Here is a 72,089-nt window from a genome sequence, read left to right as displayed (position 1 = left end):
ATATAACAGGAAGTTCAAAACAAGTCACTTCATTTAATTTAACATTACTGAATCATTTAGATCTAAGCACAAATATACGCAGTGTTTATTTTTGTTTAACACACAAGTGCCATCACCATGGCGAAATTACTCAGAATAATTCATTCAGGCTTAAAGTAATTTGTTCTTTATAAAAAATCATACTTTCATTTTAATAAAAAAAAAAAAAACCATTTAAAATGTAACCGTTGTCCCCACTATGTTCCTTCGTCCCATGCATAATGTTGGGCAGAGGTGTCTGAGGTCTCAGGCTCAGACATGTTGTTTTCTGTTTGGATAAGGTCCACAGCAAGATATTACGAAACAAGTTGCAATTGTACGCAGCGCAGATATGAGTGGAACTCGCGTGTTGACTCGCACAATGAATCGGGTTTTATTGTAGTTGGAAATATGATTGAACAGAGCGATAAATGTTCGGAAGAAAACTAAGGCCAGCATTAAGACCTAACATTTATCTGATCTTTTCACGAGAACACAGAATTCAGGTGACTCCAGCATGGCGTCCCGGGTCAGGAACATGTCGCCGTTTCCTGTTTTTAACCGTTTATGATGTATCAATTGCCGTCTATGTCCTGTGAACGTAATCTAATATTGTATTGCGGTCGCGGTGACTTTGTGTTGTGTCGCTGTGTGTTACTCAATGATAAGGCCCGTTACTTAGCACCGTGTTGCCCAGTGTGGAGGATGTTTTAAATATTAGTGTAATTGTTTGTTTTTTATTGCAATAATAATAATAATAATATTGTAGATTAGGGACAGGGTTAAACACCATTATGTAGCAATAATTTCGAAAAGATACTGTGTTCGCGAAGCACGTATATTATTACATATCGTGAGCGAGGGAGTAAGAGAAGTAGGTTTGTTGCATCACTTCTTTTCATTCTTCGCGTCTCGTCAGAATAACAGAAACACACGATAAAGTGATATATATTAAATACTGAAAGGCAACCTCAATGGGATTCAACATGTAATTCAAGATCAACTCATTACAAAAGATATGTTCTATTTATTCAATGTCGATAATAAATTGCAAATAGGTTCACAAATAGTTTTGATACTATCAGTTACTAACTTAAAACGGTATTGACCTCATAGTGACGACTGGTGATGTCGGAGGACTTACTCTCGGTGACATGTTGAATTTATACCGCGACAACGTTGTGTAGATATGTTCATGGAGGACAAAGTGAGTGAGTGTGTGAGTTAAAATTTAGCGTCCCATCGGCAATATTTCAGCCATATCGTGACGAGAATTTGAATCTAAAGACTAAATACATAAGGAATAAAAACCTGTCATCGATGGACAGTAGAATAACTAGATTGTCAAAGTTATAAGTTACAACTAGTTGATGGCATTTGAAAGAATAGATAAAAACGGGCTATACATCACCAACAACTGAAGGTAGATCACCTTGCTAGGGACAATGGATGCAGGATGAAAAAGCTACCTTAAGATTCAGATAAAGAGGGTGATTTACACTGAAAATATGCCAGTGCGCTTGCAAGGTTTTATCTCACACGATAACCTGACAAGAGACATCATTTACAGTCTGCATTACGCAAGGTCAGAGCTGTCGAGATTCGTGATCCAAGTTTAGGTGATTTAAGATTAAGTGTGAGACTGATATATCCAGTGTACTGATTGTGCGACAGTAAAAAAAGATCTGTTGAGATTTTTTACTCCCTGTACAAACAGACAATGCAGCGTGTACCTTAACGGCGGTGAAGATTGCTTTCTGGTACAGTGAATGTTGCAGCGGATTTATTACTGAGAGCTTGCTTTGAAAGAAGGTGTGTAATCGTTGTGGTGTTTGCCTTTTCCCCTACAAGAGATCAATTCCATTACACTGCACTTAGAACTACCCTGGTAATTGAAGAAACTGCGTACACACGCAGGGATAGCCTCAATTATCGCACCTTACAGAGACAAGGATAGTCACAACTCAATATTTAATCTGATTTTCCATCTTAAAGTTATACCTGACATTTGAGAAATTATTGTTGGAAAATTATTTTATGATGAGAAAGTCAATTACAGAAATAACATTTAAGGTATGGGCGCAACATCTTGTTATTATAACATATAGAGTATACATGTCTCACAAAGACGTCCCGTGTATAATAAATGTTAATAAGCAACCAAATAATAACTGTAATAGTGGCAGTAAATATATACTTTGTTATAAATTGATTATGGAAACTGCTCATGCATAAAGTCAGTTGAAGTATGTGTGCTTGTGACTACTCACACGGCGGGAGAGGCGATGGAATCGAAAGTAGAGAATGTTTACCCAAACTGTTTTATGGACAATTGGTCAGGCATGAGATTAACTTGTTGCGGCTCGTCTTGCCCCATTTGTGGTTTTCTCTATTATAATATAGCTAAATTATTTTCACTCATTTAAAGCGTATTCAATTGTTACTGTTGCTAAGTAAATTTGCATTAGTTTTGATAAGTTATGACAACTGATTAAAAACTGTAATGTTCATCATTACAGCATGACAATGTGTATAAACTGACGGGCAAGATATGCTTACCACTTTCCAAATGAAATTGTCCAAACTTCTATTAAACTAATATCAACGCAAAACATATGGCAAACAGGACAATGCCTTGTGCAGATAAAAAACCCAAGCATACAGCATGTTCTTTGCGGAAAATGGTACAGAAATAATAATGCAAAGGTAGGCATCCAAACAACAGGGGTGGACCCAGGGTATGATACAGATGGGTGTCGCCTATGTTATGTCTACAGACAGTGGTCAGGCGACTCGGGGCTCAAGGAATTATAGTTTACAGACCTTACAGAGGACAGTTACTGACAGGTCAACATCGTTGTCAAAGATTGACATAGACGGGGTACGCATGTCGTTGGCAGCAACGTCACTGTCAGAGTGACGTGACGTCTTCACTGATGTAAGGCGTTTCTGGCTGTTGAGGGTTGCTTGAAGACCATCCAAATGGAGAACAAACGGGCGGCTTGTTGCAAGGAGGAGGTAGTGACGTGTGGTGGAGGATGTTATGGCGTGGGAAGGAAACAGAAATTTCACAGCTCAGCGCTGCATGGTTGACATCAAATGTTTCGTCCAAATGTCACGCTCTTATCGGTTGCTGTATGACTAATTTCAAATGTGGATTCATTGATATTTAGTCCTTGACTCATTTCTTATACTTCAGGCATATGTCTCTTGTGATTTTTATATCAGACTGATGTATAACTATGGTGAGGTTTTCCTAGGGCCGTGAACTTATGGTATGATTCAGAACCGTGATACAATGTAAAGGGTGTTGTTTTTATATACAATAATGGGTCATGCATATATATATATAAATGATACAGCAAAAGTTCGTCTTTAATATTGTGAGGCACAACAATAGGAAGAGAAGCACAAAACTCCACTGCACAGTGTACGTCGTTCCTCAATGTTACGTTACCAATGAGAGTCAAGATTCTGCTCACGTAATGGACTTCAGCTAGCAACAGTTCAACCTATAGTTGTGACCAACAGCAGTGACACACGCACTTTCAACATGATCGCGTCACATTGAGACTAAACTTACCATGTGGCGACTCCTGTTATGTCGTCTTTCGAAGTACAATGAAGTGTGATTAAATGATATTTTAGTTTAGTTTTACGCCGCACTCAGCAATATTCCAGCTATATGGCGGCGGTCTGTAAATAATCGAGTCTGGACCAGACAATCCAGTGATCAACATCATGAGCATCGATCAACGCAATTGGGAACCGATTACATGTGTCAACCAATTATTAAGAAATCCTCTTATGGAAATATAGTAAAACTCATGTAAAACATTGAGTATTCGAATCCCAAATAAAAAATATATTCCGCTTGATTTCCTCGCTCTGATTTCACAAGGAAGTAATAGGTCGGCATGTTGGCGGCAATTTCTTTCAAAAAGTACTAGGACCTGGTCCACGTTTCACAGAGCGATCGTAGCGCTAAGGTGATCGTAAATCCCATACTTTAACTTACGACAGTCGTAGCACTACGATCGCTTTGTGAAACAGGCCCCTGTGGTCTTGGGCGATTTTACGACACAGTGACAAATAAGTTGGCGTGTGAATCGATCTGATATGTTTTGCCTCATGATGATAGGCTATACTGAATACGCTGTGACAGGATGGCAATGTTCCAGATTGTGTACATTTTGTCCTTGTTTATCTGGAACGTTGCTTACTCCAGCCTTGAACAATTATCGTCCACTCCGTGACACGCGTGTTTCATGGCAGTGTAGCGATCCCGAATGGGATGAATTCTTCTCAGAGTTCCGTAAAATCACCAAGACATACAGGCGAGTGTTTTAATGTCTCCATTACACATTATTTCATAATCCCTTTGAGCCACTGATCATGACTGCTTTCAGAGGAACACACAAAGTACGTGGTTACAGACATTCAGTTTTGTGAAAGCTGTGTGAGTCTGTGTGTTGGCGTTGAAGTGCCTAAATCTGAGGGTGTGAGTTCGAATCCTGGATGGGACTCATCGCCCTAAAAGTACTAGCTTCGGCCATGGCAACTTACATTTGTCAGTTTTTGTCATAATATGAATAGTTTATCAGCTGTGTATATTTTCGTATGTAAATATAATCATTCTAGTTATACTTTCACTTTACGGCCAACCCGTGAAGATCCGAGGCGACAAACGGGATCGGGTGGTCAGGCTGGTAGCGCTGATTTGGTTGACACATGTCATCGTATCCCAATTGCGTAGATCGATCCTCATGTTGTTGATCACTGGATTGTCTGGTCAAGACTAAATTAGTTACAGACCGCCGCCATACAGCTGGAATATTGCTGAGTGAGGCTTTAAACAACAAACCAACCAATCAGCAAACCAACTTAACGACCATTTTGGCACAGAAATGGCAAATATCGGTCATAACAGAAATACCAGAAGAACCAGAATAGGAAGTAACGTTTAGCCGAATCTTCTGCAATAACGAGTTAGTCTAAAACATTCGATTTTTGCCTAGAATTTTGCCTAGAACAGGCATTCGATATGAATTTTTCAGTTAAACTGGTTCTGCAAACCATTGGAGAGATGGTACCAGGTGACATCCAGTGAATCATGACACAATTTTAAAGGAATAAGAATGGGATGTTTGATTCCCACAAACAGAAAGCGTCAGGGTCATCTCAATGATGATCTGAATTGTGTTTTTTTACATCACCCTTCCAGGTTGCGTTTTGTTACATTTTTGGACAGCCCCTCTCTCACGACAAGACTTATGTAGTTACATGTTTGCGTGAAAAATTCCAGGTATGTTGATTCAGAGCGCTCAAGATCCCCGATCTGGGGAATCACCGTGGTTGCCATATGGAAAACTTGTGGTCAGTGATCAACCCGTTTATAATGTATTATCGTTCGATGTACATCATATATGTGGCATGCAGTATAAACTGTCATATATTTTGTATAACTGTCATTACACTTGTCAATCTACTTTTCACTTCCGGTAGTGTTACCTCAAATTTTAACTTAAAATTTAACGTCGCATCGGGCATGATTTCAGCCATAAAGGGACGACGTAGTTATAATTTTTGTGTATGTGTATTAAACTGTATTCTTCAATACTGATAAAAACCAAGACGTTTTGCTTTCATATTCATGCACCAAGCAGCTCAGCAAACCTGACAACCTGATCACGTTAGTTGTCCCTAACGGCAAGCATGGCTCACTAGATATCAATTCTAACCCTGTTCTTCACTGGTAATGAGGGATTGAACACTTATGTAACATATTCCCTGTTGACACACTTCAACCGCGAGTGATAAAACAAGACAAGATTGTCAATAGTGCAAATTATTCACGACTGTTTAAACGTTCATAAAGTCATTTACCCGAAACTAAGGCATCCAATCATGTTCATACAATCTTCATACAAGTTATCTGCAAAACAGATTCCGGAACCTGAACTTGCCAAGGATTTCCGATTACCCTTAAAATGTTATCTCATAGTAGCAAGATGAATTCACACATGAGAATCAAATGGCTTTGTTTCGTTTGAGACTGATAACCAAGCAAGCAGTTTGAATAGTATAGCAACAATGGGAATATATTTGTGGCGTCAGCAGGTCGTTGAAGTAGGACATTGTTTTGTGGGATAAATTGGCAATATGCTCAAATATTAATTTTATAACATATTCTATATTTGGTATTACACTTTCTGAGTAAAGTACAAATTCTAATACTTTTGTTGGGTTGAGCCTCATGCGGGACTCGAACCCAGATCATCAGAATCTAATCGCCAGCACACAAAGTCAGACGCCTAACCCGCTCAGCCACCGTGGCTTCCACAAAAATTGGAAATCGGACAACGGGTAGTCTAGACCTGTATTCTTGTTTTCTAGAACCCTAAACGGCTGAAGGGATGGTGTAAATCCAACAAGGGTCCATTCAGGTAGCAAAGGCACTGTAAGTCCCTTGTATGGTGAATCTAACTTCATGGTGCCTTGTATGGTGATCTACCTTCAGTTTGTGGGCGACCTAAAGCCTGTTTTTATATAGTATGCCAACATCTCGTTTGCCCAGAAAGTGCTATAACTTATTATTGTTAGATGTTAGCCATGATAAAACAAATTGGGTATCAAAACTTAAGTTATTACTTTACAATATGGGATTTGGATATATATGGGAAAGACAGTATATTAGTAGCTTAAATTCCTTCCTGTCTGAATTTATGATCGGGCTCAGCATATATCCCATCAAGAATGGCATAACTCGTTATCATCAAGTTCTAAAACTTATACATATTCTCTTTTCAAGTGTAATCTATCTATGGAACCATATCTTAGTATGTTATTAACATTAGTAAATTTCGCATTGCATTCACACAGTTTCGCTGTGGTTCCAATCAATTAAATATCGAGACAGGTAGATACACAAATAAGCCCAGACATCACAGGTTATGTAACATGTGCGACAATGGATATATAGAAAACGAGTATAATTTCCTTTTAGTGTGTACTGCATACAGTTCCGTGCGCGCTATATATATTCCTGCCAAGTTTTACACATACCCTTCTTTGTCAAATTTCAATATATTGATGACCTCAAACAATACCTTTGTCATCAGTAATGTAGCAATGTTTATTTATTATGGCTGCAAACATTTAATATTTGTATAATGGGCCGATGGCCTACATACACTCTGCGAATAAAGAATTTGTAAATAATATAGTTTTAGATTTACATGCTTGTTGTAAACACCATCTGTGATACTGTAGTTATTTAACAGTCCTTCCGTGACTGGTTATTTGGCAACTTGTATTTATTGTGTATACGAAACCTTTCTCGTCACCATATGGATCAAATACTGCCAAGGTGCATTCTAACTCACTCACTCAAATATTCTTGCAATATCTCTTCTGTTTGCAGAGTCAGGAGGAAGCCGCGTCACATTCCTTGCACAACTGCTCCTGATGCCCATGATCGCTTCTCTGTTCATGCAGTGATCACATTACCCTCTTGATAACAGAATGAAGACTAATGTCAAAGAGACTGTTTCCAAAAAAAATTAATTCGTGTGTAATATGTATTAAACACCCTGTGTGATAACAGAATGAAGACAATTATCGCCCTATGATACTATATTAGACACATCCGGCTTTCTACTCTACTGACTAAGAGAATGTTTCCCAAAACAAATCCGTCGTGTTTGTACTATTATGATCCTATTTATTAAACTTTCTGTATAATATATCAAGTATGCAGTGGCAAATGTACACGCGTTGTATATGACGGATTGAAGCGTCCGAATGACCACAGACAGTGTCAGTACTAATTTGCTGAGTGACCAAATTATTATTAATCACAGTATCACTGTGTTTTCAACTTTTTGCAATAATATGTTCCTTAAGAAATTATCGTTTTACGGCAGGTCTTTGATGTGCTTGAAATGGAAGACATTAGCAGGCTTCAATCCCCGTGTTCTTTACCAAGATGACATGTTGAGATTCTGACTGATGCTAGTTGTTCCGTCGAAATAAACGGTTTAGTTCACGGCAACTCTGCGTTCGTATCCTTTTATCCGAGTTAGAATGAACAAGAGGCGACTAACGGGATCGGGCGGTCAGGCTCGGTGGCTTGGTTGACACATGTCATCGGTTCCCAATTGCGCAGATTGATGCTCATGCTGTTGATCATCGGATTGTCTGGTCCAGACTCGATTATTTACAGAACGCCGCCACATAGTTGGAATATTGCTGAGTGCGCCGTAAAACTGAACTCACTCACTCACTCTGTATTTAGGGTTAACATGTATCGATTACTGAGACAATGTGATTTTGTTAGAATTAACAGATTTTAAGATTTTAGATGGCGCGTGATAGTTGAATATTTACGGATTTAATCTAACAGTTTGACTGTAAGAATGTTGCTGTGCAATTTATGACCAAAACACATGCGGTAAACAGATATGGTTTATCCTTTTAAAGGGATTTTTGGTGGAAGTCCAGATATGACGAAAATTCAGTAAATGTTGATCAACTATATTGAAATAACCCCTTAGGAAATATTACAACCTTGTTTTACCTGTTTATATCAATTTCACATCACATCATCTACCAGAAGTATGTTAAATCACTTGCTTTTGAGAACAAGTATCTCATACTTTGGTCTCTCGGTGGAAAACGTAAATCTTGTAATACAAAGTTTTGGAGATGACATTTAATGTCAATAAGGAATAACCCTATATATACTTAGATGGTATTCTGTTCATCCTTAGACTTTGACCTTATTAGTAAACCCAGTTGTTGGCGATCTATAGCCCATGTTGTATATTGTATTGTCTTCATAATTAAAATGTTTTAGTTGTACATGCTAGTTTTATATTCATATCTGTGATACTCTAATATTTTTACTGTCCATCGTTGACAGGTTTTACTCTTCAAAATGTTTTCATGTTTTATTGTATAAATTGTTTTCGTCACGATATGGCTGATATATTGCCGGTGTGACGTTAAATATGAACTCAGTCACTAACTCATTAGGAAACTATCACTCCCGAAACCGTTTGTGACCAACACAATGATACCTGGAACAAACGTAAATCTGCTTTACACCATTTAAGTTCAGCTTTGACAGATACGTATCAGCAGCATACAATCAGCATTTGTGAAATCTATAGAAAGGATGCCATGAAAAAATTATCAATGATTCAGTCAAGTTCATACCGGGCTATGCCGTGCGACCTTACGACATTTTGGTTTCAGAAACTTGAACAAAGTTTCATGAAAAATAATAATCCGAAACAGTTTCACTTGAAGTTTAACAAACGGTCAAAGGTCAAGCATGATGTCCCAATTAATGACTTCTATGAACATTTTAGAACTGTCGCAGGTTCAGCTGACATCAGCTCTGCAGATGAGTTCCGATTTTCTAATGCGGATGCTGTATATGAAGAACTTGACTTTGTGATTAGTGATATTGAGATCCAAAAGGCTATTCATTCTCTAAAGCGGCAGACATCTCATGGACCTGATAATATGTTAAGTGAATACTTTTTGAATAGGAAGAATATTTATTGCCTTTACTGAACAAAATATTTAATTGTGTTTTTATCAACTGGAAATTTTCCTCGACCATGGTCTTCAGCTGTCATTGTTCCGGTTTTCAAAAAAAGGGATACCTCTGACCCGAATAGTTATCGTGGAATCAGTCTCGTTAGTTGTTTTGGGAAGTTATTTAAATCCATAATCAACCAGAGGCTTCTGCCATGGTCCTCAAAATGTTGTTACAGATGCTCAATTTGGGTTCCAACCGAATTTGGGAACAGTGGACGCCATATTTACATTGCACTCACTTATCAGTAAATCTTTAGGTGATAAGGAACGTCTATATTGCGCCTTCATTGACTTTAGGAGGGCTTTCGACTCTGTAGATAGATATAAGTTGTGGTATAATTTGTCTAAACTTGGAATCAGAGGTAAGCTCATATCAGTTATCCACTCAATGTATATTAATGTAAGGTCGTGTGTCAATGTCAGTGGTTTTTGTAGTCGATATTTTGAAAATAGTTTAGGCTTAATGCAAGGGGAAGTGTTCTCACCCATTTTATTCTCTCTGTTCATTAATGACTTTGAAGAGGCTTTTCTACAAGATAAATGCGTTCCGTAAGAGTGCAAAACTCTTAGTCTTTTCTTGTTGATGTACGCTGACGATGTGGTTTTATTTTTTGAGTCAGTCGATGGTCTCCAACAGATGCTTAATACCCTTTCAACTTACTCCGAGAAATAGGGAATGCAGGTTAACACCCAGAAGACCAAGATTGTTGTTTTCCGAAACGTTGGCAAAGTTCGGCCTGATGAGATATGGAATTGACGTACAAGATAGTTTTACATATTTAGGTATCGTATTTAACTACAACAATTAGTTCACAAATGCACAAAAACAGTTATCTGGTCAAGGTAGAAAGGCCTCATTTGCTCTTAATAATAACACACGGTCCTTCTACCTTAATCCTCAAACGATGTTGTCTGTTTTCGATTGCTATGTTGGAAGCGTTTTGTGCTATGCGTCTGAAGTATGGGGCTCTCATAAGGCTGAAAATATCGAAAGATTACATTTGGATTATTGTAAAAGGTTATTGGGTGTCACAAAATCAAGTTGTAATTGTATGGTTAAAGCCGAACTTGGTTGTTTTCCTTTGTGCTACAAACGGATGTTCAATATTGTCAAGTACTGGAGTAAGCTGGTAGAAACTGATAACTATATTCTACGTGGGTGTTATGAACATCTATATGATGAGGTAGAAACAAATAATGTTCAAAACTGGGCCTTTCAGGTTAAGAATATTTTGACAACCCTTGGTTTTGGTGATATGTGGTATAAACAAGAACTGAATGTCTCCTATCTGCCTGTCTTTAAACAAAGACTAATTGATCATGCTTTCCAGTTTATTGGAAGACAATTGTCCATATTTACTAAGTGTAGACTGTATAAACATATTATTGATGCTTTGACTTTGCAATATTATCTTCAAAAATCAATTCCTGCAATTTATACAAAATATTTGGTTAAATTTCTACTCTCTTCACATAACTTATATATTGAAACAGGAAGGTATAATAATATTCACATGAACAGTACAATAAGTCTGTCCTGTCCAAATGATAAAGAGGATGAATTCCATTTTGTATTAACATGTCCTGTTTTTCAAGATTTAGGGAAATTGTACATTAAGCCTTACTATTGGAAAAATCCATCGGTTTTCAAACTTGTCCAGCTCTTGAGTATTCAAACTGTTAAGCAACTCTGTAATCTCGGTAAATTCCTATTCAAGGCTTCACAGTTAAGACTAATTTTACTGTAAAATGTGTTTGTATGTTCTCCTTTTGTTTATATCTTGTACCAAACCAACCAGCCTCTCTGTACTAAGAATGTATATTTTCATGTTCACAACCGATTAGCTGCACAGCTAAAGGTAAATAAAGAATTGATGTCATTACTGACTGAAACAAACATAATAAACTTCAATTTTAGTGTGACTGGATTAAAATTTAACGTCGTATCGGCAGTGTTCAATTTTATAATAGGAGATGGCTACATTATGTGAATTGTCAAATAAGTCTATAATGAGAAGTACAAATGAATTTCATTTCTATTTTTGAATTGATCACAAAAGCATAAACCGATACGGCCACTTGATGTGTAAAGATACATTCTTGAATCCCCCAGTGTGACAACGTAACGCCGTGTGCGCCAGGTCGCGCATGGGATAAGAGTGAATGAAAGTAAAGCCACAACTTCCGCAGGTCTTAGAATATGTGAGGCTTCGTTGATTTCATCCGCCACTTCGAATGTTGTCAGTACAATCTTCATGAGTCAAGCGGCGGTGACAGTAACTTTTCTTTCTGAGTGCATATAATAGTCGTAATGTGGTACTTGTTGACTTTTTTATCTGTTTCTTAAAAATACATTAAACACTATTCCAGTTACATAACTACGCTCCTTAAATATTCAAATCTGGATCAGACAATCTAGTGATACACATAATGATTATCTATCTATTTGGATACAATGTCATGCATCTACAAAGTCAGCGAGCTGTACCTCCTGACCCCGGCGGTCGCCGTAGCATCAAAAACGGCTTGCTGAATATCAATTCTAACCCGGACCTTCAAGGGTATGGTGGGGAGTGAACACCTGTGTTACATATTCCTTGTTGACACCCCTTAACTGCTAGAGATCAAACTAGACGAATCGGTCAATAATAAAGGTATACTAGTATATGATTGTTTACACCTCCGTAAAATCGCTTACCTGTAGCTCTGTATCGGAAACAAGTAGGTTATATAATCTTCATACATGTTCAAAAGAAATGCCAGATCCTGAACATACACTTGGATTTCGTATTACTCTGAAGAAGTTACCTTGGTAAAATACCTTGAACATTAACATCACGGAATCACAGATATACAGTGTTTAGTCGTATGGTACAAACGTGTTATTACCAAGACTATTCATAATTATTCAAAATAGTGTATTTTATCTGTCTTAAAATAAAATAAGGCAACGTAAAAAATAGATTCATTCAATTTTTAGAATGTATTCGTTTGTCCCCGCTACGATCTTCCTTCCCACATATAATGTTGGCCCAGAGATGTCCTCAGCTGTTTGGATAAAGTCCACAGTAAGAAATTACGACATTAGTAGCACGTGTGTGCAGCATAGATGTGAATGAAAGCAAGTGTTACTAGCGTACTCAGTCAGGTTTCACTGTGACTTGAAATGTGACTGAAAAGAGGATCCAATACTCGGAAGAAAATTAAAGACACTAGTACGACCTAACGTGTAGCGCCTCTTTTCACAACAGCAAAAAATTGCATTATATATTCTGTGAATGTAATATTGTAGTACTCTCGGGACGTGGTGTGAGGCTGTATGTTACAGGAGGCGAAGAGACCAGTAAGTTAGCAACATGTAACCCATGTTTTATAACAAGATTGTAATTGGTTGGGTTTTTTATACTGCAAACCACAATAATTAATTAAATGAATGGACAAATAGTAATTGTGTACGTTTAGGACAATTTTAAGCAACAGTTCTGTTACGATCATTGTGTTCACAATGTACATAGATTCTTAAATATCATGAGGGAGGGAGTTAAGTGAGGGATGTGGGTTGTAGCATCACTTAGAACAGTAATTCATATTATACATCCGTATCTGACAGCTTAAAGTGCAAGTTACACTTACCTTACACGTCTCGTCGGACTCACCGAAACAAACGATACAGTACATTTGTCATATACTAAACACAACCTCACCCATGTACTCGAATTCCATTCCGTTATAATTATTATGGAAGTTTGATTTTGTTCATTTAATGCCTATAATACATTGCCGATAGGTTGACCAGCATTCTTGATATTAGGGACATGAAGCAGCCATACAAACACGGGTTAACCAAATAGTGAGTGACTGAGTGAGTTTAGTCTTACATCACTTTTAGCAATATTCCAGTAATATGACGGCGAGGGATACGACAAATGACCTTCATACATTGTGCCTATGTAGGGAATCGAACTCGGGTCTTTCGACGCGACGAGCGAATACTTTAACTACGAGTCTACCCAACCGCCCATTGTCAATGATAATAGTGACGACTGGTGATACCCATGAAGAAGGACTTACACTCAGTGAAAATACGAATGTAAGCTGTCACTTTTTATGCTTATATGTTTCGAGTACATCTAAGTCTGTCGTCGTTATCCGTCACGATATGCGTGCAATATTGCCGATATGATCATAAATATTAACTCACTCACTCTGTCGTCGTTATCAACCTGCTTATGAGTACAATCAACATGTATTATGAATCGTTGGGAAAATAACTAATGTCCGTTCACAGCACGTTTTTATTTGAACACTAATAACATCACATTAAGTTTGTTTCATGCCGCTATGTATTAACAAGGATACAAATATCAGGCCACGTTGTGTAGATGAGAGTTAAGAAAAAGCGCATGATTTATTGTTGTAAAATGTCTGTTTTATTTCACATGATAATCCCTGTACAGAATTTACAGTCAACGTTACAGGACTGTACGACAGGGAAATGATCTGTTGCGATTATTTACTCCTTGTGTAAATATACAATGCAGCGTGAACTTTAACGACGGTGAAGATAGTTCCATGGGTTAGCGAATGTGATGGATTTATTACTGTGTGCTTGCTTTGAAAGAAGGGGTGTAACTGTTGTGGTGTTTGCCTTTATCATTCAGCTCCTTTACACTGCAACTGACTGTATTATTTCGTCTTAAAGTAATACTCGATAATTGAGAAATTATCATATGATGACAAAGTCAACTTTCTCAAGGCGACATTTCAGAAATAAGATTTAAGTACACAGCTAAAACATGCCTTTATCATAAAATAAAGAACACACAAGTCTGAAAGAGAAGTCCTATGTACAATGAGTGCTGTTGATGAGCAACTGAATAGTAAGTACAATAGTGGCATTTAGCACACGTCTGGTGATAAATACAAGAGGCCAAACAAGTTTTCAAATTGTCTGTGATTTTGGAAGGTATGATACTTTTGGTAATTGATAATAAACTGACATTCTATTTCCTAGCTACGTCGTTATAGTATGATCATTTGTATGAACTGACGGTCAAAAGAAACTTCAAACAAAACTGTCAAAAATTCAAAACTAAACTTGAAACTAAAGCCAATGCAAAACACATTGTCAAATACAAGACATCGCCAAAGAGGACAATATCCTTTGCACAAAGTGACACAGTCATGTCCACAGAACGCTCGTGAAACGAGGAGAAGTAAATACAGCCATAGTTGGCATCCGAACAACATGGTGGGCCCTGGTTATGATACAGATGGGAACCGGGCAGACACGGAACAGACGAAGGACAGGTAGATCCGGGATAACTTTGTTCACTGAAAACTAATATTTGCATACTTTGCATTTCCGGAATTGATTCCGGACAGAAACATCATGGCGCGAATGGGGAATATAGTCAGTAAACAGACAGTGTCCAGGCGACTCGAGGCCCGGGTGGAAAAGGGCTAAAGACCCTACAGGAGACAGTTAGTGACAGCAATTAACATTATTAAAAAGATCCTTCAAAGTTTTAACATCGAAATATTTTTTCCTTGACATGGAAATATAAATACAGTCAGGCAAGACATGTTTGACCGTGGCTCTTTCACCACAAGGGATGCAAAATGGAGGATCTTCGCCTTTTAACAAACACTCATGAGGATACCTGCTGTGGCCAATGTGAAATCGTCGCATGATGACCTCTTCAAATCTAAACGGGATGTTTTGGAAAATACACGAACACGAACGTGAACACCAAAGTGAACTTTTCTTTACAAAATCACATTTCGCGAAGGCCGATCATGAGACGCCTATCTCGTTTACTTCACACTCAGCTATCACAAATACATCACTGAATTCCTGGTACATTTTAGACTCAGATAACAAATAGTCTTTGTCACCAAAACCAAGTGTCCAGATGCAATCGATCGAGAGATATTGGGTGTGAAAATGAATGCTTTGTACGTAAGACTGAGCTCGTTTGAAATGAAAACAAAGAAAACTTCACATTGTTCACATCCATTCGTCTATTCGTTGCATGCACTGGCTCAATACTTTTAGAAAATGCATGGACAGAGTAAATGTATCTTAGCAAGAATGGGGATATTAAAAATATATACAACTCAGTGATTTGATAAATTCATTACCTAATTGTCAAAGTTTCCGTGCAGAGTAATGTCACATGGATATAGGATATACGTTTGTGATCCTTTCAAAGTTTTTGTTTCTTTGAGCAATATTTACAAAAGACATTTAGGGTTGTAAGCCATAATTGGGATAAAACAACGATGTGTAATGATTGGATATGTTCGCGTTTCTCACAAACGATTCACACTCATTTTGGTTTTTACGCCGCTTTTAGCAACATTCAAGCAATATCAAGGCGGTGGACACACGAAATAGGCTTCACACAAAGTATCCATGTGGGGAATCGAACCCGGGTCTTCAGCGTGGCGAGCAGACAGATATGAAACTGTAACTATATTTCTACAAGACTTACTAAAAACATATAACAAAAACATATAAGCCATGCCATGTCTTTCTTTGGACAAACCTTACATCATTATTCGGATTGTTCCAAACAAACGTATCCACCATTTTGCAGGTTTCCTTGCATACTTATGAACAGAAATAGCCACATAATCATAAACAAAGAATGGTCTTATCCTAAACATATATTCGTGTGTTTTGAAATCTTCTTTTTCAGTTTAACTGATCCCAAGGAGGGGCGTGTTGTTCACATTAAGATACACTGTCAAACAGTCGGATTGGTTTTTTCTGTTCAGGATATTACTTAAATGGTAAAATAAGTCACTTTATGTTCTGTCAACTTTAAATTCTGACTGACAAACTGAGACCTTTTATACAATTAACTTAGGGACGATATATACTGATGAACCTACCAATGTCGTCTTTCTCCGAGCTAGCTCTCCATAGTGGTGTTTGGTATAAAATAACATAAATGGAAAAAAAAATAATCTTGTACATTTGTAAATGTACTGTGTAAGGTGTGACGTAAAGTAAAGACAGCATGATATTTTCTTAAACTACTCTCTCTTATGATGGGCATAAAAATAACTAACTGTAATAACTAACATTATCGGGTACATGGTAGGCGTTGCCCTATATTATATTCATATTTAATAGTCTATTCCGGAATATTTATCGTTTTGAGACAAAAGAACTGTGATTTGCAACACATTGAGCTTTAAATGCCACACGATAAATCATAGTTTACGAGTATCATTGTTGGATTTCACATTACATTCTATTTTCATCTGTGCACGGACATGTCTAAATAAGCATATCAACGTTAGCAGGTTTAGAATGAGTCAAGCTTTGTGGATTTCATCTGTCACTCAGAGTGTTGTCAGTACAATTTTCAAGCTTGAGGTAATTCAATATGTTGCCAGATTACGTCACAGTAATACTTGTAATCGGTTATGAATACATTCGTAAAGGGGCATTTGTGTGCTTTATCAGCCAATCCATTGGTTGACATGCTGGGTATCGATCTACAAAGCGGGGGCACGATGACATACATCTACGAAGCCTCATCATCGAGCATGGCTTGCTGAAGACCAAGTTTAACCCGTATTTTCACGGGCACTGGGACAGTTTACACCTCTGTAAAATATTTCCCGTTGATACCTCTTAAGCGCGTGAGATCAAACAAGACAAGACCTTCAATAGTAAACATATATATGACTGTTTACACATGGGTAAAACCACTTACCTGTTACTCTGCATCAGAATCAGGTATCCAGCCATGTGATGTACATCTTGCCTTGAACGTGCACTTGCCTCGGATTTCATATTGCTCTGAAGAAGTTACCCTGACAAATACATTCTAAAATCTTAACATTACTGAATCATTTAAAGGCACAGATATTCACAGTGTTTAGTCATGTTTGTGGAAACCTGCATTTATGTGTTGGTGTAATTATTCAGAATAGTTTGTATAGTTCCGGCTTAACGAAGTTCGATCTGGCAATAACAAAAAATAGATTTATTCATTTTTTAGAAAGTATCATTTTGTCCGTCCATATTCCTTTTTCCCAGATATACTGTCAGGCAGAGTTGTTGGGGTATCTCAGGATCAGACATGCTGTTATCTGTTTGGGTAAAGTCCACTGCAAAACTTACGGCTCTAGTAGCACACGTTTGCAGCTTAAATGATACCAAGTGTTTACTCGTGCAATCAGTCGTGTTCTGACATGTAACTCAAGAGGGTGTTAAATGCTCGGATAAAACAAAGGACTCCACTAAGACCCACCACGTATCTCCTCTTTTCACGACAGCACAGAATTCAGGGTCAGGAACAGGTCCACGTTTCATGTTTTTTTAACCGTTTGTGATTATCAACTGCTTTCGGTGTCCTGATAACGCAATGCACTATTCTAAAACTATCACGGTGACTTCGGTTGCTGGCCAGTAATGTAGCAGTATGTTACCCAATGTAAAGCATTTTCTTAAATAGAAACTGTAATTGTTCTTGTGAAGCAAACGACAATAATTAATGAAATGGGTAAACGGTTGTTTTGTAATTTAGGGAGAGTTTTTACACTATTACGTTGCAACAATGTCGCAACGACCCTGTGTTCGCCAAGCACATGCATTCTTACATATGACGAACGAGTGAAGAAGTGTAGATGCTAACATCGTTATCACTTGTTTGATAAGGGCGAAAGTATCATCATACCAGCTTCTAAATAACAGTAAATGAAGATCTCAGTGTGATTCGTCATCAACCTGCTTATGTGTATAGTCAATATGTGTTTTTGAAATATGTAACGCTTGAAATATAATTAATGTCTATGCACAACACATTTTCACTTTAGCTCAAATACCATTACAGAAGTGTGTCCCAATATGATACTAGCATTAACAGGGCTACCAAGTCACGTTGTCTAGATATGTTCAAACAGGACGTAAATTTTGTTACGAGATTTCAGATAAAGAGCGTTGTTTATATTTAAATTAATGAACAGGTTTATCTCACGATAAGCTTACCAGAGACGTAATGTACAGTCAGCATAAGACAAAAACAAAGCTGTCGAGATTCATAATCCATGTTAAGGTGTTTAAAGACTACATTTGAGATCGATATGTCTGGTGTACTGACTGTGCGTCAGGAAAAGGATCTGATGAGATTATTTACACCTTGTACAAACAGCCAATGCAGCGTTAAGACAGTGAAGATATTTTCGTGGGACAGAAAATCTGATTTATGACTATGTGCATGCTTTGAAACAAGGTATAAAACTGCTGTGGAGTTATCCTTATCACCTCAAGAGATCAACTCCACAACAGTTCACTAACTACCCTGGTATGAACCTGTGTAAATAGAGCCAGGGATAAGCTCACATGCAGCAGCTGACTCACTGGTGCAGGTAGAAGAGACAAATCAATCACAACCCTATACAAAACCTTCTCGTCCGTCTTAAAGTAATACTTCACTTTTGAGAATTATTATACGCTGGCAAATTCAACGTACGTACATGCTGACGATCGCATTTAAAAAATGAAAATAATATTAGTGTGTAGGTGCATTAAATCTTTATCACAACAAGCAGAATCACTCCCTCCATGAAAGAGTGAGTGAGTGAGTTGGGTTTACGCCGCTTTTAGTAACATTCCAGCAATATCACCGCGGGGGACACCAGAAATTGGCTTAACACATTGTACCCATGTGGGAAATCGAACCCGGGTCTTCAGCGCGATGAGAGAACGCCTTAACCACTAGGCTACCACACTCTCCATGAACGAAATCTGGTGTAGAATAAATGTTCTTAATGGGCCACTGATTGAGTACAGCAGCTGCACTTAACATATATTTTCTAGATAAACTATTTCAACTCTCATGCACGAGAAACACACATGAGAGACCTAGGTTGTTCACCCAAAGGTTTTATTGACGATTTAAGTCGTGTGTGATTTGTGCGTCTTGTCGTGTTCGAATCACAAACCGGTTTCAATACAAGAAGCCAATTCCTTATGTTCTCTCACATGATATGGCTATATTAATTCATTTCACTCAGTCAAGGTGTTTTAAATGCATCCCTTGCTGGTTAATCTGCTTCAGTTTCAAATGGTATGGTTCAGTCTCTGTCAGTCATTTTCGGCTGTCCAGGCGTTTTCGTTCAGATGGTTTTTAGCTGACTATTTTTTTCAAACTCATTGTTACAGTTATCATGTTGTGCAGGCAGACCTCTTTAAAGAAGAGAGGCACAATGCTGCACATGAAGCACAATGGACGTCGTTTATTGCTACTCCTTTGATGTGAAAAAGTTGGCGTATGATTTCCTTCAATGAGCAGTAGAGTGAGTGAGTGACTTGAGTTTTACGCCGCTTTTAGCAATATACCAGCAATATCACGGCGGGGGATCCAAAAATGGGCTTCACACATTGTACCCATGTGGGAAATCGAACCCGGGTCTTCGGAATGACGAGCGAACGCCTTAACCACTAGGCTACCCTACCGCCCCAATGAGCAGTAGAAACAGCAAAACTATTTCGTGTGATAAATATATATTTGGGAAGCTAATGGAAGTTTTTGATATTACTCCTAACGAGCTGAAAAATTAATCCGTTTCGAATCATCCAGCAGAAATGTAAAACGAGACATGAGCCTGTATTCCTAGACGATAAGGGGGTAAAAGCCTCCCACACAGCCAACAGTCAGTGGGTATCCAGTGAGGACTGTGATGAGTATGGGAGAAATCTACCAATGGAAAAAGGTGACAGACTTGTCTTTCCCCATGCTTCCTATCCTAGTGGGAGTTTTCACCCAAGACATAACCTCTTCTTTGGAGTAAAGTAAAGGGACAAAAGAGGGCTACCATACAGAAACGGCAAGACATATCGTGGGCTGGTCAACCATTTGTTCGTCCCTGCTTTTGCTCCAGCCAGGCCACATGTTCAGAGCCACATATCACACTGTGCGGGTATAAGACCTTGTCTTCCAAGGCAACGAACGGCACAACTCTAACAAACATGCATCAGCGTATATGGTTGATATTTATGTCTCACGACTTCCCCCTTACCACTGTGACCCAATAGAGTTGATATGATGACGTTCGACGAAAGCACATAAATTGTGGCATGTTCAAACGATGCTAAATGAATCCCTTGTTGGGGTAAGAGTGGAAACATTGCAACGTTACCAAAGTAATCTACGAGGGTCAAAATGCTGTCACGTGATAGACTTCAGCTAGAAACATTCCCACCCATGGTTGAGACCATCAGCAATGACACAAAAACTTCCGACTACGAGACCCTTGAAGGTCTGGGTAAGAATTCAGATCTTCATTAACCCATGCTTGTCGTAAGAGGCGACTAACGGGATCGAGTTTCTGACTTGGTTGCCACATGTCATCGGTTCCCAATTGCGCAGACAGATGCTCATGCTGTTGATCACTGGTCCAGACTCGATTATTTACAGACCGCAGCCATATAGCTGGAATATTGCTGAGTCCGGCGTAAAACTAAACTCACTCACCGACTACGAAGGCCTGGACTTGAGCGCGTCAAATTGTGTCTAAAATTATCATGAGACGACCCCTCTTATGCTGCCCTTCAAAGTACGGTGTTTACACAATATCTTACATTTCATCATTTTCGTTTAGAGACGAATTGGCTGCAGAAACCGAAGCCCAACACCCAAACGTACCCGAATCATTGTATTGTTATGCCTGAAAAAGTGGGGCAGTTTGGGTTTTGCACATCTCTGCTTACCAGATCCCCAATGCGTAACAACATAAATCCATAATAATTCAGGCTCACCAAAGCGTTATAAACTCCGTCAATGATCCAAAATATTATCAAGAAGTACATATATGGAAATATATATTTTATTAAGTTCTCAAATCTGGACATGGTCAGACTGAAATGCGTCTGATGCGAGAACAGTACAGACGCATTTTTTGCATTAATAAAATGCTCACATTAATTTCATGATTTACAGTATGTGGACGTGTTGGTGGTAATTTCTTTAAAAAATACACTGCCTTACAGATTGGGTGATTTTACGACGCAGTGACAATCAAATGGGCTTGTGAAACGGCCTTAAATGTTCCGATATGTTTGCTTCTTGATAATGGGTTTAACTGAAAATGCTGTGGCATGATGCTATGTTCTCTGATTATATACAAGTATATTTGGAACGTTACTGACTGCAGCCGTGACCAATTATCACCGATTCAGTGACGCATATGCAGCTCAGGTTAATTAAGCAATGTCGGATGGCATAAAAACATGACCCTTACTTCGGCCCTTCACCTAGACGGGTGGTAGAATGGGCCCGGTTATACCAATTGGCTGGTCATGGCAAGCCCTGTCAATGTATATTGTGCTGCACAAATATATTATATTGTTAAATGTTTCTATCAAATGTCTTGGCGTAATGATGTTTCCTTCAAAATTCAAATTAGAACATTCATTCTATAAATTGCCTAGAGTCTTATGCCCAGAAGGCGGGGGCTCATTGGCCAATCTGGTGGAGTAATTATTTATAATTCTTCTGCTGGCGTATATCATCCGGGTATCCCTGGTGCTGCAAGTCGGAGATCCACTTGTTTTTAGCATTGTCCTTGTGATATTCCGTGGTTGGTGGGGAGCTCGGATGATGAAATCTAAAAAACTAAACATGGCTTACGAAACCCCACTTAAAAAGACCAAGCGTACACTTGACACTGATCCTGTTGAGACTGACCATAGACTGCCCAACTCACTTGATTATTGGCCACGTTCTCTTCTACTTGAAACTGTTGACTTGACCCCATTGAAATTGAATCCTTTTGCCGTCTCGAAGGGTATACAAGGCATTGCCGGTGATGTTAAGAACATTAAGCGGTTACGTTCTGGTGCTCTGCTTGTTGAGTGTGGGAAAAGACAACAAGCCACGAACCTTATGAGCACGAAAACATTTGTCGGTATTCCGGTCACGGTCACTGCTCACAAAACACTCAACACGAGCAAAGGCATTGTCAGAGATCGTGACAGATTGTTTGCTGACATGTCGGAACTTGACATAGTGTCAGAGATGAAGGACCAAGGCTTGCTTTATGTCAAACGTTTTACAACTCGGAAAAACAATGAAACTTTCAAAACTAATACATATCTGTTTTCCTTTTCATGCCCAAATGCTCCCAAATCACTGAAGGCAGGTTACTGTAACCTGCAAACTGACACCTACATCCCCAACCCGCTCAGGTGTTTTAAATGCCAGAAATATGGACATGGTGTAAATACTTGCCCATTGTCTGTTGTGAGTGCTCACTGTGGTTTGTACCAGTGATTTAAAAAAATGCACAAACTGCTCAGGCGAACATTCATCCTTCTCCAAAGATTGTCCGATTTGGAAAGAACAAATGCAAATTAACAAGATCAAATTTACCCAAAACATTAGCTTTTCCGAAGCGAAAAAACTTGTAAAGAGTTCTGAACTTAAAGAAACCTATGCTTCAGTAACCACAACACCATCTGAGACAAGCTCTAAAGTGCCCAAATTGTCTACAAGCTGTCAAACAAACTTGACTTGGGTCAAAAGCGATTCTCCACAGCTTTTGTACCCTGCAATGTCTTCTCAAACTACAGACTCACTTCCTGTTATGTCTGAAAAGCAGTCAGCGTCATCTTCTGATCATAAATCTCAGTCGAGTTCAGTCTCAATCGTCATCTACTGTTCAACAAACTGGTAAAGCCAAAAATAAACCTAAGCCTGATTCCTCAAAAGCACAAAGTGGAAGACCCCCCAAAGGGTCAGAAAACAGATACAGTTGTACAACAAATATGGTTCTCTTGATCATATGGACGTGACTGAAACCGTCCATACTAGGGCACACAGCTTGTCGCCCACCAAACAAGTGCGGGGTAGATCCCCCATAAATGCCCCCAAGAGATAGGTTATCAGAATAATATCATACAGTGGAATTGCAGAGAACTAATTACTAACTTCGGTGAATTGCAACTTTTAGTCCAGGATTATATACCGTCAGCAATCTGTCTGCAGGAGAGATATTTAAAACAGACGGATACTTTTGACCTACGCCATTTCAATGCATATCATTATTTTTACCTCCGGGTGATCGGGCCACAAATCTTCCATCCTTATCAAACAGAATATTATCCATAGCCCTGTTACACTTAATACTGGTCTACAGGCTGTTGCCGTTCGACTCACTTTTCATGTTAAGCTCACATTATGCTCTTTGTATATCTCACCATCTTCAGCTCTTCAGAAGAGTGAACTTCAAAATCTATATGACCAACTCCCAAAACCCTGTATTATTATGGGAGATTTAAATGGCCACAACCCACTCTGGGGTGGTACAAATACTAATGCTAAAGGTAAACTATTGGAAGAGTTATGTTCAGATAATGATTTATGGGTATATGATGACGGTTCCAACACCTATTTACATCCTCGCATGGGAACTTATTCAGCTCTAGATCTCTCCACTACAGACCCAGACCTATTATTTCCGTCGCCACCCTATGGTCCATGATTTGAATAAATTTATAATTTTAAGGCACTGCATACCTTCAAGCAAAATAAACGTCAATCCGGTATCAAATATATATTACGAATGCCGATATCAAAGGTATGGAATATGATCCAGAAAAAAAAATCTAGCATTAAGCTATTCATGAGCTTCATACTGCTCTTGACCAGGCTCAAGATACTGCTACAGGGGCTGATAACATACATTATCAGCGTCTAAAGCACTTACCGGAATCATGTTTAGAGACCCTCTTAAACAGTTTTGATAATATTTGGACATCTGGAACATTTCCTGCTTCTTGGCGCGATGCTATTATTGTTCCCATCCCTAAACCTGGACGTGACCATACTGATCCCTCGAATTATCGACCGATCTCACTAACTAGCTGTGTTTGCAAGACCATGGAAGGCATGATAAATAATCGAGTTGTTTGGTACTTGGAAACCAATAACCTTCTAACGGATATCCAGTGTGGTTTCCGTAAAAATAGAAGTACTATCGATCAGTTAGTGCGTTTAGAATCCTTTATAATAAATGTCATTATTCAAAAACAACATGCAGTGTCGATCTTTTTCGATTTACAAAAAGCATATGACACTATTTCGAAACATGGGATTTTACGAGATTTACACGATTTTGCCGTTTGCCTCAATTCATATCCAAGTTTTTAACTGACAGGCAATTTCAAGTCCGCGTGGGTTCTACCTTGTCTGATCATTACAATCAGGATCAGGGTGTCCCACAAGGCAGTATTGTGTCTGTCACACTTTTTAGCATTAAGATAAATAGTTTGTCCAAGGTTTTAAATGATTCAATCGATGGGTCGCTGTTTGTGGATGATTTTAATATTTCTTGTCGTGGTAAAAATATGCATACTATTGAACGGCAACTGCAATTGTGTTTAAACAAAATAAATAAATGGTGTCTTGAAAACGGCTTAAAATTTTCTAAGCCAAAAACTAATTGTATACACTTCTGTAGAACATATAAGCCACATAAGGACCCAGAACTAAATTTAAATGGCACTCCAATCAAAGTTGTCAAAGAGGCCAAGTTCTTGGGTCTGCTTTTCGACTCCCATTTAACTTTTCTGCCTTATATTAAATCCCTTAAAATTAATGCCTGAAAGCACGGGATTTATTGAAAGTAGTTTCCAATTCAAAGTGGGGAGGGGATCAAACTACCCTTCTACACCTATATAGGTCACTAGTCCGCTCCAAACTTGATTATGGCTCCAGCGTATATGGTGGAGCCTGCAACAGCAACCTAAAACTATTAGATTCTATTCACTACCAAGGCCTAAGACTTTGTTTTGGGTCTTTTAGAACTTCTCCAGTTGACAGTCTCTATGTTGAGGCCGATGAGCCATCACTTAGCCAACGTCGTATAAAATTATCCTTACAGTATATAACAAAACTCTATTTTAACGAGTCTTATCCTGCATTTAACTGTGTTTTCAGTCCTCTTTATGAGGATTTGTACAACGAAAAGACTTCCCTTGTACCGCCTCTTGGGCTAAGAATTAAACCATTCATTTCTGCTGCCGGCATTGAGCTGTTTAATATAGCTCCTTCCCGACTTCTTTCTTCTCCTCCTTGGCAATTGGTTAGACCACAAGTCGACCTAACATTAACATCGTTTAAAAAATCAGAAACTAATGACTTACATTATAAACAAGAATATAATCAATTATAAAGTAAATATACTACATATCCTTATTTACAGATGGGTCCAAGGATGGTGGTGCAGTGGCTTGAGCCACTGTCATTGGGCCAAAAACAATATCTTCCAGATTACTCAGTTTTCACAGCAGAAGCAAACGCAATACTTACAGCTCTTAAATATATAATTAGACATCCTAAATATACACAGTATATCATATTTCTTTCTCTCTTTCTTGCCTTCATGCTATTAAAAATCTTTCTTGTAAACATCCACTTTTAATAGAAATTATAGAATTATATAATGATCTTGCAACTGCCCAATACGACATCGTCTTCTGTTGGATACCCAGCCACGTTGGCATTTCTGGGAACACTTTGGCCGACCTTGCTGCTAAGGCAGCACTCATCAAATCTGTGACACCACTTCTTATTCCATACTCGGATTACAAAGCTAGCATTAGAACTTACATCCGTGATCTGATGCAAAAGAAGTGGGACACCCAAGTGGATATCAATAAATTACATGCAATAAAACCAACTATCGGTTACTCCTACTTGGGTTGTCAGTCCAGATTTGAAGAGGTCATCATACGACGATGTCGTATTGGCAACACAAGATATACTCATGAGTACTTATTAAAAGGTGAGGATCCTCCGTTTTGTATCCCTTGTGATGAAAGAATCACGGTCAAGCATGTCTTGCTTGACTGTGTTGAATATTCCATCACAAGGGTTAACTATTTCAAATCACGAACCATGAAGGATCTTTTTACTAATATAAGTTCTCATTTAATTATTGCATTTTTAAAATAATTAGACTTGTTTACTTATTTGTAAATAGATACATATTTAATTATTGGTAGTTTAGATTAGTAACTTGTATTGTTAGTGGCTGTACCCTCAAAGGGGGTTGAAGTAGCGTAAAATTATTGTCCTCCCGAGAGGGTACATAAGTCCCCCAAACTTTCAAAGTGATATTTTCTCGTACCAAGTGTTTAAACGTAGTATTTTTGTTCTTTTAAATTTCGGCTGGATTATCCTACAATCGCCAGCGGCTGAAGGGATGGTGTAAATCCAGCTAGGCTCCATGCAGGTAGCAAAAGTAATGTAAGTCCCCATAGTTCCTAGTTTGGTGATCTACCTTCAGTTGTTGGCGATCTATAGCCCGTGTTTTATATTGTATTGTCTTCTTTAATTGGAATGTTTTAGCTTTGTTCGCTAGTTTCATTATATCTGTGATTATCTAGTATTTTACTGTCTATCGTCGACAGGTTTTAATCTTCAAAATATTTAACTTTTTATTGTATAAATTGTTTTCGTCACGATATGGCTGAGATATTGCCGATGTGATGTTAAATATTAACTCACTCACTCACCGAGTTAGAATTGGTCTTGAGTAACCCATACTTGTCGTAAGAGGCTACTAACGGTATCGGGTTGTCAGTCTCACTGACTTGGTTGACACATGTCATCGTATCCCAGTTACGTAGATTGTTGAGGGGCGGCGGGGGTAGCCTAGTGGTTAAACCGTTCGTTCGTCACGCCGAAGACCCGGCTTCGATTCCCCACATCGGTACGCCCACATCTACCTTACTCCCACTCCTATTAAATCTCCTGGTATCCGATTTGACGTATCTCATATCTCTGTACACCTTACGGTTCATCGTTCGAAGCTCCCGTAATATCTGGGACTTTGTGTGCTTTGTTTTTCTACGTTCCATGTTCACAAATTCTGTGTCACAAGAACCTTTTGCTTTTGGTGTTTTAAGGAGAGATATTTGAGCAGACCCAACTGTAACCGCCCCGTGCTGAGTACAACTATCTTGTCCTTGGTATGTCAGTCTTGATATAATTACCTCACATGGAACTACAAAATATTGTCACAAGTAAGACAAGAACAATACATTGTCCTCCCTAGTTTTCTCGAAGGGTATTATCAGAGTGTTTGGTCAAAATTGTCACCTATGTTAGTTTCATCAATATCAGTAAAAGGTGTTTAGCCACCCTATTCCGCAAACTGAAAGTGTTTTAACTCCCTTTCATATCACGATTACAAAGTGGATGTTGCCGTGCTATGTATTATATCTTTAAAATATTACGGCCACATATCCGTTATATGATGGGTCACAAAGAGGTATTACAAATGGGAAATAGCAAACGTGCTACATTCGAAAATCCCGCGACATCTGACTGAGAGTTGACGGATGATTTTGGCAGAAATAAGTGCAAAACCAAACGAATAAGGCAAAAAAATAAGAAGCATAAGATCTTCTTGTACAGTGTGAGGTTAAATATTTCCTGAAAGTATCCGTGTGTGCTGATCAGGAATAAAAGTAAGTCTTGACAAGAGTGTCATTCCAATATAGAGCAAAACCCATAAACACAGCTATGGTGGTGACAAACCATTACATTAGCAAATCTGAGATTCGAACCACATGCAATGACTTTGGCATTTTTAAAGAACGCGATTGTCTCCAACGACTTGCGGCGCTCGACATTACCACATTGCATTAGTTAAACATTTTGTTCTTAAAAATACAATATATGAGTAAGTGAGTAGGTATGGTTCTACGCCGCTTTTAGCAATATTTCAGCAATATAAGGCCAGGGGTCACCAGAAATGGGCTTCACACATTGTGTCCATGTGGGGAATCGAATCCGGGTCTTCGGCGTGACGAGCGGACGCTTTAACCACTAGGCTACCCCCACCGCCCCTATAATATACAAAAAACAAATAAACATACAAGAACATTTCGTGAACAGTACCTTTTATTTCAGTGGAACAACCATCAAGGATTAACTCAACACATAAATTAGGGTACGGAACACGTGGTTTGAGTCATGTGAGTACCTTTCAGATTATAAGGGTCCAGACAACAGCATACAAGCTGAATAGTTTACAAAACCAGACCAAAAGATGCTTATTCTGACATCACAATAATTGTATGACGACATGTTGTTGGTCAGTGGTTACATATAGTATATATAGTCCACGTCATCCATAGCAGTCATACAAACATTTCTGATGATTTCGGAAACTGTCATTGAAATTACCTCCAGGTCGATACTCAAATCAGTCAAACTGTTCTGCATTGAAAATTGAACACGAATTTTGGAAACATATTGTTAGTAATACAAATTGGAAACAGGTGATCGGAAATTTAAATTTAAAATAACATATGCATTGACACGTCATATCACGTGAAGTCACAGCATATACATTTATCAGAACGCAGAACGCACAGGAGTGTCAAACGGCCAAATTGATAAATCAATGCAGATATATGTTATGAGAACTTCGGACAAACAGGAGCGTCAAAGGGTCAGATTGAGAGGCGTTACAGGAACAGGTGTACCAGAACTGATATGACTAGTGACGTCATCGCAAACGTCACGTGATCAGCAGCACTCCCACCTGAAACGAAATGGAACATATTTTTGTGACAAATTATACATGTTTTACGCCAATCAAAATACTCTTTTATGTCTCATTATGACTTTAAACATCATCTAGGGCACTTATAGTAAGGATATAAGCATAAAAAGGTGACAAGTTTAATTATTCTGCAAAAGTGACATAAGTAATATTCCATACATCGTATTCCCAACCGACGCTATGACATTGTCGGAAATGCATAGTCTGAGGAGCAGTGTACTAACAGTGGGGTGCAATTAAAACGGCATCAAATCAAAACAAAAAACAAACGTAAGCAACATTTATAAATATCTGTCGACAAGGGCCTCCGTTCACAAAGCACTAAGGTGATCGTAAGTCACTAAGATAATCTTAGTGCAGTGTTAAAGAATGGGAGTTAAGGTTAACCTTAGTACAGGTTGCTTCGTGAAAGGAGCCCCTAGACAGTAACATAACCTTGATGTCACAGATTTAGGCTTAAAACTGGCATGTTGCCTCAAAACGTTGTTTTATACCCAAATCCACAATTAAATAGGGACTAGAGATCGCTAACAAAATCACCAAATTAAGATCACCATAAAAAAAGACCGTGGCAGTGTTTTGCTACTTGCATGAACACCAGCTGGATTTACACCACCCCTTTAGCGGTTGATGATTATGAAATATTCAGCCATGAATTGAAGGAACACATATTCTACAATATGGAACATTGTAGGTATAAATATATTCTGAAATACGTGGTCAATACAATCATACTTACATGTGGCAATTGTTTTTGTTTCCGTGTCAGCCACAAGTGCTGCCTGGGTGATGCTGGTACACCCTGCCTCGGTACCGGTGGTGATATCAGAGAGGCAGGTCTTCAGTGTAGACAGAACACTGTCAGAATAGAAAACATTATAGTTTATTCCTCATAAGAGCAGTGAGCACTTTGTTGAAAAAAGTGCATGATCAAAACTGAAACGTGAATTCCACACAGTCACACGTCGGCAGACGGTATCAATATACTACTGACAAAAATAAGGGAAGCGATAAAAAAAATAGGGATGGTGTGATGACGCATTCTCTTCCCACAGAGGTTACCTGTCATATATTCCTACGAACTTCTGTTCTAATACGGGCCTTTCATGGGGCGAGTGGTCAGGATTCGAGAATGGTTGCAATCAGATTTAGTTGTGCAATCAGCGACGTTGTTTCAAAAGTGATCATTCACAAAGCCTCGGTCATTTCCGTATGCTTCTGGAAAACTAGAACCTCTTCCCCTGCGCGATCCGCAAACGTTTCTTCTAGACAGAGCTCAGTCATGTAATGGCGGATCAATGGCGTCTCCATTGCCTTCGTTGACAACGGACACGCTAGCCATTAAGTGTCTTGTGTGTCACATCAACACAAGTCCCCAGAGGAGAAATATTGCTGGCCCCAAATTTGCTTGTATTAATGAAGTCGAGCAAGTGTTGGGAAGGAGTGAGTGAGTTAATGGGCTTCACACATTGCACCTACGTATGGAATCGAACCCCGGTCTCCGGCGTGACAACCTGACGCTTTAAGCACTAGGCTAACCCACCGCCCCGTCGGTTGTATTCCCATATTGACTTGGTCAAGTATTGGCTGAAAGACATGTGCGAGAACAGCCGAATGCGGATCATCTACAGATATGTTGATAATACAACTGTATGAGATTCAAACACTCACGCACAGTACGCTGTGGTTGAGTCTGTGTCTCCTTTCGCGGCGGCAATCTCACATTGGCAGGTATCAGTTGGAGCTGAAACAAGTTTTAGATTTATAAAGAAATGGTTTGACAAAATCATCGTGTCTTGGTATACAGTTAAAATTTACATTAAGATGGCTTTGCGATTAATTTTTCTCTCGTTATTCTAAAAAAAAATTACTCAGATTTACATACACTGGACAGGTCTTCAGGTCATTTCTGTTGGCCCCACAGTCTTATTTTACTAGCTTGTGACAAAAAAAATTATGTCCGATGTGATTCCCTATTTTGATGTATATCATACGTTCCCCAATTATTGCAGGTGAACAAATGGCTAGACTTAGCATATGTTTATGACGGGTGCCACCGGTGGTACAGGATACGCTCACCTTTTCGCGAACACTTGGCATCATCACTATATCATAGCGATTCATAAACACATGTTTTGTCATCGTATCGCACGGTGACAAAAATTGGATTTGCAAACAACATCATACAGCTGGAATACTGTTGAAACAAATATCTGCTGCTGATATAATCACAATTGTACAATCGACACTGTATTATGAATGTGGAAAGGTTTTTTGTCGCTTCTGTTTCTATCAACAACACAGGGATAAGTTGGAACAGCTCAAATAGTTTCCAATAGTTGAAGTATAAATTCGCTAATTTCGTCTGAAGTTCATGAATTATGTATATCATGGATTTGTCACATACATATGTATATAGACATTGATTACCTGCACAGTCAGAAGATGGCAGAGCAGCTCTTGCGAGTTCAGTAGCCGTTGCAACGTTGCTCTTGGTGGTGGTTCCGTCACAGCCTGCAGCTTGCGCGGTTCTCAGGCAGCTCAGCTAATTGCTACAAGCACTACGATACAAACATGTATACTTCAATTTCAAATCAAACTACCGGAATGAACCTTTATGTATATTGAGTGAGTGAGTGAGTTAATATTTATCGTCACATCGGCAATAGTTCAGCCATATCGTGACGAGAACAATTAATTATCAGTAAAGATCAATAATATTAGAAGTTATAAAACTGTTTACGATGAACAGTAAAACAACTAGTGTATTACAGATAGAGATATAAAACTAGCAGGTAACTAAAAACTTATACTATAATGCAAGACAATACAATATGAAAACGGACTATAAATCCTTTCGATCAAGGGTCTTTCGATCAAGAGTTTGTGTTTTATGGCAGACCTCCAAAATGACGATGGGATATATTCCCAGCTCAGGTGGTGAGGTGAGGGGAAATTTGGTTTAACGTCTTTTGGTATGACACGGTCGGGGATCGAACCCGCGACCTTCAGCTCTCCGGGCGGACGCTATAACATCACGGAGGCGGTCAGCTCAGGTGGTAGTTGGAGGCAAAGTTTCATAATTATTTATCATAACCAATGGTAGATAAAACGTATATCTATATCGCATATAAAACAACATGATTTTTGTTCATGTGAACAAATAAGACCGACGCACAGCAGGTCGATCAGAAATGACTTGTGATGCAGCCAAACTGAGGATATGGCGTTGACAAACCATAATTACCACAACTCCAGAATTCGAAAAAAACAGCCCTATAACCTGTGGAAATACGGAAGAGAGAAGCTTAACATGTTTACTGATCTTTTAATCATAAAACGTATGAACTCACGTGCAGTTGTTGGCATCTGAAGAAATAGTCGCTTTAGCAGTACTGATCTGACACTGACAAGAGTCGGAGAAAGCTACACATAAAAAAACAACAGTATAATTATGATAATGATGATGATGATAATAATAATGGGGATAAACATGACATGATCTTAAATGTCACATGGTATAAAGTATTAATGTTAACGTTAATTGGTAAGGACAACATAGTTTCTATCACATTCATATCACCATTTCTTTACATCTTAAATGCAGTACAAGCCTAATTGGTTAGATGTTACCTGTATTCATGTGTGTGTGATAGTTGAGTTTTACGCCGTAGTCAGCAATATTCCAGCTATATGGCGGCGGTCTGTAAATAATCGGATCTGGACCAGACAATCCAGGGATCCACAGCATAAGCATCGATCTACGCAACTGGGAACCGATGACATGTGTCAACCCAGTCAGCGAGCCTGACCACCCGATCCCCTTAGTCACCTCTTACGACAAGCATGGGTTACTGAAGGTTCATTCTAACCCGGACCTTCACGGGTCGTGTTAAATGTGGTGTTATGTGACCGTCATCCCCCGTATGGGATGCTGTCAGTTTAAAGTATACAAGCAATTACGCAAATGCTATTGAAATACAGGTGGGCCTTATGAGTTTTCTGCTCTACCCTGGTTGAGTAGTTTGTTTCTTATTCAATAAATGATTTAACTTTAAACTTTGAATTTTGATTTATTTTATTGTCTAGAACCATACAGCTTAAACCTATACAGCTGAAACGTATTTTGTGTGAATTACTTCCTATTTGTCACAAATAGCAAGAACATGTTAAGAGTCTAACACAATGCATTCACAAGTAAGTGTGTTTCATCGTTTGACACTGCACTTTCAACATTGTGTTTCCTTGAAATCGTGCAACTACATGACAAATGAAGTGAGCAGCCCCAAATAAACTAAAGAGCTTAAATGTAACATACCACAGTCTGTTGTTCCCAGACCTGTCATCCTAGTCTCTACAAAAGTTGCCAGATCTTCCACAGCAATGCTCGTATCACAGGCTGCAGCTGTTTCTCCTCTCAGGGACAGAACGTAAGCCTTGGCAGCGCTGTTGGTATAACAATGTTACGTGACGCCAAATATTTCCGATGGGATAATGGATGCGAAAATACCGCATTTATGTTTCTTGGCTAGACAGGTGATCTCATCTCAGTTCCTCCATCTGCCTTTTAACTAGATATATCTTACATAAACTAGGAATTCTGGTAAGACTAAAATATGTCAGACACTTATTATTGAGCAAAATTGTCCATCGCACATAACTGTGCATGTATTTGTGAAGGGTGCTACCTGTGAAACAGTACACACGCACCTTTGCGAAAATACCTAATTTGAGCTCGATTTGATTGTACAGTGCATCCTGTGTTAAACAAAGTTATTCCATTCTACAATTTATTACCTGCAGACAGCTGCATCACCGGCACTTTGGTCCGTCTACCAGAATTCCTTCTGACATTTGCAGGTTGTCGTAAATGCTGAAACTATACAACAAGAATACACACAGTACATACAGAAATCTAACATTAAAATATTAGATTCTGACTGGTTAAGGAGCAAGCAATTATTTGCCGATAGTGATTAGTCTTCATACCTCCACTACAACTAAGGGCAACATAGTCAGTCTCAATAGCGACAGCGTCAGCAGCTGGCAGCGGACATCGGCGTCAGTTTTCTCCGAAGAATCCAGACAAGTCAGATACTCTGCGAGTACGCTATGAAAGAGACATATTATTGGTAATACAGATATGAAAACTATGTTGAACACAAATGTTTGAACCTTCACTAGCAAGCTATGTATGATAAGTATGATGATGGCCGGTAAATCGGAGAAGTGTCATTTGTCCTTTTGGTTTAACTAAATGTCGACATTTTTGTCCATATACAACATACATGTGTTCTGCTAAGGAGGAATAAAGACATTGAAGAAACTGAAGGCACTGCTGAGTACAATACTCGCAAGACTCCTTTCAAATAATTCAGTTTGTTACTGGAGTTTGTAATGCAAAGACAGTGAGTGAAAGTCAGAGAGTGGTTCAAGGACTGTGAGACAGGCTAACTGTACATTTATTATATATATCTTTTTATAATTTGGAAGCGAGGCTATATAATGAAGAATAAAAAGAAGTATCCCATCCAGAGCGGATTGCATCGAATTCCAAAACAGGAAGTAGAGTGGTTACGGTAGGGTGTTGTGAAAATTGTGCTCTTTGGGTTAAAAACACCAAACGTATATACATGGAACCATTCTAAACATTTATTGACATGGATCCAGCCATGGAATACCTCAAGGTATTAGATGTTTTAATGTGGCCGCCTTCCATATCCGGATTATTTTTGGGAATGCTACAATATAAAAGTAACTGTTTGTACTTTTTTCCTCAGATTTTCGTAGGAGGCTGTTGTAAAGGACTTTATTTCAACTGAGGGTCACAGGGATTTCATGAAATCACTGACTCTTTTAGGGACTACGACTTTATTTCAACTGGGGGTCACAGGGATTTCATGAAATCACTGACTCTTTTAGGGACTACGTGAAATCCCTGGTTTCACACATTCCCTGTAACATATACAATTTACGAACTAGATTCAAACGAATGATTTATTTCATTATTTTATTCAGCCATGTAGTTGTGTAAGTAGTTGTGTGATGTTGTTACAAATACTGAATGGTTGCTGAAGTAGAAATATCGTTAGCTATACACATATTTTTGCCAAGAAAATATCCTAATTGAACAATGCTTATGGTCGTTTCTCCATTTTCTGTCAGTCATTCAGTCATTCAATGTATCAGATAAATCTGTCAGATGCCGATCAAAGTTGCAATCTTTTAACACACCTCTTTTGAAATACAATTGAGCATGGTCCTTTACGAAAATTTCAATAGGTCATTCGAACAGGGTTATCACATTCAAAGATAACCTTTCCACTTATGACGCACATTGACTTAATCGTTTGATTGATTGATTGTTCTTTAACGCATCACTCAGCAATAGTCCAGCTATATGGCGGTCTGTAAGTAATCGACTCTGGATCAGACCATCCAATGATCAACATCATGAGCATCGATCTACGCAATTGGGATACGATGACCTGTGTCAACCAAGTCAGCGAGTCAGACCACCCGATCCCGTTAGTCACCTCTTACACCAGCATGGGTTGCAGAAGACTGAATATTATTACTCAGATCTTCATGGGTTCACCATGACTTAAATAGTGTTCGGTGAATCTATTATATGTTCCTGGTTTGTTCATGTGAACACTTCACATGCCTTTGCATATGTTTGTGATGAATGACACCCATGGTACAGGTTACGCTCATCTGTTCGCCAAAATAATTACAATCAATAAGTGAGAATAATTCACGAACAGATATTTGTAAATGTGGTCAATCGGGCTCTTAAAAAACTATAAGTTTTCATTTAAGCACTACACGTCCAGGTTTTAATTTGTATGGAGGAGTGAAGAATATGGTTTGTCTTGCCGCAGGCAAGAAGTTTAAAATTTAAAATGAGCTAAGTAATGACATCCAAAACGTGAATGTGAAGAGATACAATCGACTCTTCTTTGGGACAGGTTTCTTCGAATTGCGAAGATATGGTACATGAGTATGACAAAGGAGTACATACACAATGCACAACAAGATGACAAAAGGATACATCAATTAACGCGTTTACAAACAATCTTAATGAACTTGGACACATTTCTAAGTTTAGATATCTTACTTGACAAAGGTTGACGGAACTTAGACCGGTGCACGCAGTCCCTGTGTTGTTTTATCTGTTCATTGTAGCGCCCGCAAACTCCATATGCTGGGCAACTTCAGTTTGCGTCGCACCCATTACAAACGTTCAATAACACTGTTCCGTTGTTCATGCGCCAGTTTCTGCATTTTGATGTCACCTGTGTAATCGTCACTGTAAGTGGTCTTTTAACGTTTGTCTTTTTAAACCCTACCAACTGAAGTCACAGCATGCATGCTTCACAATTCGCAATTTACACGTGCAGGCGTTTTTTAATAAATTTTTGCCTTTTTATGTAACGCCATTCTTGGTGGCTATGTTTTAGCATTTTAGTGCTTTTTTGTTCCATCACATAGAGCACTCATTTTGTTGCTCTGTTCCAGTGAAGCTGGTGGCGTATTTCGTAATGTTATCGGTAATTATTTTCAGTTATTATGTGTGTAAAGAAAACTTCTTTGGGAGAGTACAAATGCTTATAACGGAACCGTTCGAAACAAGTCACTTCATTTAACATAACTGAATCATCTACAGATACAAACATTCGCAGTGTTTAGTCGTTTAAAACACGCGTGTTATCACCATGTCTTATTGTAATTAATTTCATGCTTAAAGTAGTTTATTCATTTTTAGCTTTTAAGCAACCGTTTGTCCCACTAAGTTCCTTCGTCACATATATAATGTTGGTCAGAGTTGTTGAAGAGCCTCAGTACCAGACATGCTGTTATCTGTTTGTGTAAAGCCCACAGCAAGACATTACGACACTAGAAACACTTGTGCGCAGCGCAGATATGAGTGGAACCAAGTGTTGACTCGTGCAATGAATCATCGTGTTTTATTGCGGTTGGAAATGTGATTGAACAGAGCATTAAATGCTTGGAAGAAAACTAAGGACACCAGCAAGACCTAACGTTTATCTAATAAGGTGACTCCTGCATGGTGTCCTGGGCCAGGAACAGGTGGCCGTTTCAAGCCTTTTAACCGTTGATGACGTGTCAATTGCCTCCTATGTCCTATTAACGTAACGTAATACTGTATTGCGGTCGTGTTGACTTCGTGTTGTGTGTTACGTGAGGTGATAAGGCCAGTGAGTTAGCAAAAAATTATTGTAATGTTTATATTGCAAACCACAATACTAATAGATATATGGTTTTAAACACCATTATGTACCCAGACGTAAGTAACGATCTTGTGTTCGCAAACGTGAGTGAGGGAGTAAGAAAGGTAGGGTTGTTGCATCACTTTGAACAGTATATCAACTTAAACTGGAAGTTATTCATATTGTTGGCGTCTCGTCGGAATAACAGGAACAAATGATAAAATGATATCTAATAAATAGTTACTGAAACGCAACCTCACTGGGATTCAGTTTTTCCATCACAGGGGATAAATATTTCAATGTAAAATCGGTTAAAGTGAGTGAGTGAGAGAGTTAAAATTTAACGTCACATCGGCAATATTTCAGCCATATCGTGACGAGAACATTTGATATTGAAATGAAATATATTATAAAAACCTGCCGACGAGGGACAGTAAAACAACTAGAATATCACACTTCTGTATGTAAAACTAGTAATTAAATCTAAAACGTTTTAACTATATGTGACAACACAATATAAAAATAGGCTATAGATCGCCAACAACTGAAGGTAGATCATCATACTAGGGTCCATGGGGACTTACAGTACAGAAACGGTTACAAATCTGTTTAAAATTGTTAACTGTCACTTAATAATTGATTTTGTAAAACAGATATACTTGATGGATAAATTTTGATTTATATGTTTTTTTAGATAGATGTATTTTAATGCTTAGAAGTTTAAATTAGTAACTGAAATTGTTAGTGGCTGTAGTGAGTGAGTGCATTTAGTTTTATGTCGCACTGAGCAATATTCCAGCTATATGGCGGCGGTCTGTCAACCTAGTCTGCGAGCCTGACCACCGAAACACTTTAGATAAGGAACATGATTTACAATGAAAATGTGCCAGTGCGTTTAGAAGCTAAGGTTTTAAGTCATGGGATAACCGTACCCGAGACATATTTGCAGTCAGCGTGACACGAGGACAAAGCTATCGAGATTCATGATCCAAGTTGCGATATTTTAAGAATAGTGTTCGGTGAATCTGTTACAGGAATATGTTCCCGGTTTGTTCATGTGAACACTTCACATGCCTTTGCATATGTTTGTGACGAATGACACCCATGGTACAGGTTACGCTTATCTGTTCGCCAAAATCTTTACCATCAATAAGTGAGAATAATTCACGAACAGATGTTTGTAAAAGTAGTTCATCGGGCTCTTAAAAAATTTAAAAGTTTTCATTTAAGCACTACACGTCCAGGCTTATAATTGTATGGAGGAGTATTGCAGGCAAGACGTTTAAAACATAACATGAGCTATTTAACGACTTTAACACCACATCCAAAATGCAGTATGTAACTGACTCAAATAGTAAAACGATATCAACAACCATCACAATCGACTCATCTTTGGGAGAGGTTTCTTTGAATTTCGAAGTGATGTGGTTTACGTTAAAAAAAAATGGACAATCAGTTATATATTTTAATTTCAAATACAAGGTTAATGTGAGTTGCGTGTGCACCTAAGCATGTGCAGGCAACTGTAAAAACACCGGGACCTGTCCACTGTTATCTGGCGAATATGATAAGGGTAGATAAAGGGTACGGACTACACGTTTACTTACATAGTCCAGGGTTTCGTGCATCCAGTATTGTTGCAAAGGCCATGAAGGGCTCGGGATTTCTTAAAGGACCATCGATAATCTTATCTCCGGCACATGAAGAAGAATGTATAATGGATAACATGAAATTGCAATCATGTATTTGTGTATCATTGCAGAATAATTATAAAATCAACATAAGGAGGTTCGTGGCTAAAATGCACATTTTTGACTTTGGAATTCTTCAAAGAATGATTATGGTTCATGTAATTCTTGTGAATGAATATATCGTGTGGGAGCGACATGTTCATCAGACAACCATGACATAACCATGATCAGTCAGGTTCTCGAGCTCCTGCGGTAAGCACTGGAGACAAAAGATGTAGCACGCAGTACACTTCAAATTGAAGCTTGGTTGGCCAGAGATGTTACTGTTGTTGGCATTCGATCCCGTGACGTCTGGAAATTAGTACAGAAGTACCCAATATACACTAGGCGTCATTAATATAGCGTAAGATAATATATAGCACATGTAAAGAAGATTTCTTCAGAAATGATAAAACTAAGAGTGTCGCCATAATGTTTAATGTGTTGGCAAACGTGACACATCGTGACATACAGGCAAAAGTTGAAACAGCACTAGCAAACATCAGTTGTGGTTGGGATGTGATTGAACAGAGCGTTAAATGCTCCTAAGAAAACTAAGTAAGTCCTGACGTTTATCTAATCTTTTTACGAGATCACATAATTCAGGTGACACCTGCATGTTGTCCTGGGTCAGGAACAAGTCGCCATGTCCTGTTTTCAACTGTTTATTATGTGTCAACTGCCTTATATGTCATGTTCACGTTATGCAATAGTGTATTCTTGGTCGAGGTGACGTCGCGTTGTGTCGCTGTGTGTGACTTGAGGTGAGTTGGTTAACAACATGTGCCCCATTGTGGAGCATGCTTTAAAATGATTGTAATTGTTTGGTTTATTGCAGACCACAATGATAACTGATAAATGGTTACTTTGTAGGTAAGGAACAGTTTTATACGCCATTGTATAACAACAATTAGTAAGGATCCTGTGTTCGCAAAGCACGATATTATTACATATCGTAAGTGAGCAAGAGAGGAAAATTTGTTGCATCATTTTGAATATCACTCCAGATATATCAGAGATTGACAACTTAAACTGAAGGTAATTCCTATAGTTCGCGTCTCGTCGAAATAACAGGAACACACGATAAGTCATATATATCAAATACTAAAAGACAACCTCACTGGGATTCCACACGCTATTGACCTCATAGTGAACACTGGTGATGCAGGAGCACTTACTCCCGGTGACATGTTAATATATACGACGACAACGTTGTGTAGATATGTTCAAGCAGGACATTACAGCCACCACAAGATTTTATATAAAGAACATATGATTGACAATGGAAATATTCCAGTGCGATTGTGGAAATATTCGAGTGCGATTGAGAGGTTATATCTCATGGGATAACCTCACCTGAGACGTATTTTACAGTCAGCACAACCCAAGGACAAAGCTGTCGAGATTCATGAACACAGCATTGCCCTATGCAGAATGTTTCCACCGCAGGTTCTTTGCGGAAAAGTAAATAAAGTGAACGAATATATGGTTGGCTTCTATAACAACTTGGTAAGGTAATTATAGGAGCTGCCCATTCCAACTTAGCTGTTCTAGAACGTCTGGTTGGTCCCGTAACGTGGTATCTTGCCTGATATAAAACTTATACACAGATTGCACAGACATGGGACACACCAAGGACAGGTAGATCCGGTAAAAGTCTGCTCATTGTAAACTGGTATTTGCATCCCCGGAATAGATTCCTGACAGTGATGCTTTGGGAAATATAGTCAGTCCATTGACAGTGGTCAGACGACTCGGGACTTAGAAGAAAGGTGGGAAGAGTGCAAGGACATACTGCACGTGAAGTTGCGTTACCAGGGAGGTCTGAACAAGAAACAGGATGGTGGTCACTTGATGGACTTAAGCTAGTCCCACCTATAGTTGTGGAAATCAGCAGTGACACAAGGACTTCAGACGACAAGGGCTGTGAAAAGAGCGACTCCACTTATGCCGTCTTTCTCTGCACTGCTATCACACGATATTTTACAATTTCTCGTTTTCAGTTGGGCACAAACGGTCTGGAGAAACCAAAGCCCAATACCCAAACTTACCTGAAACATGGTATTGTTTAGTATACCTGACAGAAATGGGCCACTCAGGTCTTGCACATCCCTGCAAAACATCTACCCCTATGGGTAACAACGTAACATATGTAAACCGAGGTCACCAACGCGTTACCAACTCGATCAATGATTCGTGACATTATTATGAAATCCAAGTACGAAAATAAAGAAAAAAAATTTCAAACATCGAGTATTTGTATCTCGACTAAGCATACTGGTGGCTGTCTTGCAGGTTGGGTGATTTTACGACACAGTGACAACCAAGTGGGACCGGGACCTGTCCACTGTTATCTGGCGAATATGATAAGGGTAGATAAAGGGTACGGACTACACGTTTACTTACATAGTCCAGGGTTTCGTGCATCCAGTATTGTTGCAAAGGCCATGAAGGGCTCGGGATTTCTTAAAGGACCATCGATAATCTTATCTCCGGCACATGAAGAAGAATGTATAATGGATAACATGAAATTGCAATCATGTATTTGTGTATCATTGCAGAATAATTATAAAATCAACATAAGGAGGTTCGTGGCTAAAATGCACATTTTTGACTTTGGAATTCTTCAAAGAATGATTATGGTTCATGTAATTCTTGTGAATGAATATATCGTGTGGGAGCGACATGTTCATCAGACAACCATGACATAACCATGATCAGTCAGGTTCTCGAGCTCCTGCGGTAAGCACTGGAGACAAAAGATGTAGCACGCAGTACACTTCAAATTGAAGCTTGGTTGGCCAGAGATGTTACTGTTGTTGGCATTCGATCCCGTGACGTCTGGAAATTAGTACAGAAGTACCCAATATACACTAGGCGTCATTAATATAGCGTAAGATAATATATAGCACATGTAAAGAAGATTTCTTCAGAAATGATAAAACTAAGAGTGTCGCCATAATGTTTAATGTGTTGGCAAACGTGACACATCGTGACATACAGGCAAAAGTTGAAACAGCACTAGCAAACATCAGTTGTGGTTGGGATGTGATTGAACAGAGCGTTAAATGCTCCTAAGAAAACTAAGTAAGTCCTGACGTTTATCTAATCTTTTTACGAGATCACATAATTCAGGTGACACCTGCATGTTGTCCTGGGTCAGGAACAAGTCGCCATGTCCTGTTTTCAACTGTTTATTATGTGTCAACTGCCTTATATGTCATGTTCACGTTATGCAATAGTGTATTGCGGTCGAGGTGACGTCGCGTTGTGTCGCTGTGTGTGACTTGAGGTGAGTTGGTTAACAACATGTGCCCCATTGTGGAGCATGCTTTAAAATGATTGTAATTGTTTGGTTTATTGCAGACCACAATGATACCTGATAAATGGTTACTTTGTAGGTAAGGAACAGTTTTATACGCCATTGTATAACAACAATTAGTAAGGATCCTGTGTTCGCAAAGCACGTATATTATTACATATCGTAAGTGAGCAAGAGAGGAAAATTTGTTGCATCATTTTGAATATCACTCCAGATATATCAGAGATTGACAACTTAAACTGAAGGTAATTCCTATAGTTCGCGTCTCGTCGAAATAACAGGAACACACGATAAGTCATATATATCAAATACTAAAAGACAACCTCACTGGGATTCCACACGCTATTGACCTCATAGTGAACACTGGTGATGCAGGAGCACTTACTCCCGGTGACATGTTAATATATACGACGACAACGTTGTGTAGATATGTTCAAGCAGAACATTACAGCCACCACAAGATTTTATATAAAGAACATATGATTGACAATGGAAATATTCCAGTGCGATTGTGGAAATATTCGAGTGCGATTGAGAGGTTATATCTCATGGGATAACCTCACCTGAGACGTATTTTACAGTCAGCACAACCCAAGGACAAAGCTGTCGAGATTCATGAACACAGCATTGCCCTATGCAGAATGTTTCCACCGCAGGTTCTTTGCGGAAAAGTAAATAAAGTGAACGAATATATGGTTGGCTTCTATAACAACTTGGTAAGGTAATTATAGGAGCTGCCCATTCCAACTTAGCTGTTCTAGAACGTCTGGTTGGTCCCGTAACGTGGTATCTTGCCTGATATAAAACTTATACACAGATTGCACAGACATGGGACACACCAAGGACAGGTAGATCCGGTAAAAGTCTGCTCATTGTAAACTGGTATTTGCATCCCCGGAATAGATTCCTGACAGTGATGCTTTGGGAAATATAGTCAGTCCATTGACAGTGGTCAGACGACTCGGGACTTAGAAGAAAGGTGGGAAGAGTGCAAGGACATACTGCACGTGAAGTTGCGTTACCAGGGAGGTCTCAACAAGAAACAGGATGGTGGTCACTTGATGGACTTAAGCTAGTCCCACCTATAGTTGTGGAAATCAGCAGTGACACAAGGACTTCAGACGACAAGGGCTGGGAAAAGAGCGACTCCACTTATGCCATCTTTCTCTGCACTGCTATCACACGATATTTTACAATTTCTCGTTTTCAGTTGGGCACAAACGGTCTGGAGAAACCAAAGCCCAATACCCAAACTTACCTGAAACATGGTATTGTTTAGTATACCTGACAGAAATGGGCCACTCAGGTCTTGCACATCCCTGCAAAACATCTACCCCTATGGGTAACAACGTAACATATGTAAACCGAGGTCACCAACGCGTTACCAACTCGATCAATGATTCGTGACATTATTATGAAATCCAAGTACGAAAATAAAGAAAAAAAATTTCAAACATCGAGTATTTGTATCTCGACTAAGCATACTGGTGGCTGTCTTGCAGGTTGGGTGATTTTACGACACAGTGACAACCAAGTGGGCCTGTGAAACGTTCTGATATGTTTTGCCTCGTGATGATAGGCTAAACTGAATACCCTGTGGCTCGATGGCAATGTTGTCTGATTGTATACACTTTATCCTTGTATATCTGGAACACTTCTTACTGCAGCCATGAACAATTATCACCCATTTAGTGACACATACGACTGCCGTCACATTTGTGTGAAAGCCACAGCTGTGTGCTGGTGATGAGGTGGCTGATTCTCAGGGTGTGGTTTGGAATCCTAGATGGGACTCATCGTTCACAAAGTATTAGAATCGGAAAAAGTGAGAAAGGGTGATCGACCATTTGGGCACAGAAATCGCATTTATCGATCATAATAGAAATACTCGGGAAGTGAACCAACAAAGGATGTACCGTTCAACAACATCTTTTACAGTAAGGAGTAAGTCTTTCAAAAACATTCGATGGTTGCCTAGAACTTTGTACACGTTCAATATTTCTACAAACCATTGACATTTTAGGAGATTGTCCAGTGAACCCTGACAGCGGTGTGTAAAGAAATAGGAATGGGATGTTTGATTCTCGCAAAATGAAAGAGCAGGGGTTGTCTTGGTTTTCCTATCATAGGACTACTCTGTTGCCTTTTGTTAGTTATACATTTTTGACAGCCCCTCTCGAACTTTAAAAAAATCCTATGTGGTTGATTCATAATACCATCTGGCGTTTAACAGGGTCACCATGGCGTCCATATGGAAAACTTTATGTGTGTTCGATGCTCAACCATTTTCAACATTTTTTACTTTTTTTAAATATTCATTTTTTTTCAGAAATTGCAATGGTCCCTGCTGCTAAAAAATAAGTCATAGAGTTTTGACCTTTTATTTGCGTGACCTACCGAGTGGCGTGGGCCGATGGTATCAGAGCAATATAAAGATAACGCAGGTTTAAAATCACAGGTCAGAATGATACCAAGGTCAATTCAATGGGGATAGCGTTTTAACATGATGAAAACATATAGTTCTCTTTACGTTGCAGGACACACACTCCATCATCGCACTGCATCATGAAGAGTCACGTGTATACATCGGCAGTTGTTTAGCCATACCATGACTAGAAACGTTTTGCAAATACAACAATTGCATGTTGCTATAAAATCCAGTCACCAAGGCACTGTAGCTTAACGCAGATGGTGTTTGACATGCAAATCATGTAAGGATGTAAATCTAAAACTAGTTTACTATTGAAGACAATACACTAATACGAGGTAATGTAGCTAATCCCGAAATGAAAAGCAAAGCAATATATGCGGTTCTTATTTTACAAAAATGTCCAGTGTGGACAGATCACACAGGTCACTGCATGTGCCTGTGTCAGAGATACTCGCTTATTACCGTGTTTGCGGTTGGTTTGGTGTACATGTAGCAGTTTTGAAGCGCTCGTAAAATAAAACGGAGACCAGGTAAATTTGATGACTGGTTTGTCCTGTTGCCTGATATATATATATATATATATATATATATTGGATATCCTCTCTCGAATATTTCCCATTTTCAGCTGCTTCGAGGAACAGGGGTAGGTAAGTTATTACTAGTGTATTCTTGCGACCGTGATTTAACTTTGAAGATTTCATCATGTAAAATTGCATGTTAAGATAGTCAGCAAGATACCGCAAAATCTATTAACTGGATTTTTTTCATATTCGAAACCAAGCTTTATCTAATAAAGGCGCAGGGCCCCCTGTCAATTTTGGTGAATTTCACATAATGTTCAAGGTCACTGCGACACTTTGAAGATTTCAGCATGTTAACCTGAATTTACTGGATTTTCTTCATAGACTTTCAAGATTTCCCTTGAAAATTTTTCAATAAGGAATTTCTTTAGTACCATCTTTGCATATTTCGTACACTATGATATTCATGTCAAGGTCAAAGTCAGTCTTGAAAATATTTGTGTTTTTGAACAACTACAGAGCAAGATATCAAAAGAGGTTGACTGGTCATGTTTTTGTTGACATTTAACTTCATCTTGAACTTTCATTACTTTTTAAGTTTGATTTGATTTAGTGACAGTGCATGTTAGGCACTGTAATAGGTTGTGCGACAATTTTCCAAATGTTATACATTGTACGTGCAGGGGGAATGGTCTGCTATATGTAGGCGTACAAGAAAGGAACGTATTCCAGAATCATCTGCCATAAAGATGCATTAGAAAAGTTAGCTCTTGCGTTTCATCTCACAATACACCTTAAGCAGTGTATGTGATGACATAGTGATATACTTGTAATGATTTATATTGATTTGGGAACTTAAGTTATTATAAAATACACATCTTAATTACTCATTTCTTTGTTGTTTGTTGGTTTCAGACATCGTTCTCGTTCAGACTGATGCCCGGTTATCGTTTACGTTTCAACTTGGGAATGAAAACATGACAACACTCAAAATAAATAATCATCCCAGACCTTCCAACGTATATGCTACTGGAAACAAGTATAATCAGTGATTAGGTATAATGCCTGTTTCACTCAGTGGTTATGTCTAATTACTGAAATTTTCAGTAAAGAGTACTCCGTTTCTTTGAGCATCCACAGTGTACTAAAAACAAGGATAATCCCTTTCTGTCAACTGAGCGTTCATATGTCTTCCCTGCAATTCAATATTCAAAAATGATGCTGTCTTGCATTTTTATAACCACCTCTTCAATATTATTACCCGTGAAGATCCGAGTTAGAATTGGTGTTGAGTAACCCATACTTGTCGTAAGAGGCTACTAACGGTATCGGGTTGTCAGTCTCACTGACCTGGTTGACACATGTCATCGTATCCCGGAGAAAATTATGTCACCGGGCTTGTGACGTAACGTATTACTCCGCACATATTTGTGACGTCATAGACATTCCACGAAGTTTAGTTTCAAGATTTGTGACATTTGAAATCGCATTTTTTAAAGTTATAAAGCAAAAATGACATTGTATGATAAATAGGTTATCACACTCGTGTGTTTTGGGATGGTTAATATCCTGCATTAGGAATAAACACTATGTATTTAGCTCGCCAAGGCTCGCTAAATACAATGATTATTCCTAATGCAGGATATTAACCGTCCCAAAACACACTCGCGTGATAACCTATATTGACGTATCTCATATCTCTGTACACCTTACGCTTCATCGTTCGAAGCTCCCGTAATATCTGGGACTTTGAGTTGCTTTGTTTTCTTACGTTCCATGTTCACAAATTCTGTGCCACAAAAAACTTTTGCTTTTTGTTTTATTGAGAGATATTTGAGCAGACCCAACTGTAACCGCCCCGTGCTGAGTACAACTATCTTGTCCTTGGTATGCCAGTATTGATATAATTACCTCACATGGAACTACAAAATATTTGAAAATGTACGTAGACATTTCACAAGTAAGACAAGAACAATACATTGTCCTCCCTAGTTTTCTCGAAGGGTATTATGAGAGTGTTTGGTCAAATTCATCACCTATGTTTGTTCAATCAATATCAGTAAAAGACGTTTAGCCATCCTAGTTGGCAAACTGAAGGTGTTGTGACTCCTTTATATATATCACGATTACAAAGTGTATGTTGCCGTGCTATGTGTTATATCTGTAAACTATTACGGGCATATATCCATTACATGAAGGGTACAGAAAGAGGTATTACAAATAGAAAATAACAACCGTGAAACCTTCCGAAATCCCGCAACATCTGACTGAAAGTTGACGGATGATTTTCTGAAGGAATGTTTCTCCACGATTTTGCCAGAAATAAGTGCAAAACCATACGAATAAAACCAAAAGAAGCATAAGATTATCTCGTACAGTGTGGGCTAAAATATTTCTAGAACGTATGCGTGTGTGCTGATCAAGAATAAAAGTAAGTATTTGAGAAAAGTGTCTTTCCACTATAGAGCAAAACCCCAGGTGGTGACAAACCATTACATTAGCAAATCTGAGATTCGAACCACATGCCATGACTTTGGCACTTTTAAAGAACGCGACTGTCTCCAACGACTTGCGGCGCTCGATATTACCAAACTGCATTGCATTTGTCCTTAAAATACAATATACGAGTGAGTGAGTAAGTATGGTTCTACGCCGCTTTTTAGCAATATTCCAGCAATATCACGGCAGGGACACCAGAAATGGGCTTCACACATTGTATCCATGTGAAGAATCGAACCCGGGTCTTCAACACGAGCGGACGCTTTAACCACTAGACTACCCCCACCGCCCCTATAATATACAAAAGACAATTAAACATACAAGAACATTTCGTGAACAGTACCTTTTATTTCAGTGGAACAACCATCAAGGATTAACTCAACACATAAATTAGGGTACGGAACACGTGGTTTGAGTCATGTGAGTACCTTTCAGATTATCAGGATCCAGACTACAGCATACAAGCTGAATAGTTTACAAAACCAGACCAAAAGATGCTTATTCTGACATCACAATAATTGTATGACGACATATTGTTGGTCAGTGGTTACATATAGAATATATAGTCCACGTCATACATAGCAGTCATACAAACATTTCTGAATATTTCGGAAAGTCTCCTTGAAATTACCTCCAGGTCGATACTCAAATCAGTCAAACCGTTCTGCATTGAAAATTGAACACGAATTTTGGAAACATATTGTTAGTAATACAAATTGGAAAAAGGTGATCGAAAATTTAAATTTAAAATAACATATGCATTAAAACGTCATGTCACGCGAGGTTAAGCAGATACATTTACAAGAACGCAGAACGCACAGGAGATTTAAAAGGCCAAATTGATAAATCACAGCAGATATATTTATGAGAACTTCGAACTCACAGGAGCGTCAAACAGCCAAATTGATAAATTACAGCGGGTATATTATGAGAATTTCAAACAAACAGGAGCGTCAAAGGGCCAGATTGAGAGGCGTTACAGGAACATGTGTATCAGAACTGATACGACTAGTGAAGTCATCGCAAACGTCACGTGATCAGCAGCACTCCCACCTGAAACGAAATGGAACATATATTTGTAACCAATTATACATGCTTTACGCGAGTCCAAAGACTCTTTTATGTGTAAGTATGTCATTATGACTTTAAACATCACCTTGGGCACTAACACTAAGGATATAAGCATTAAAAGGTGACAAGTTTAATTTTTCTACAAAAGTGACATAAGTAATATTCCATACATCGTATACCCAACCGACGCCATGACGGAGGTGATGTACACATTGTTGGAAATGCATAGTCTGAGGAACTGTAGTACTAACAGTGGGGTACAATTAAAAGTCACAGCAGTATCAAATCAGTCATGTCGTGACGATGAGGGTTATACATTAATACAACAAACTTAAGAAACATAAACACCTGTTGACAAGGACAGTAAAATAACCTTGATGTCACAGATTTAGGCTTAAAACTGGCATATTGCCTTAAAACGTTGTCTTATGCCCAAAACTACACTAAAATAGAGACTACAAATCGCTAACAAAATCACCAAATTAAGATCAACATACAAGAGACCGTGGCAGTGTTTTGCTAGATTTACACACCATCCCTTCAGCAGTTAATGATTATGAAATATTCAGCCATGAATTGAAGGAACACATATTCTACAATAAAAAGAAACAGTGTAGGAGTAAATATATTCTGAAATACGTGGTCAATACAATAAGACTTACACTTGGCAGAGGTTTTTGTTCCGGTGTCAGTCACAAGACCTGCCTGGGTGGTGCTGGTACACCCTGCCTCGGTACTGGTGGTGATAGCAGAGAGGCAGGTCTTCAGTGTAGACAGAACACTGTCAGGATAGAAAACAATATCGTTTATTCCTCATTACAGTAATAAGCATTTTGTTGAAAAAAGTGCACGATCAAAACTGAAACATCGATTCCACACAGTCACGTGTCGGCGGAGAGTGTGTTCTGTAAAGCCGTAAGATGTCAATCACAGAAAGCTTTTAACAGGAAATATACTACTGACACAAATAGGGGAAACGATAAATAATAGGGAAGGAGTGATGACGCATTCTCTTCCAAAAGAGATTACTTGTCATATCTTCCTACGAACCTCTGTTCTAATACGGCCCTTTCATGGTGCGAGTGTCCAGGATTCGAGACTGGTTACAATCAGATTTAGATGTGCAATCAGCGACGTTGTTCATAAGTGACCATTCGCAAAGCCTCGGTAATTTCCGTATGCTTCTGGAAAGCTAGAACCTCTTCCACTGCGCGATCCGCAAAAGTTTCTTCTAGACAGAACTCAGTCATGTAATGGCGGATCAATGGCGTCTCCATCGCCAACGTTGACGGACAAGCTAACCATTAAATGTCTTGTGTGTCACATCAACACAAGTCCCCGACAGAGGAGAGATATTGGTGGCCGCACGTTTGCTTGTATTAATGAAGTTAAGTAAGTGTTGGGAAGGAAGAAATAAGAAACGGGTTGGGATGAATCTATCGTATGTTGATCAACCATATTGGATGTAAGTCGATGTTCTGATTGGATAGAGAGAAAAAAGGAGATAATTCGTGTTGTGACTTTTTACCGCTAGGGGATTTTTACGAGCACTAGGAAATATAGTCGTATTAGAACAGAGATTACGTGGGAAGATATGACTTGAGCAACCTCTGTGGGAAGAGAATGGTGATGACGATGATTATCCGTAAAATGTATTTCGCGTCTATTGCAATATCATGTGCCCAGCCGCACGACAGCTGCCTGCCTGTCTGTCTGTCTGTCTATACCGTTTCCAAACTTTCCATCACACATGTGTGGCCATATCTGTGCAAAAAGATATGGGCTGTGATGATGGTATTTTGACGGATCTAGTAAACCATATTCTTTCCGGGTGTATGAGTGAGTGAGTTTAGTTTTACGCTGCTTTTAGCAATATTCGAGCAATATCACATCGGGGGCACCAGAAATGGGCTTCACACATTGCACCCATGTGGCGAATCGAACCCGGGTCTTCGGCATGACGACCTAACGCTTTAACCACTAGGCTATCCCACCGCCCCGTCGGTTGTACGCCCACCTTGATTAAATAATGGCTGAAAGACATGTGCCAGAACAGTTGAAATCGGATCATGTACAGATCATGTTGATAATTCAGCTGCATGAGGTTCAAACACTCACGTGCAGTACGTTGTGGATGAGCCTGCGACTCCTTTTGCGGCGGCAATCTCACATTGGCAGGTAGCAGATGGAGCTGAAACAAGGTTTTATAAAGGAATGGTTTGACTTAATCATGGTGTCTTGGTATACAATTAAAATTTATATGCTCCTTACGTAATAGATTGAAGCAGAAGACAAATGAAATAAACTGATAAGTAACTATTGGATGGTTTTGTAATTATTTTTTATCATTCGTTATTCATTTAATTATTCAGATTTACATACACTGAACAGGTCTTCAGGTCATTTCCCTTGGCCCGCACAGTCTTATTTTACTAGCTTGGCGCTCTATCAACAACACAGATATAAGTTGGAACAATTAAAATAGTTTCCAATAGTTGGAGTATAAATTCGCTACTTTCGTTTGAAGTTTATGAGTTATGTATATCATGAATATGTCACATACGTATATACTTTTGAAGAAATTGATTACCTGCACAGTCAGCAGTTGGCAGAGCAGCTCTTGTGGTGTCAGTAGCCGTTGCAACGGCGCTCTTGGTGCTGCCGTCACAGCCTGCAGCTTGCGCGGTTCTCAGGCAGCTCAGCTCATTGTTATAAGCACTATGATACAAACATCTATACTTCAATTTCAAATCCTACAACTTGCAGAAACATCTATGTATATATTGCTTATGTCTAGAAACCTAATGAAATTGCAGTCAAGGTATTTTCAGAAATATTGCAAGGAATACGTACACTTCCAAATGTGCACATGTATATATCAAGGTTTACATTCGGGACTTTCGATCAAGAGCTTGCGAGTGAGTGAGTGAGTTTGTATAGCGTCACCTCGGCAATATTTCATCTGATTCATCCAGTCATCTGATTGTAAAATATCTAGATTATCACAGATGGTGTCTAAAACTGGCTAGTAAATGTAAACATATTGTATTTAGGAAGACAATACAATATATAAATGCTCTATAGATCACCAACAACTGAAGGTAGGTCACCATTACGAAGGACCATGGTGCCTTTGCTACCTGCATGGACCCTAGATGGATTTACACCTTCCCCTCAGCCGCTGGCGATTGTAGGGAAACCGTTCAAGAATTATACTCATAAAAAGCTTAGACAAAGAGTCATATCACTGCAAAAGCACAGATGTCCTACACATATTTAATACATACATGTTGATGTAGATATCATTCCATTATGGTTATAAGTTTGACTCAGTGGTACGTTTGGAGTTTTCATTAGTATCTATACTATAGTGATACGTACGAATAAATATGTTTAGTGATCTTTTGATCATAAAACGACTGAACTCACGTGCACTTGTTGGCATTAGTAGCAACAGTCGCTTTAGCAGTATTGATCTGACACTGACAAGAGTCCGAGATGGCTAAACATAAAAATCACCATTATAGTTATGATGATGGTAATGATGATGATGATGATTATGATACAGATGGTATGATGCTTTAAATGCCAGATGGTGTAACTTATTCGGGTTGTTCAGCTTTATGTGGGGTTGTTCAGCTTTATGTGCTCGGAAAGTTAGCCAGACTAGTTGGCCAGAAATTGTGTTTTATTGTAGTATAAAGGCCAGACAGTACCAATGTGTACATGGAAAGGCTGTTGACAGCCTTGATAATTTTGAACGTGAATGGGGCACAGCCTAGAATGAATGAACTCATGTATACTCAGGGGTCAGCTTCCGTCATTAAGTGTGTGGCCGGAATTAAATAAGGGAAATAGTAAGCAGTTGATGACTGGTGATCACTAAACTGAATAACTCAAGTAGGGTGAATTATGAGTCAAATGGTTGGACAATGATGAAATGGTTTGGCATTTGTCATATATGGTGTAATTGTATCACTGAATAAGAAAACAAACTTATATTTGCTCTCCTGTAAAACTTCCGGTCCAAATAACGTGTTCCTTGCAGTCCACTTTGTTATCATGGGTTACGCCATTGCTTAGATTTGAAGTTATGCTCATGTTGACTCTGGTCAACAGTGATGAGTCTGGTATGTCCTGTAGGCTGGAAACGTCAGTCCATAACGTTGTTTGATGTTTAATTAGGTCACAAAAAAGGTCACATACTTGTGTGATGACGTCATAAAACCAAAATGGCGGATTTTCTGCTCACCCTCCCCTCTACAACATGTGAGCAGCCCCAAATAAACTAAAGAGGTTAAATTAAACATACCACAATCTGTTGTCCCCAGAGCTGTCATCCTAGTCTCTACACCAGTAGCCAGAGTTACCACAGTTGAGGACGTATCACAGGCGACATCTGTCTTCCCCCTTCAGACACAGTATGTAAACCTTGGTGGCGCTGTTGGTATAACAATGTTACGTGACGGCACATATTTTCGATGGGATAATGAGTGCGATTATATACTTCATTTATGCTTCTTGGCTTGACATCTTATCTAATTTTACTTCATCTGCCTTTTAACTAGATATATCTTACATAGACTAGGAATAAATACTAAAATATATCAGATACTTATTATTAGGTCAAGTTGTCCTTTGCGTGTATTTGTGACGGGTGCCAACTGTGAAACTGGGCACACACACCTTTACAGATTTACCTAGTTTGAACACTATTTGATTGTACAGTGCACACTGTGTTAAGCAGAAAGTTGTTTCATTCTACGTGTTTGCATTGATTACCTGCATACAGCTGCAGCACCGGCACTTTGGTCCGTCTTCCAGAATTCCTTCTGACAAATGCAGGTTGCCGTAAATTTTGCATCTATACAACAAAAATATACAAAGTACAAATCATGATCTTACCTTGCATTAAATTATTAGTTTCTGATTGGTGAAGAGGCGAGCAAGTATGTTTTGGTTGTAAGCGGTCTACACATTTCAAAAAGGATGGTACATGTGGTACCTGGGCTCAAACACGTGGTACGTCAGAAGCTCAAAACCGGTTGACAATGTTTTTATCAAGCAAAAATAACATGTTCAACACTTTCAAATAGACACTTTGATACGAGAAATCTCAGTATGCTATTTCAACATTAGACGTGTCAGTTCTTCGTAATAATCATGTGTGTGTTTTCGTCGGTGTCTTACACATATACAAGTATGTCAACATACCTGTACTACAAGAAGCGGTACCATAATCAGCCTCAATAGCAGCAGCATCAGCAGTTGCTAGTGGGCATCCAGCCTCAGCTTTCACAGAGGTCTCCAGACAAGTCAGATACGCCGCGAGTGCACTGTGGAAGAGATATACAATCAGCAACACAGATCTAGAACTTTGTTGTAAAAAAAATAGATTTGAATTTCAAGCAGAATGTTCAATGGCAAGCTATGTATGATTGTGGCGACAGAAAGGAATAGTTCCCCTTTGGTTTAAGTGAAGACGACACCATTGTCCATATACAACATACGCGTTCAGCTAGGCTAGGAATAAAGTCAATGAAGAAATTGAACACACTGCTGAGTATAATACTTGTAAAACACCTTTTTAAGAACTCAGTGTGAGTGAGTTTCGATTTAGTCACATGGACAGTATTTCAGACATATGGTGACTAGAACAAATATGACATTTATAAAGAATATAAATGTATATTATATACATATTATACTCCGGCAAAGGACAGTAACACAACTACAATATCACAGTTAGAGCGAGCGAGTTCAGTTGTACGCCGCACTCAGCAATATTCCAGCTATATGGCGGTCACAGTTAGACTTAAGCTTAGTATTAACATTTACAATAATAATTTAAGAACTGAGTTTGGTACTGGAGTTTGTAATGTAAAGATAGTGAGTGAATGTTAGAAAGCGGTTCATGGTCTGAGAGAAAGATTCAGAGTACATGAGATACCTCTTATTTAAACTTGGTAGCGACTTCTATAACTTTCAAAGAATAGTGATCATGAGTGAGTGAGTTTGGTTTTACGCCGCTTTTGGCAATTTAGTCCATCAATATCACAGCGGAGGACAGCAGAAATGGGCTTCAAATAATTATACTGCCCATATGGGGAATCGAACCCGGGTCTGCGGCGTGACGAGCGATAGCCTTAACCACTAGGCTACCCCACCGCCCCTTTTCAAAGAATATAATGAAGTATCCCATCTTGTCAAAACGGTCCTCTTTGGGTTTAATTACACCAAACATGGCAAACGTATATACATGGAGCCATTCTAAACTTTTTTTGATGTCGATCCAGCTTCGCTGCGTCCCACAGCATAAGAAATCTTTATATGGTCACCTTCCATATCTGGAATATTTTTGTAATCTTATTATATAAAAGTTGGAGCATATAACAAAAAGTGTAAAATATTTTTTCCATTTGCCCTTTGAATGTTATAAATTCTAGATTATAATGTTATTCTTAAAATGAGAACACAATATACCATTTCTACTCATAATATTCGCCAGACGAACATTATCGATCGATATTCGAGGTACATAACTCTTTCAAGTTAAAAAACCTATGATTTCCGCGATATTATTTAGGTACTGTCTGGTACTACTGTTCCCAAGTGTGACTTCATTATGATTGGCGTACGGGGCTGTTGTAAGGGACTTTATTTCAAATAATACCGCCGATTAGGATACATATTTAGGTCAGATCTATTATCTCAAACTCCTTTGTTAAAGAGAACCTTTCTGGTAAATAACATTTGATGTATTCTAGTGCCAAAGGTCGCAAACTGTCAAAGAGCCAGGTAAGATGGATTAATACTACCCGTGAAACCTTAGAACCTTACGCTTTCAAATGCACTGACAATATCATTAATAAATCCAACTTCTTCTTATGTATCAAATGGGTAACCCCATTTTCTTGGCAGATATCTATATACTCCCTTTCTACCTGTGAAACCTATACGTTATACGACAAAGCATATGAAGTAGCCTTACGTATATAAAATAGATATACCTGCATTGTGTTCCATTGTTCTCTCCGGCAGAAGTCTTAGCTGCATCATAAGTACCTTTACATTCCTCAATTAACATATAACATATCCCACAGATTGTAGAATTAGTAAATATAACGGTGAAAACGTTTTCTAGTGTTTTCTAACGTTACCAAACAACCAGAATGTATGCTGAAGTTGTAGTTATGTAACAAGCTGAAATAATTTCTCAATTGCCATCACTCTAACCAGAAATTCGACTAAAGTTTAGCTGCAAACAATCTATTGACACGATCGATGATTGAGTCTGGTCTTGGTACAGTGGTCAGAGTGTGTCCTTGATTTAGAGTGTATCATGTTCATAAGCTGTTATTTTCACACATAATCTGGGTATCGGTTACCATGGTGATATATACTGATGCACAGCTTCATCGATTGGTCGAGTCCCTCATATGCATATTTCTTGAGTGAAAATACTTAATTTGAAGGGGGTATTAGTTGTACAAAGGTCACACTGTCTCGGTGAATCTGAGTCTATACAAGGTTACAAGAAGAGATGTTCGCGGTTCGGGAATTTCGGAACAAAATCTGATATAACGTGAAGTTCTGTTTGTTTCAGATCTGTGCAAATATATAATTGTGACTCTGTTACTTGACAGATATTACACCTCACGGTTTTCCAGAGCTTCTCTAACGTTCTACTTTTGAAACTACAAACTTGAACATGACGAAAGTATATCTACATAAATAAGTTATGTTTATGAAATATCCACATTTAATTAAAGGAAACATACGTGCATTTTACTGCATTGGTCGGGGTACCGGTTATAGCTGTAGCATAATCACTTTTACATTTATCACATGTTGTCGCCACAGTTGTTGGGAGATATGCTGAAACGAAAACAAAACTACAGTTGAATGCATGTCCGTCAGGACAGTAGGGTGTGTTGTAGGACACGAATACCAGGAGGCACATTGTGTATGCAAACTCATGCTACCCATGACGTGCGTTGTTTCATACATGTGCTGCATACATTGTATCACAGGCTAACTGAATGTTGGCACGTTTTTCTGCACCGTCAAAAGAAACTTAATTTATAAAAACATACAAACGCTTTACTTTTACATCGACATTTTCACATTGCCATCGACATTGGCATATCAATGTATCTCAAACTGTGTAGCTCACAATATGGCTGAAATATCGACCTCATGACTATAAATTCTAACGCAATCACTCACTCAAACTATGTACTATTATTTCCCAAAGATAACTACAGTTATATAACCACTTGTTTTCCCCATGTATTTTGAAGTGACATTTATGCCATGTTATGATGTACTCAGGTAAGTGATACTGTATGCAATTACCTGAAAATTGAAACATATCAAGCATGAAAAGACTTAGAGTTCTGTTCAGTGCAGCATACAGACTCGTCTTTTTAAAATGGTACTTGGTATGTGTAAACATAGATTCATCTTAGAAACTTATACCTTTGTGTTAATACAAACAACTAAAAGACATTTTCTGCTCTATTACTCATACCTGCTAATTTAGTATCAAAGCCAGGGAAATCAAAACGTGTTATTGATACTAATTGAACATATCGTACCTGATAAGAATCACACAACTAGCATAGAGATAATCGAAGTTGTAAACAATGAAACGTTATAGAACGGCTCTTTTGCGAAGAATGTACTCGGGTGGATAGGATTTAAAAACGTTGCATTTCGTATGATTGATGCCAAAAACCCACAAGAACAAGAATAACATTTTGTAATAAACATAGTATTTATCGATGTGTGTCATCTCGTATTGGGAATTATGGTGATTTGACTATTTGGCTGGCAGTTGTATAATATTACCTGCTCGTGTCCATTAGAGGCTATGCAAATAAATCATAATTCCTAACATAACACACTTTTCACAGACGTGTAACGTGTACTGCGTTTTCAAAATGTGTTCGTTCAATATTTACTGTCTTACTACAAGAAAGAAGACATTTTAGATCAATATTTGCAGTTATATATTTTAGCCTGTTTGACATCTTGCAAGGTTTAAGAAAAATCAACTATTTTGTAAGGGCACAAAGGCAAAATGTTGGCCCTTAAAACCAAACCAAACATGCACATCTCATAATTATAAGAACACTATTTGAACAGAGATAAAATGATAACAAGATCAAGTAACTTTACGTGTTTCTTTTCCAAAAATATATTTTAGAGTCCTTTGATCATGCAAATGTGCCAATACATCAAACAAAAAGACATTCTGACTTTATGTATATACTTGTAGTGAAGAATTTATTTGGAATAATGAACGTTTCCACACATGCATTGACCATTTGCGGGTTCCAATATCCATGAAGGCAACAATATAATCATTTCCCTTATCGGTATCATGGTACGGTACAGACTGTGTCACAAGTCTGAGTTCATAAATCGCCATCAAATTGTGATTATATCAGATTTCAATGAAAAATGCGAGTGCATTATGCCGAACGACAGGACACGTCTCAGTTACACGAAAAGATATGTCACATGTAATAAGAACACAAAAGAAATTCCCAAATAGGGAATTACAATGGATATGTTTTTCCTTTTCCTTTATTTAACTGTATGTGATTTACCTGATATATCAGTTAAACTTACTGGCCTAATTCCCTTGCTTTGTAACAGAATGCTGCTTGAGATACGTAGTTGTTAATATCATACAGATGAATACCCAGTCTATTTATGCTACAAAAAGATATGTGTTTTAGTGGGATAATCTCAAAATCACAAATGAATAGTGCCTGATAGCCGAGGAGATTTCTACTCTTTGAGAAATACTTCAGTAAATATAATTACTCCGATATAATGTATCATACGCTAACTACCATAATCGATATGCGTGATGGTGTATTCTTCTTTATGGAAATGTGTTTCAAATGGACGAAGATCATAATTTATCTATTTGTATATGACTCCTAGTATGAACACTATAATATTGTATAATATATCAATGAAAATAATTTCATTTGTCTCACACAAATATCATAAACTTTAACAACTTACCTAGAAGAAGAACTGATACACCAAATTGCAACATGGTTTTGGGTCTTGTCACTAACACCGTTTCTACGTCTGGACGAAGAGGCACTGCGGCGGTGATGAGTGTGTCCCTCTATATGTAACGCCCGTCTCCATAGTACCGTAATGTTGTGTCACATGGCCCGAACATAACAGCAGAACGATACATTTAGGTCCCAATATCAATATGTGATTTCTGGGGCGGGGTTTGGCACTCCTTCATACCTGTAACCAATAATATGAGAGCATGTTCAGGAAATCTTGTATCAAGAAATGCATATGATCATAAACTAAAGAAACAACAGGCATTTTAGTACAACTTGATTGAACATGTCATATTCACGCGTCGATCAGATAAGAGCATGCCAACATGCAGTTGTACCGAGAGCAAAAATGGCAACTAAGTGGGAGTCAGATTGCGGGAGACATGTTCAAAGGACACGCAAGTTGTCCTGTGAGGTGATATCATCAACGAGGATTCCCAGCGGATCAATTATCACCATTAGTCTTTGGAATCGTAACATCAAGTCATAGACGAATGCACATGTGTCATTCCACTGGCAAATGTCCAGATATCTTTATCTCGTTACAGGCAAGTTTTGACATGACGCATTCATCGGTTCCCCAAGTACCTGATGAGTTGTACATTTGGTGTTATTATTTCAATATTGTTTGAGGAAATCTCGACACATGGCGAACCACACTTGGCGAACCACACCTGAAAGGTTTGCAAAACGAGTAAGAAAACCCTGCTAATGTTAGCATGTACAGATAGTTCAGGATGCCAGTGACGGCAGGCCCGGCAGTTGTATATATGAAATTGCAGAAGGCCCGTTTGAGATAGGATGCTTACATATTTGATTTCATCCTGTGATTTCAATATAAGACTGAGCATATTTCTGATTTACAAGTACGTGATATATACTGAACAGCAAAAGTAACGCAAGTCTGGGTTTTTGTCAAGTTTTTTAATAGAAGACAACCAAAATCACGTCTAATCATTTATTCTATAGAAAACACTGTCAATTTAACAGTTAAAAGTTGCTGTTGACATTGAATTGCAATAAGTTCAAATTGATCACAGACCGTCAAATGGAGATACCCGTGAACGCGAAAAGTGACAGTCTCTTTGGAAGCGCGTATAGCCACCTTGAGCTTGCACACAGGCCGTGCAACGTGGCCTCATTGAGTTCACTAGAGTCTGAAATACTGCCTGAGGCAACTGGTTCCGCTCAAACACCAATCTGTATTCCAATTGTGCAACGTGGCCTCATTGAGTTCACTAGAGTCTGAAAGACTGCCTGAGGCAACTGGTTCCCCTCAAACACCAATCTGTATTCCAATTGTGCAAGTGTGAGTGGCTGTCTACCTGCCCCAATCCTCTGTCCAATTTCGTTCCAGAATGTTCAAAGGGAGCCATATCCGGGAAAGAGACGGCCATGGAAAAATGTTAACGTTCTTCTGAGCCAGATGATCCATCAACACCCTTGCTGTGTGAGGGCTGCCGGGGTTGTTGACATGTCAAAACTGGCCCCACATGGCCGTCGGCAGTGGATTCCAGCAGCCCAAAGACGACGCCTAATCGTATCGCTGGAAACTGCTCCACTTGACCCAAGAACTAAGGCTGCTGTTACTGTTTCTGCTTGAGTTCGGTTCTTTAGATGAGTGACCCGGATGAACCGATCTTGCGTATGAGTTGTCACCCGTTGCCGTCCGGTACGGGGACGATCAGCAGCAGCCTCGGCTTGCTGATGACTTTGAGCAAGTCGTGTAATGTGGTAAGATGACAGCCCAATTGCCTAGCTACAGCGGTTGCAGAGCTACCTCCGTGCAACTTTCCAATGGCCACTCCCCTCTGCGTAGTCGTTAGTCTAGGCTTCGTTTGTGTGGCGTGTACACCTCCTAGCTTCAATACTGAACTGTTTTTTGACACAAACCTTTATAAAGAATACCTCAGAGCGAAATGCATGCTTTCCACCCAGAACCGTCGACGCACGTGCTAAAATTATGGTTTTGCTGCACTGTTGGTGTGTTTGTGCGAATGGTTCGTATGGACGTCAAATTGCATGACATCATCTCATCTGGGATCATTACGTCACTTTACCATGAACGTTCCATAAACATGAACGCTAACCTTCATGAAATTTCATTTTTTCGAAACTTACGTTTCTTTTGCTGTTCAGTATACATTTTCAAAAGCTGAAATGACGTCGGTACAACTTATAAGTCTTTGAATATAATGTTGAAATTGTGAACACATCTTTCAAAACAATAAAACTGTATTTAGTTATGAATTATATACTCTACAAACAAAGAAACTATACATAGGAAAAATTCGAATTTTAAGAAACATTTGACACAAACCAGTTCATGCTGAATCCCAACATGTGGGGGAATGCTGCTCCCGAGGACAAAACGTTTGAAAAAAGAAATGTTGAAAAAAAACGTAACGTTACACTCTAAAACCTACCCTACATGAAATGCATGTGCATCACCTTGAGCTGAAGCCTATGACTGTAGGCTTTAGAAAGCCACATCGATGGCACTCCACATGCATTGCTTTAAGCCACTATAGACAACACGAAAATGAAAAGACTGACAGAAGCTCAACGACACAACGCCATCTGCCGTTTACAAGGACGGGCATCGCAGCATGTGGTGGCAAGGCAGATCAGCGTATCCAAACAGACCATCTCAAACCTATGGACCCGATACAACAATACTGGGAGTGTAAATGACCGTCCCAGGTCCGGTCAACCTAGAGCTACCACCGCCGACCAGGATCGCTACATCCGGTTGAGGCATCTTCGTTCAAACATCGTCCGCCCGGAGATAGGAAGGTCGCGGGTTCGATCCCCGACCGCGTCATACCAAAAGACGTTAAAATAGGGTACTTGTTGGTCCCTGCCTGGCGCTCGGCATTAATGGGTACAACAAGGACTGGTCGGCTCGGAGTCAGTATAATGTGTCTGAGTGGGGTATTCATGCTTCACTGCGGCATGGTATCTCAGTGGGCTAGCACTATAAAACCAGCTTAAGTCTGGGCTAGTACAAGCAGCCGCACCTACACATACACATGCATGCACGTCGTCTTATGAGCGAAATATTCTCAAGCACGACTTAAAACCCAATTTCACCTCACCTCACCACGATCAGACATCCCAATTGCGTAGATCGATGCTCATGCTGTTGATCCCTGGATTGTCTGGTCCACACTCGATTATTTACAGACCGCCGCCATATAGCTGGGAATATAGTTGGGTGCGGCGTAAAACTAACCACACGCACTCGTTCAAACTCAACGGCCGCCTCATCCACACCAATGGAAAATTCCTGGACTGCGCCGAATCTCCGATCAGACGGTGAGCAATTGGTTATGGGTAACAAGACTTTTGGCCAGATGACCACTTCAACGTCACGTCGTTCCCTTCATCAACGTCAATGGTTGATCTTTGGAGCATGACTCGAACTCACGTTGCACGTGTTTGACAGCAAAACAATGTTCAGGTGTTACCTTGGCCTTTGTAAAGTGATGATTTTACTGTAATTGAGCAATGATGTCATGTTTTAATCAGTTATATGAACTCAATAAGTACACTCCAAAACAGCATGTCTAGATTCTTTTCTTTTTTGAAGAGTATATTTACACAAGGACTCCAGCACAATTAAATTTTTTTTGCACTAACAAGAATTCCAATGTGCAACTTAGGCTGCAACCAAATTCACAATGAACACGAGAAAAATGTCAGACATATCGTTAGCTAAACACATACATTTACGACGAAAACGACTGAACTATGTTCATGGACATTCGTTTCTCCATTTCTGTCATTCATTTAATGTATCAGATAAATCTATGTCAGATGACGATCGAATTTGTAATAATGTATGCCCAAATGTAATAAGACATGGTTAAACTAAATACTGAGATATCATTGTGAAGGGAAATCACACTGCTTTTGAAATACAGTTTAGCAGGTTCCTTTTCGAACAGGGTTATAACATTCAAGGATGTCCTTTCCAAATATGACGCACATTGACTTAATTGATTGGTTGTTGTTTAAACCCGCACCCAGCAATATTCCAGTTATATGGCGGTGGTCTGTAAATAATCGTGTGCGGACCACACAAGCCAGTGATCAATACCATGAGCATCGATCTTCGGAATTGGGATACGATGACATGTATCAACCAAGTCAGTGAGTGTGACCACCCGATCTCATTAGTCGCCTTTTACGACAAGCATGGGTTCCTGAAGATCAATTCTAACCCGGATCTTCACGGGTGTACAGTGACTTAAACAATCTTCGGTAAAATTCGCTGTTATAGCTATATGTTCCTTCTTTGTTCATGTTTAACACTTGGCAAGACCTTGGATATGTTTGTCACGAGTGACATCCGTGGTACGGGTTACGCTTATCTATTAGCGAAAACCTGGTACCATCAGAAAGTAACGCATGTTTGTAAAATGAATGTAGTCGTTTAAATATAGAATGAGCCTCCCAAATGCTGTATGTGACTTTGACTCAAATAGTAAAACGACATCAACAACCATCACGCATATGTGAAGAGATATGGTTCAGTCCATTTCAACCACAGAGATGCCTTCATGCAGCAAGAAAGCAAGAATTACAACAAGACAGCTGATGTTCGCTCCACACCAACCTATGTCTACCGTACTCACAGAAGTGTGGGGAGATTTGTCACTCTGTACATTCAATGAATCTTATAAGGTTAATTCTCTATCTAAGTTGTCCGTCGTAGATCTAATTTCCACCTATTCTGTAATGTAGAAGCAACCTATAACTCAAAGTATGATGGGAACTGTTGTTAAACGTTTCAAACGTGGTCAAATCAACAAGGAACTCTTCGGCAGCCATGAATGCAGCTCAGCAAAGAAAGGCTGAGATAATGTATGCTTCATGGGCGGATGATAAATGTCACGTTAACCCAACTGGTAATCGGCCCGGCAAAATGATGTATTTTGTACTCCACACGCTTGAAATACAACCGGAAGAATTTGTACACCATCTGTTTGCGGTAGTGGAGTGGCTTGAGCCTTCTTGTGAGCAACTAGGCTATATTTCTCCTTTCTCTGTATGGCAAAACAAATGCCTCAACTCAGGTCCTGCTTCGTAAGTACCTGTTCAGAGGATTGCTGTCAAGTGTGCGTGGACTATTCAGTATGTGGGCAGCAGAAGTTCCATCATTATCAGCGTGTTGCCAAGTCTTTGGTATGTGTGAGTGGTAGTAAACAAGTATGTTATGCTTGCACAAGTGGTTTTGACACATTGATTTATACATACGTACGTACGTACGTACACACACACACAAACACACGCGCGCGCACACGCACACACGCACACATACATACATACATACACTCGTTGAGTTGCATTGAAATGTGAGCTAATAATGAAACAGCTGAATCATAACATTTACTACAATGTTTGTTGCCTTTTTTCCACATAAATATAATAAATGGTAACAATTGTAAGTTTCTTTAACTCTACACCTGTTAGTTTCAGTTTTGTAAACTATGCAGAAACTCCGGATACTGAAACCGAGCGGAAAGCTACATTATCAGTAGGTTTCCACAAGAACGGAAACTAAGTTATTTTGCTGTGAATGTGGCTTATTATTTACTGCATTGCCAAAGAGTAGGTAAATCAACGTTGAGGCGATGTTGGAATTTCTGACAGTTCTCAATACTGACATCTCATTGGGTGGACTATTGTGCTTTGAAGGAATATCGTTCCCCTCAGAATGTCATTCTTGATTATATTAAAAAAACGTCTGGCAATTTTATTCCTTATTTAAGTTTAGAGACTTAGCAAGCTCTTTTATGATGGGTAAGGTGTAAATGGGTCTATAGTTTGTTCGAACACCTAATAAACTTGATCAATCAATGAATTCCATGGCATTGAGGACCGCATTTAGCTCTTCTGCTTCTTATTTTCAAATATTCTCCGTGTAACATAACTTTTGGGGAGAGTATAAATTCATATGACAGGAACTTCAAAACGAGTCACTGAATCATTTATGAGCACGAATATAGGCAGTTATATATACGTAATTACTTAGAATAATTCTTTCAGGCTTAAAGTAATTTGTTCTTTGTAATAAATCATACTCTTTTATTTTAATAATATATTTTTTAAAGTAACCGTTGTCCCACTTATGTTCCTTCGACCCATGCATAATGTTGGGCAGAGGTGTCTGAGGTCTCAGGCTCAGAACATGTTGTTTTTCTGTTTGGATAAGGTCCACAGCAAGCTATTACGAAACAAGTAGCGATTGTGCGCAGCGCAGATATGAGTGGAACCAAGTGTTGACTCCGCGCAATGAATCAGGTTTTTATTGTAGTTGGAAATGTGATTGTACAGAGCGTTAAATGTTCGGAAGAAAACTAAGGCCACCATTAAGACCTAACATTTATCTAATCTTTTCACGAGAACCCGGGAATTCCAAGGTGACTGCAGCATGGCGTCCCGGGTCAGGAACCGTTTCCTGTTTTTAACCGTTTATGATGTATCAGTTGCCGTCTATGTCCTGTGAACGTAATCTTATATTGTATTGCGGTCGCAGTAACTTTTATCGTTATGTTGCTGTGTGTTACTCAATGATAAGGCCCGTTACTTGGCGCCATGCTAGCCCAGTGTGGAGCATGTTTTTGGAAGTTATTGTAATTGTTCTTTTTATTGCAATAATAAGATATGTGTATACTTTTGCACATATTTATTTATCGGATGATCCTCTGGTGATGCGTGTCAAGACTCATGATGAAAGCAAGGAATTCCCCAGCCTTATTTTTAAAGTGCACTGGTTGTTGGGACAGAATCTGAAATTGGAGGTTGATTTTATTGATGGCGATGATGTACTGCTGGACGGTACAGCGATGAGATGGCTCAGGTGAAGTCCTTCACCAGGTCTGCCAAGGGATTGGTTATTTGTTGGAGAAGCTTTTCTGAGAAACCATTGCATCGTGTGTACATGCGGTGTATTGAACAGAATAGCAATCTCACCGAATCCTTCGCCTGGATGAAGTCGGCTGGTCTCAAATATGAAACTGAGGGCTTCCTTTTTGCTGCTCAGGACCAGTCACTTTCCACTCACACTCGCCAAAGTGTGTAATGAATTTACAGAGACTGTCCAACACCTTGTCGGTGGATTCCCTTCCTTATGGCACAAACAGCATATCTTAAAAGACATGATGGCATGGCTTTGCTGCTTGAAATACCGTCTCCGCCATGCCTGTGGCTTTGACTCTGAGGTGCATCCGTGGTATGACCCTGAACATGTCAGGGTGTTATGGAAAATGATGCTTTCAAACTTCTTATTGGAATGGTACTATATACAGCCTCAGAAGAATTCCAGCTAACTCGACCAGATCTTGTGCTTTTATATAAAGCCAATGAATTTATTTATATCATTGAATTTTCATATTAAACTTTGACAGCAATGTGATTGGCAAGATTCAGGAAAAGCATGATAAATATGCGGACCTTGCCTTTGAAATGTCTCGCTTGCATCCCAGAGTACACGGTCGTCCAGGCTCCCGGTGTTCTTTACATTGCCCTGAGTTTGAAGGTACCTCCTGAACTCTTGGCGCAGATCCAGGAGAGTGCCACGGGTTTGCTATCCCTGAAGCACAGCTCTCTTGTGACCTCTGGTAATGCAGAAGGCTGCAGTGTTAGAGGCAACTTCATATTCTCCGAAAAGTGTTTGGAAGGGTTCGACTGAGCAGCGTTTCCTGGGAGAAGTCCCATTCGCTGTCTGGGCCGCGTGTAGAGGGGCAAGGGCCCTGAGCTGATGATGAGCCTTACCAACCCTGACTTTGTGCAGGATCACACGAATCCTTTCTGCTGCGTATTATCTTTAATCTGTAAAACATAATAATAATAACTTCGTAGCCCAGTCAGCCTTCCTCGGTGATCAAATCAACCTGCTGGAAGTGGGACTTGCCCCAGGGGAAGGCACAGAACGAAACCAGAGCTGTGTTGGTCAAACCATCTAAAATCCACACTACTTGAGTGTGCAGAAAGCGACAGGATGGCCTGATAATCCACGAATGCCACGGCAAAGTCACGGCAAGCTGCACATTAGGACAATGCCATGCTTTATGGCAATGCTATCCTGACGGAACAAAATCTCCGGGAACCAATTCGGCATCCTCAAAATCTCGTGCGCCGTGAAGGCCAATTCAACCCACAACTGTTTTACGTCAGGAACCTTTGCATGAGCAAGAATGCTCAGAGTGGCAGCAACCCCAAAACTTCTAATGGATGTCACGTGGACCTCTCCTCCTTTTTTTCTTATGGAAACTCTTCCGGCATAGAGAGCAATTGGCCCCGAAATTTCGGACCCTCACTCTTCCTCTTTCTCCGGTTGCAGATCTTTCCGAAAACCCTGTGTATAGTTTGTTTCATTCTATTTATGATGAAATATCTGATATACCTTTAGAAAAACGGAGGCCAATTAAACAATCAACTGAATCTTTTTCCAAAACTGTAGAGAGTAATATATTAAATGACATTATTTCTATATGAAACCTTCTGCGGACTGTTCATTTACATGAAGTTAATTGTTGTGTCTGTATAACGCCGCTCGAACCTTGGAGGAACTTCACACAGTTTCCAAAGAAAAAACATCTAATACTTAAGAACAATACACCAAAGATTAATCCGGTTAAAATAACGGAAACTAGAAAGTACATTTCCTGGATAGGGCTGTGTCACAAGTTGGAGGATCTCATCAGGGAATCCCATGTCCTAAACGACAAAGTTAATTTGGAATATAAAATTACAGTATAAGACAACCAAAGAAAAAAGACTGTTCTCTAAATTGTCGATTCCTTAAAGCAAATATAAGGTTAGGACTGAAAGAAACAAAATGGGAAAAGAAAAATAAATTAATCAGACAAATTTTTTAGGAATAATCAAAACACTTTTACGGGCGGCTGAAAACAAACGGTGATGGTGAGCATGATGGGCGGCCTCCCATGAATGCCAGAAAATGAAGAAAGGGTTTCTGGAAACAGTTGTGGTCTCCGACTGTAAACTTGAGGGCACCATGCGTCTGTGATTATGACCATGCAATGCATGAGAAGTAACTATAGGTCGTTTGTCTGCTACATCTCACCAGATTGCCTCAACTGAATTTGGTGGTAGTGCTCCTTTCTGGAAAGCAGAACTTTGGAAAACATTTCCATTACTCTCCTTCCACTTTGCTATATACACGCATATTCATGAATTTTTTGTCATTCTTGAGGAGAAATCGATGACTTTGTCTTTTCTTTCTAATTGCCATATGGGCACGTTACAGAAATGAGAAAATCCTGCAACTGAGCGAGATTGCTCATGGTGGGTGTGATGGTACCAGGTACACGCAGGTTATGGTAACTGGCGTTATCAAAATGATAGCGGCGATTCGTCCAGCCGCAGTAGGAAGTTGATGTTCGAACCAATCCAAAATACCTTCATTCATTCCGCTATGGTAATCACCATCAGATTTCTTGACTCAAAAACAAAGTCACAACCCCCAATCAGTCCCCTTGCTACGGGTACCAGCATGCAAGATGATCAGGCGTCTACCTTTGCCCGATGGTGATACTGGTGCCTTAGAACAATCTGAAGGAAGCAACATCCACGATGGGTTGGTGATTTGTATTACACCAGGTTTCATCAAGGTATATAATTTGAAACCCCAATTTGCCGGTCTTCTTCAACTGTTCTGAGAGATAAGCTGATCACATAGACAGGATTAAGTACTACGCTGAGCACAACTGTGTCATCTCCCCTTTTCGTGTACCTGAACCCCATTTCTACCAGAGCCACCAATAAGTGTTTCGAGGCATGTATTGTATTTTTGATCTCATCTTGTATTTTGACACACGTCTGTGGGACTTTGCGTTCATACAAACTACACGGCATTATGACTACCCTTTAATAAAGCTGTATCCAGTTTGTGTTTCCTACCTGTTTTTGACTTGACTTTGAGCCCGAGACGTTTGTGCACAACTTTAGCAAAGCCTGACTATATGTCTAAATTAAGGGTTTTACATTCTATAAACCTTGTCGCCAGCTGACGAAAGTTTCCCCTTTATCAGTATAACATAGTGGTATAAATTTGAAATTAATTGTTCTGAAGGGATATTAAGTCGCATGTTATAGTTCAATTGTCATACACGAAGTGAAAACTATGGGAGAACAAGATTATCTATGCGATTTGAATTAAGACTTTTTTACGTATTATTTTGAATATATGTTGCTACTACAAAGAGTTACACCTTTTTCACCTATAGATGTTAAAAAAAAACAAACTTTTATACAATCATTTGTGTAATTTAATTAGTTGAGGCTATATGAATAATTATAGTCTGTATTTAAAACACAATTTGTACTTAGAATATTTACGAATGTTGTTGAAACGTCAAAATTTCCTCCTGTGAAGTCACCCCTCAAGTGCTTGTTATCATCTGAGCTTTAATATCAATTAAGGAGAGTTGTATATGTATCATATATGTGTTAACGTTTTTATCTTGTGTCAAATTCATCATATTCATATTGAGCCAAGCATTTCTGGCCTGTGAAATATGTTTAGTATGGTTAAAGGGGTTATCGTTCTTCATTATGGAAACGTTGTAAAACATCTGACGTAATATCTCGTCCGTCAATTCAGAAGGCTACAGCTGAAAAAATCTTGTCATTTACAGGGTTGTAGGTGACTGGACGTGATATCGTCCTTAGGATAAATGTGCATCTGTGAAAGTTTGCGTCTTATGCAGAAAGTGTTAATGGTCACATACTGGTACTCTATGAAATATACGAGGGAGCTGCAATACTTTCTTCAATGTTATTTAATGTTCAGCACCATTTGCCACTTATGTTCAGTTGATTATGCATTGGAAACTACATTGTATTATGTTTTAATCGTTTGTTTTGCTTGACGTTAGAATTTGATGCGAATGTAATCGCAGCGTCGATAAAGTAGGCGGGCATGCCGGATTTGATATGTGTCACATTGCAGGTCGATACACATGAATCCTCACAACTAACTTCAAAATTGTTTATGGGTCATGAGATATTCGCTCTGACACTCACTGTACACTTCGATTTAACCAACCTGTGTTGGCATATATTTCCTAGAAAAATGGGGATTCCAGGTAATAGTAAGTAATGCGATTGCATAACAAGTTGGGTATGGGTTTGTACTGATTGGACGCATATGGTGTGAATAGTATATTATAGTGACAAATTTTGCATAATCGTCAATGTTATTGGCCACATAATGAACACCAACATAGTCGCAGAAAATTAATAATATATTTGCTGTCCGCAGGATTGCCAGAAACAAAGGCAAGGGCAGTTTGGTTTTGTTGTTTAGCGCCGCACTTTCAGCAATATTCCAGCTCTATGGCGGTCTGTAAATAATCGAGTCTGAACTGGGCTTCGACGTAGTAATCAACCAAATCAGCGAGCCTGACCACCGAACCTGTTAGTTGCCTCTTACGACAAGCATGGGTTACTGAAGACAAATTCTAACCCGCACCTTCCGCGGGTTCACACATAAGACAATCATGGACAAAATAATTTGAATAAATCTTGACGCTTGGTATATTTCCAAACTATCTTTGGATATTGTACAATGTCATAATAGCATTGTTGCTCTGAGGCGGCAAGAGTAGTTAGTGCTTTCCGTCCAAATAAGTTTATGTGTGACAAAAACCCATGTCTATATACAGACACAGTTACAAATATCCATGTAAGCTTCCATTGCTCATAATGTTTAAGAGGTTCACTATTTCTGAACACCATAACTTTAGCTGTTTTTGAAATTTTGCTTCATGCCTGTGAATGCAAAAAATTCTAAAGCAGGAACCTTCTCAATATGAAATTTAAAGGCGTATCAGCAAGGAAAACATGTCATCTATTTGCAAACATATAGTTTGGTATGTCATGAAAACTATACTCTGCTTTAAAGCCTATGTATTCTAATATAGAATCATGTGTGCATGGTCATGGTACAGATTATTGTGATTGTCAGTCGGATTGAAGTTAATGATGTATTTTAAGTCAGTGTTGTTTTCATGACGGAACTGTATTACGATATTGCTAATAATGGAAAACATGGCACTCAAATGTTCCCGGATATGATTGAAAATACTACCACTACTTTTGCTGATGATGTCATTTTAGTTTCAGACACTATTGACAGGATTACCAGAGCATCGGCGTAATATTTTGGGATGTTACACAAAGAATGACAGTTATCAGATAATTTCGACAAAACAAATATTGCCATTTTCAGAAGGGGTGGGAAAGTGGGTACTAAATGGGATGCATCATAAGATTAATAATAGTATAAATGTCATGGTCTTTTGTTAGCCCATATAATGAACTTTTCAAAATGAAATGACATTATATTATCAAAGGACAAAGAAAGCCCTATTCAACGTTATGTCTGTTTCATATAAATCGAATGTGCTGAACAACATTGAAAACGCACCACTTCAGGTTTGTGGGGCGTTTGAGGGTTGTTATTTTTGAGTGGATAATAACAGATGGACGACAAAAACTGTGTGATTGTGCTTTATTCCGCCATGAACCATGACACTCCACACCGCAAGGTCTGTCTGAACCACACACTCATCAGCATAACGTTCAACACGTCTACGCCAAACACGTAATCGGCCGTCAGCATTACGTAGATGAGGCGTGACTTGTCGGTGACTACCACACCATGCCATTGTTGTAACCTTTACTGAAAATGCCTGATAGCCCATTGTACGCTCATTGCGGTGTCTGTCAGTCAGAATTGGTCAACATGGGGCGTCGAGCATGGAGCCCTGTAGCGTGTAGATGGCGTCCATGGAGTCAGCGCTGATGACGCCCACGTCAGCTTATGAACTAGTGCGGCAGTCTGGCAGTCGGCAGTGTTCAATCACTGATGTGGACAAAGGTCAATAGGGCGATCCTGATGGGCGTCGTAACA

General features: G+C 39.0%; 1 protein-coding gene across 2 annotated transcripts; it reads right to left on the bottom strand.

The window, feature by feature from the left end:
- Positions 1-28,540: 28,540 nt before the first annotated feature.
- On the bottom strand, positions 28,541-53,464 carry LOC124257827. 2 transcript variants are annotated; one of them, XM_046691968.1, is made up of 6 exons: positions 53,350-53,464; positions 52,467-52,539; positions 51,628-51,755; positions 51,156-51,228; positions 49,700-49,818; positions 28,541-29,208 (listed from the first exon to the last, which is right to left on the bottom strand). In XM_046691968.1, exons 1-6 carry the CDS (start codon positions 53,375-53,377, stop codon positions 29,132-29,134), a joined length of 498 nt encoding a protein of 165 aa, XP_046547924.1. In that variant the 5' UTR covers positions 53,378-53,464; the 3' UTR covers positions 28,541-29,131. The 2 variants fall into 2 exon arrangements, with proteins under 2 accessions (XP_046547924.1, XP_046547923.1); XM_046691967.1 differs by lacking the exon at positions 28,541-29,208 and adding an exon at positions 48,291-49,019.
- Positions 53,465-72,089: the final 18,625 nt, after the last annotated feature.

The sequence above is a fragment of the Haliotis rubra genome, unplaced genomic scaffold (genome assembly GCF_003918875.1).
Source record: "Haliotis rubra isolate DU_JTF1 unplaced genomic scaffold, ASM391887v1 Scf675, whole genome shotgun sequence".
Classification (NCBI taxonomy): domain Eukaryota; kingdom Metazoa; phylum Mollusca; class Gastropoda; order Lepetellida; family Haliotidae; genus Haliotis; species Haliotis rubra.
The sequence above is the reverse complement of the archived record's forward strand: the minus strand, read 5'-3'. Positions and strand labels throughout refer to the sequence as shown.

Bases quoted from the DNA above. Each gene is read 5' to 3' on its own strand.
- LOC124257827 (XM_046691968.1), bottom strand. From the start codon at position 53,377: ATGACAGCTCTGGGGACAACAGATTGTG. The intron at 51,756-52,466 runs GTGAGTTCAGTC...TTTGTATCATAG, and splicing joins ACTAATGCCAACAAGTGCAC to TGCTTATAACAATGAGCTGA. The intron at 51,229-51,627 runs GTAATCAATTTC...ACCTTGTTTCAG, and splicing joins GCCAACTGCTGACTGTGCAG to CTCCATCTGCTACCTGCCAA.